General features: G+C 34.6%; 1 protein-coding gene across 8 annotated transcripts; it reads left to right on the forward strand.

Annotated features, from left to right (window-relative positions):
* Positions 1-5,826: 5,826 nt before the first annotated feature.
* On the forward strand, positions 5,827-50,730 carry LOC108386694 (zinc-regulated GTPase metalloprotein activator 1B). Of its 8 annotated transcripts, XM_036991215.2 has the most exons (15): positions 5,829-6,087; positions 9,257-9,343; positions 11,102-11,198; positions 12,376-12,467; positions 20,267-20,326; positions 21,518-21,555; positions 26,631-26,677; positions 28,697-28,783; positions 31,320-31,364; positions 37,334-37,390; positions 40,606-40,657; positions 47,530-47,598; positions 47,695-47,760; positions 49,923-50,052; positions 50,418-50,730. In XM_036991215.2, the coding sequence occupies exons 1-15, from the start codon at positions 5,934-5,936 to the stop codon at positions 50,522-50,524; spliced, it is 1,188 nt and encodes a 395-aa protein (XP_036847110.1). In that variant the 5' UTR covers positions 5,829-5,933; the 3' UTR covers positions 50,525-50,730. The 8 variants fall into 8 exon arrangements, with proteins under 8 accessions (XP_073084722.1, XP_036847111.1, XP_073084721.1 ...); XM_036991216.2 differs by lacking the exon at positions 47,530-47,598 and having other exon boundaries at positions 5,828-6,087; XM_073228620.1 differs by lacking the exon at positions 37,334-37,390 and having other exon boundaries at positions 5,828-6,087.
* The last annotated feature ends 6,411 nt before the right edge of the window (positions 50,731-57,141 follow it).

Genomic DNA, 57,141 nt, shown 5'->3' on the forward strand with positions numbered 1-57,141 from the left:
AACCATGTTAAAAACTTGACTATGCTCTAATAATTATACATATTTATATAAATATCATTTTTATATACATTTAGTACATATTAGTGCATAAAAAAGTGTGCTAAAGCTTAACTTTTGCAGCCACTGTCATCATTAGCTTGTATGGTTTAGAGCATTTCATAAAAACATATGAAGTAAAAATTATGATGTCATAATTTTTTATGTCAAAGTAAACAGATTAATATTTTGTCCACTGATAGTTTCTAGTATTGTTATTCAGGACCTTGAAGAGCTAAGCAACAGCTTAAGTACAAAACAGTGTTATAATTGAGATGCAATATGAAAACTGATTTTTCTCCAAGCAGCAACTTAGAAACAAATTTTGATCCGTGTATTGAACAGAACTGCCAATAAGTCACTGATTACATAAATTATAAAAGTCTATGTGTAAATTTATGCATAGGAAACACATAATTCAAAATGTGAGCTTGTTACAAATTAAGTACAGTGCATACTTGGAAACACACTGATGATAAGTAACTCAAAACATTTGAGAAGATATTAATATTAAAATTAATTAAATTTAAATCTTAGTATTTCACAAATGAACTAAACTAATAAGTTGACAACTCTAAAATACCAACCTGGAACTGGAATAAAGTTTATTATCAAGTGTATAAGCTTTAGCTTGTCAGAATATTTTCTAATATTTCTTCAAAATCTATTGAATCTATTGAATTTCTCTTGGAGCATGTTTTGGAGAGGTGCCTAATCAATCTACATGTTCCCTACAAAGAGGAAATAGTTCTACATATATTAAGGAAGTGGTTAAAAATAAATGGTATAGTTCTAACTCTAATGAGAAGGAAAAATGATCAACACATATTAAATGAAGACAGCTAGCAGAACAAAGAACATCCTACTATTTGTATGTTCCTATTTATATAAAAAACAAAAGCTATATATTTATACAAATGCATACAAAAATGTCTAACTACATGGCAGCAGCAGAGATAGTACTGGGCCAAAAACCTTCTGGATTAATGTCACTTACTACTCCCAGTGGCTGTATAACATCGGTGACGGGGAGGAGGTAGTAAGAGACCTCCAGTTTTACTCTGGAAAATTCTCTATGTTTAAATATTTTCTAATTAGAATACATTCATGTGTTATTTATATAATTTTAGTGACAACTGTATTTTAAAAGCCCTTTGTTGGTTGGAATTCAATGGCATAAATAGAAATTTAAACAATATAAAAGTTCATTTTTCTCTCTCTTGCTGCTCTAGTCTGTGAAGTCCTCAGAGGATAGGCTGCTTCCAAGCCCCTGACCTCCCACCACTAGGTTGTGGCTCCTGTTCTCAGTAATCAAGAAGTGGCCCAGCCATTGCTGCTGCATCCCAGGCAGCAAAATGAAGGAGGCTAGATTCCATGAAACTGCCACGTAACACTTCTGCGTTCCATTAGTCAGAACTTTGTTACATGGTCATACCTAGTTGCAACGGAGACGAGATAGTGTAGTCTTTATACAGGAGGACATGTACTTAGCTTAAAAATCAAGGATTCTGCTATTATTAAAGAAGAGGGGTGGGTGTGTAATCAGGAAATTTCAAAATATTATACATGTAAGTTTGGAAGGGTCGCTGAGATAAATAAAGGTAGCTCATAGAAGGAGTAAGGTGTGCTGAAGGAAGTTGATATAGAAGAAGTTCCTTAAAGAACGATTGTGTGGTTGAGATGGAGATAGGGAAGTGCCTGGGCGACTTGAAAACTCTGCTGTCATGTATCTGGAGCAGCCTACACTGAGACTCAAGGACAGACTGGAAAGATTAAAATAAGAGGAAAGAAAATAATGAATATAAAGAAAGCTCATGAATCTTTCTCCATAAGTGGTACTGTAGTGCCCAATTGAAAGACAGTGCTATGGGACTCAAAAGACACTAGTCTTGAAACCAGGAAGACCTGGCATTGCTGACAGCACAGTATTTCAGTTACATGCAACTAAACTTTCTTTGAGGGCATTTGGAGGAATCATAAGAGGAAGGAAGAATGGAGTTATTTAAGAAATCATGAGCAGGTGCCTGTGGATTTTGCTATATACATATCTAAAACTATAAAAGTTAGAAAGTGAAATTTAAATAAAGCCACAAATGTTGCCTTTAGATTTCTTTTGGCAATAGAAGAGGATATTACGTACACGGTCTCCTAAAGTATTACAACATAAATCATTTGCACAACATTTTTTTAGTTTTTCTCAATGCCCACTGCTTGCCTGATAGTGTATGTTAGAGAGAATAGTGCATCACTCAGATGCCAGACTAAAGGCTTTGAAAAGATTTCTCTTTATTTTTCACAAACTGATTTACAAGTGACTGGGCTGTAAGCTAAGCATTATTAGTAGCATGATATAACAGCCTAAGATAATGAATTCAAGTAATATTACTGACCACTTTTGAAATGAAATGAAAGTCATACTCTTTAAAAACATTGAAATGTGCCTATTTTACCTGCCAGCCACATTCAATGTTCTGGGAAAGGAATATTATTTCATGTCCTTACACTGGTATTATATCTTAACAGAGGATTATAGGATACTTGAATACTGATATTCTATTTTAAGTCACACAGGCACAAGGTGAAAGCCAATGGTCTCTGGCATTGGAGATGTTCTAAGTTCATGTGCAGCAAATAAATTAATAAGGATTTAAGAATTATTTCATTGTTTGTTTATTTGTTTATTTACCAACTACAGCTAGGTAAGAGGAACTGGGTTAATTTTGAAACCCCCAATTTCCTTTCCTCTAAACCAAGAGCTATTGCTTGCCTCTAGCATGTTCTTTCCTTTGCAGGAAGTTGCAAAATTGAAAGAAAAAAAAAAAAACGAAGGCGTTCTTTTTAGCTTTCTTCTTGTTTAGATATAGCTACAGTCCTAACTTTTTTTTTTTTCCTCATGTCAACTGCCATACTATTCAAAGGGGGAAAATAAGGCAAAGGGGAGGGGCAGGAAATTGTGCCAAAGGACATATGGCAGGGTTATTGCCATGAAGCTGAGCTGAAGGAATCCAGAGAGCTTGAGAGCTTATCTGCTCTACCCCGGTGCAGGAAGGCTCCTACCACAGATGCAAACTTAAGTGCTGCCTAAAATGAGTGTCTCTGATGCCAAGTGTTAGTGCCCTTGGAGAAACAGTTAACGCTTCCCAGCCCCAGAACTTCTCAATTTTAGTATGCTGGTAACTAACACTTTGAGGGCAGGGGCTTGTTGTAATGGTGAATAATTTACACATTGAATTTAAAATAGCATGGATGATCTATTTTTGAAAAATTTCATATAATTCCATTTAAGTCAGTGCATAGTAATTAGATCAGTAGTTGGGCAAACTATGGCTTGCCGCTCTTTTCATATTGCCTGTAAGCTAACAATGAAGTGAATAACATGACATATGAAAATATATGAAATTCAGATTCAAAATCTGTGGAAATTTTTTTGTTACAAGTAACCTATGTAATATCATTGAATTTTCCTGTTGACCAGTAAAGCCTAAAATATTTACTGCCTGGCCCTTTATAGAAAAAGTTTGTAGATCCCTGCTTTAGGATAGCATGGGATTGTCAGGCACATCTGGATTGAGCAAAAGGGCTGCCATTTACTGACTGACCTTGAGCAAGATATTTAACTTTTCTAGGCCTCAGTTTCTCTGTGTCTAAAATGGGCATACGAATAATATTTATCTTGCAGAGTTAAATGAGATAACATATTTCATGTGTTTAATACAATGTTAACATTTTTTTAAAATAACAGCTTTATTGGGATAAAATTCACTGTTAAAACCCAAAATTCAACCAAGTAGATTTGAAGATGGAATTGGCTTTATTAAGTGATTCATGAGTCAGGCAGCATCCCATCTAGTAAGTAGAGAGATGCTCCAAGGAGTTGTACAAAATGGAAAATTTTTATAGGAAGGAGGGTGGGGCAAGAAGTTATCAGCAAAAAAGTTATTCTCTTTTTGGGAGGGAAGGAAATAGCAGGTTTTTATCATAAAGATTACCTTACCTAGTGCTGATCAGGAAGTTTCAGAGTGACTGCTAAAAGGTCACATTCCTGGGATAGATTGAAACTGTAATTAAGTCTTGATTTGGGGGGCAAATGACTCCATTTTGGCTAGTTACTTTTTTTTTTAATCCATCCTATTTGAAGTGTACAGTTCAGTGGTTTTTGGTATATTCACAGAGTTGTGTAACCAATCACCACAATTTTAGAACATTTTCATCACCCCCAAAATGTACACATTAGCAGTCACTCTGCTCAGTCCCCCAGTCCCTGTAACAACCAATCTATTTTCTATTTCTATGGATTTGCCTATTCTGGATATTACATAGGAATGGAATCATATGGTGCAATATGTGGTGTTTTGTGAACAGCTTCTTTCACTTAGCATAATGCTTTCAAAGTTCATTCCTATAGCAGTTATCAGTACCTCATTCCTGTTTGTTGTGAGATAATTTTCCATTGTACGGATATACCGTTATTTGTTTATACATTCATCAGGTGATGGACATTTGGGGTTCCTTTAACTTTTGACCACTGTGTAAAACTCTTCATGCTTTGATGGAGGCTGCATACTCTTTCAGCAATATTTGTCCATCAACCCGACTGAGCTGGCCTTAAAGGGCACAGGCTGCTGTTTGTGAGAGATAAGAGATGTTAATATAACATTCATCCAGAGCCATGTAAGGGAATCTACCAGAAGGTACCTGAGAACTATGTAAAAGAAGGTGGTCAGGGCTGTAGGAGCTTCTGCTTAGGCAATAATGGAGTGCTGAACAGTTACTCAGCACTGTTCATAAGAGCAAAACCTGGAAACAATTGACAAGAAATGGCAAGTTGCTGTAGTCACATAATAGAAAATATAATGCAACAGTGGAATTGAAAAATATAGCCAACCCTGGGAGATTATATATTGTATGATACTTTTTCTATGAAATTCAAAGACAAGCAAAATTAAATAAGTTATTGTCTAAGTACATATATATGTGATAAAACTATAAAGAAAAGAGGGTTTTCTTTCTAAAAATAATTCATGATAGTGCTTACTATCTTCGGTAAAGAGCAGGAAGTTAGAATAGCAGACAGCCAAATAGGTAGATGTAACTTACTGGTAATGTTCTTGGGTTAGGGGGTGAGGTCAAGGGTATTAATTATAAATAAATACATAAATTTCATTGTATATTATATTATAAACATATATAAAGGAGGGCTATCCATGGGTAAATGATGAGACAGTGTTCACAGTATCATAAACTATAGAATATGATAAACGAACTCAGGATACCTGAGTTCAAATAAAAAATGTGAAAGAAAAAATAAAAATAATGCATGTACATGATAAAAATTTGGATATTCATGTAAAGTATGTTAATTACAAAAAAAGTGCCACTGGTTATTCCTTCAGGTAGAAAAATCAGCATTAACATCCTAGTTTATAGCTTATCATTTTTTCCTTTATAAATCAAAAATATGTTTAAATGATACTGAAAAATGTCAAGTTGATAAAGTCTATTCCCTATAGGAACTTTTCAGGTCAGGCTACCCACTCCTGGCTCCAACCGGCCAGGCGTCTGCCTTACCGTCAGCCATTAGCTGGTAAGTCTGCGGGCGCACACAGTGACAGCGTCAAGCAGGAGCTGGTCAACGAGCACTAACAACTCGGTCCCCTACGCTCAGGTTCAGAGAACACGCCCGGGGGCACGCTCATATCCTGGGGGCGTGGCTAAGAGGAGAGGCGGTTCTCCGCCGGAACCCAGGTAATAGGGAAGGATGGGGAAGAGCCACGCGTCGCGGCGTGATGACGTCAGGGACGCGCCTGGCGTGGCGTGCTCTGTGCTCGCAGCGACGGCTCGGCGTGTAGGTCCCATCTCGGGAGCTTGTGGAGAAGAGTGCTGCGTGATTGGCGGGGATGTTGCAGGCAACTGGAGCTGTGAATGAGGAAGAGAAGCAAGCCGAGGAAGACTGTCCTGAATTGGTCCCCATTGAGACGAAGCAAAGAGAGGAGGAGGAAAAGTCTGGCCCCGGAGCTAAGATCCCAGTCACAATTATCACAGGGTATTTAGGTAACTAACCGTCCCGGTGAGAAATATACTGTGAACGCTGGTATCCTGGGATTTGGGAGGTTGACGGTTTCGCCTCTCCTTAGGCATCCGGGCCTTCTGGCCAACAGCAGATATCTTTGAGGTAGGGCCTGGGTCACTTGCGCCCCGTCTGGGTTGCTCTTCATCTGGAAGGTAAATGATGACCAGCCTTCCCTGCAGTAGGTTCACATTTATCTTGTGAGATTCAAAGTTAACCTTGTATATTGACAGTAGTTCCGGTTTTGAGGTGTGAAAATCTGCCCCCTAATTATCCATGCGACCTCTAACGTTCTTTTTGAAGCTCATGTACCTCACTTGAAAATGGAAATAATACCTTTCACATTGAGTTTGTTTTCTCATTTGCAAAATGGGGCAACAGAAATAGATCTACTTTATAGGTTTGTTGCCTCGATAAGCTGCTATAAAATGCCTGACACAGGACTATTCCCCTGTAGATTCCCCTTCCCCACGAGCCAGTATCTTCCAGCCATTCGTGGAAAGTACTATCTCAGACTTTTTTTTTTGACGTCTCTTTGAAAAGCGCTGTGGGAGAAAAAAAAAAAAAATCTCTGCTCTCCAAGACTGTATTTCTCAAATTGAGGACTTTCAGGAGAGCACAGTTGAATTCATAGGTTTGTAAGCATGGTACAATTTCCGGAAGAACAGTTAATGCACTTCCGCCAGCGGTACTTCATTGGAAAAGTTTGATAAGTATTATTTCGAAATTATAATTAAATAGAAGGGTTGAAATCAGTGCATGACCGTATTAAACGTGTGGGAAAAGTTAAATGCTAATTAAGTGAAACAGTTTTGGGGAAATAATACCATTCCTAGATGCTGCTAGGGACAAGGACATACTTGGTGCACCTGAAAGCATTAAAAGAACTTAAGTCATTGGTGTTCCCCTTTTTATTTTATTTTTTGCTTTGTAAAGTGTAAGTTTATTCCCATTTTTACTCAAGTAGTTTTATAAAGGCATATGTTTTTGGTATTGCTCCACTGCTATATAGAGGCTGCTTACTGAGAAGCTCAGCAGATTCCCTGTCCAAAACAGTATAGTTCAGGCTTGCCCCTCTGGGCCTTCCCCATTTTGTTCACAGATAGGGTAGGTCAGTAGAGCATAGGAGATAATCTTTGAAGTTTAGGAGTGAGGATTAACACCAGCAACCTTGTTGCTGAATCAGGAGATAGTTTCACTGCTTATTCTTGACCATTTTTTCTCTCTTGAAACATTGTTTCTTTGGCTTCCATCACATTTTTTTCTGCCATTTCCATGCACTACTTTGGCTTCTCCTTTTTAATTTTTTTACCCCCTCTGTCCATCCTTTCAGTTTCACTCCCGGGTAGTGTCCATTTTGATGTCTCACAGACACTGCAAACTCAATATGGCCAAAACTAGATACATAACCATCCCCTCAAATCCTCCTGCTGGGATGCTAACCATCTAAAAACTTCCTGACTAGTTTTGAGCCATGTTGCCTTTTCATGTGTTTTAGCCTTAATGATCTTTATAAATGTCAAACTGATTGTGTCATGCCCCTCAGTGGTCCCCATATGGGTTAAATTCAAATTCCTTAACATGAATTATAAGGTCGTGTACAATCTGGCTCTTAACAACAATCTCTCCAGCCCTGTGAAACTGTGGCCCAGTCACATTGAACTACTTATAATTATATCTACAAGGTTCCTAGTATTTCAGCACCTGGAATACTTTTCTTCATACCTTTATTTTTCTGGCTAGACGTCTCTTTTAAGGGCTGCATAACATCTAGTACATCCCCTTTGAAGGTATCATCCTGTTAGTAATTGTCTATTGATCTGAATTCCCTAACATCTCCCACTCCCTTAATATTTCTAAACTTCAAGAGTTTGTTTTGTGCAGTCTTCACCAAGGCTCAGCATAAAATCTGGTCTATAGTTGACTTCTGAATGAATGAACTATGTCTTAAAGTCTTTTGCTTCATAATATGGTTAATTATTAAGCTGTAGAATTCTGCTAGAAAGTCTTGTAACATCCACGCCTTCCTTTCTATTTTCACTGCCAATGGTTTTAAGAATTGCCTCATTGCCCTGCCTCCTTAAGTCTGTCCCTTCCATTCTGTACTTCATAGTGTTGTGATGCTGAACTCTAAAGACAAGCCGTCCATCCCATCAACAAATTTTAAAGGAATATGACCCAAGAATGTTGCACACATTAACACCCTAATACTCAGGAATCCCTCCTAGTTAGACCCTAGAAATCTTATAAATGTTCTTCAGACGGTGTGTACAAGCTTATGTGTAGAAGTTCTTAGCACTACTTGTAATAGCAGAACACTGGAAAAAGCCCAGATGTCTACCAACAGAAAAATAAATGATACACTCACGTGATCGAACTACACTACTGTGCAGTTAGGATTTGTTTTTCCTCTGTGAACTTCAGTATGTATTGCTCACAAGACAAATGTTTTTCGCCTGCTTGAGCTGAAATACTAGGTTTAATGTGCCACCTACTGGGTGAAGTTAGTGTGGCTTTATGAATTTATCTTTCCGAATACTGAATGTTCTGCCCACTGTTAACATTTCCTACATCCATTCTCCATTTTGTGTGTGTTTCACATGTACATGTATAATCAGTTTTGTCGATTGCTTTACACATACTAAAAGTCGTATAGTCAGTCTGAATTTTGGTTGATGGATGGTGAAATAAAAGGTTGCTACATGTAAATTTTGAGGAACCAAACCATTATAATCTTGGCTAAGAAACATTGTCATTATGTAAAGGGATTTAAATATTTTACATTTTATAAACAACATGAGTACCTTAATCTTTAGAAGCCATTACTTCAAAAATTCCTTATTTAATAAAAAATTAAATGCCCTTAAATTAGTTGTATTGTAAGTTGTTTAAAAGACATTATTATTTGTCACATGAGGTAGAACAAATCTGTGTGATCCAACTTATAGGCATATTTGTAAATATTTATAAAATTTTATTTGAACAAAGAGCACTTTTAGTAGTTTTCGAAAGCATAATCTTTTCTCTAGAATCTTCTGTACCATGGTTAAATAATATTTTTAAAAATCATATTTTTCAAAACATTGGGGCTCTATATCTTTTTTGTGCCTTTAAAATTAGCTTTTGAATTTTATTTACAACATATTTTTATAGGTGCTGGGAAGACAACACTTCTCAACTATATTTTGACAGAGCAACATAGTAAAAGAGTAGCAGTTATTTTAAATGAATTTGGGGAAGGTAAGTAAAGGTCAATAAATGCAATGCTGTGAGAATTTATAGGGTGGTTTATTCCACTGATGAATTGATATTCCATATTTAAAAATGAAAATGCAGTGTATTGTGATATGAACACATTGATGTGGACAGTTTTGGAAAAATTAGATGAATTTCTGTTAAGCTTTATTTTGTACAGATTTGGGATATTAAATAAGGTAGTTTCTATAAAATTCAATCTTGTATCACTTTGGAATTCATACCAACAGAGTTAAATTAGATTTTACATGAAATAAGTAAGTTCAGAAAATCTAAACAAAGTTTTTTTCAGAAATTAGAAAGATGCCTTTGTATTGACTATATTGTTTAATTGCGACTTTTGAAATACATTTGAAATGCTTCAGTTATTATAAGTTTACCATGTTGGATCTTTTTTATCTGTAAAGCAGATAAAATTGAAATGAAGGTAAGTTAAACTTATGGTCTCCATTTTCAGGAAACCTCAATTATCTGAAAATACATGCATCTAACATTCTAATTTTGTCTTTAGTATTGAACTGTGGTTTAAAAAGTAATCTATACAGCAGTGTTAGATGCAATTGTTTGATTAGTTTTACAAGTTTTTCAAGTGTGAATTTTAATAAAAAGCTCACTTTTAGCCCCCAAAATAGAACTTCTGTTGGGTTAATTCTTGAAGTATACTATTTTTTTTTAGTTGTAAATTAATAAAGGAGCTAGGTTTTATGAACAGAATGGAAGGCCTGTTAAACTTGATTTCTGCTTTTGGTAAACTAAAGAGAAAAGTCCTATTATATAAAATAAAAATCCTAAGATCTTTAAATCTGTCTTGTATTCTAGTTTTCTATTAACTGATCTTCTATTGGACACAAATTACATTTATTATTATTTCTTACTGTTTTTCTTCATTCTTTCTGGATCATTTTCACAGTTTTCTCCTTTACAGCATTCACAATACTTTGCTTTGCATTTTATTAATATTCTCCACACCCTAAATTATGTTGGAACCCCTTTCAAAGCTCTTTGTCATTGCCTATCTGAAATATAAACAAAAAAATACATAAATGAGAAATTATTCAGTTTTTATTTCTTGGCCATTTCTTTACTAGACATTTAGAGCTCTTCCCTTTGTTATATTTCTTCATTTTGGAGGAAAAGTAAGACATTTAAAATCATTCTTATATGAATAAACATCTCGATCTCAGATGTACATTATTCTTTCTCAAGTAAGCATTGCTAGGAAATTTGTGTATTTGACTAAAATTTCATTTTTAAATAAGCACATTGATCCGTGGCCAATCAAACTTCCTCAAAATGAACTAGGGTTTTTACTCATATTGAGCAGTCTGTCTAATTGAAACAAAATTTTGAGGAAAAATGAAAAGAAAAAAATGGGTTGTAAGAGGTTGAAGAGCATATAAAGATATGCTAGCCTATCTAGGAAGTCGGCCATGGACAAGAAAGAATGCCTTTAAAATAGCTACTTTATTAAGAAATGGAAGCAGGCAAGTAAGAGGCCTAAAGAGGAAGTTGGTATGATTCATTAATTTTGGATTTGCCTTTTTAGGGGTTTAAATCCTCTAAAAGAAGTAAAAGCTAAAATAATCTAGAGTAGTGTAGGTTAAAATACTGAGGCTGCATGAATAAAATGAAAGGATAAAAGTTATAAAATGTATTTTCTGCTCCGTTATTAAGTATCCTCATCTTTGCTTTTGGGTGGCTAGTGAACATAATCTAAAAGATGCTTCTTATTAATTATTCTAGGAAGTGCAGTGGAGAAATCCTTAGCTGTCAGCCAAGGTGGAGAGCTCTACGAAGAATGGCTGGAACTTAGAAATGGTTGCCTCTGTTGTTCAGTAAAGTGAGGAATGTATTTACTGTGTGCTTGTTGGTTTGCTCTAAGTGTTTATTGGTTATGTTTCCAGCTTTTATTTTCTTGAGTAATTTAATTGAATTTACACAGTCTCCTTCTCCTTCATTATAGCTTCATATAGAAAATAGACTTACTAGGATGCATTTTCTTAAAAGTGTTTCTTGCTATCTTACTAATTTTCTATCTGCTGTAATGCTTTGGTTCTTTTAATGAGTTTTTTTTGTTCTTTGATGTCAGGGTTTATTTAATAATTAAATTATGGGGCATGAAATTTTGTGGGGCATTAAAATCTCATTTCGTGTATAAAAAATTACTCTTCTGAATTTAATAAGTCATTGTTCATATTTCCAAGAATTCAGCCTCTCAAAAAAAATGATCATGAAAAAGAGAAAAACCTCACATTGTGTTCTACCAGTTATGGTTGTTTGCAAGGACAGTGTCTGTTTTATACCAGTATACCTCAGATCTTACAAAAAGACCTGACACATAGCAGTCAGTCAAATATTTGTTGAGTGTATTAGGAAAGTTAATATCTGTACTGTTGATTTGGTGTATTCTAGTGAATTAAATTTCTTCTGCATCATTTACTATGTTTATGTGTTTGACTTTGAGTCAAATGTATTAACAAGGCTAAAATCATAACAGATTTTCTTGAACAAACAAAATGCAATACATTAAGTGTTTTCTTGCACTTCTGGTATTACAAGAAAAAAGCAAATTAATGGTTGGTACTCTAATTCAGAACAGAATTAAAGATATTTAATGATAGTGTCCTTTCAGCTATTATATTAAACTACTATAGTTAATAAATTTTATCATTATTTTGGAAGTTGATTTTTTTTCTTTCATAAAGCTATAAAAATAACAGATTCTAACTTACTTTAGTCAGATATATTAAAGTTCCTTCTGCTTTTAATTTAATAAGATTGAAGTATTAACTCATCGTATATTTGATTGCTTTTTACTTTTCATTGTATATGCATCTCTTTTCACCTCATTGGTAAATATTGGATGCACATTTTTTTAGAAGCTTGGGAATGAATTAAATTTTCACGTGCCTAAAGGTATTTTTGTCTCAGGTAACTGAATTTGTTTTTAAATGTTTATAATGATCACTTAAAATATTCAGGCTATCAACTATATATTATGTTTTGATATTCTCCAGGGACAATGGCCTTAGAGCTATTGAGAATTTGATGCAGAAGAAGGGGAAATTTGATTACATACTATTAGAGACCACTGGATTAGCAGATCCTGGTAAGAAATGACATTGTTAATAACCAGAATATGTTTTTAAATAAATGTGCTAGAGAAATATCTAAAATGAGTATTAAAGCTTTACTCTAGATTTTAAAAATATCTTTTGGTTTAAAGGAAGAAAAATACTGGTTTGTCACATGTCTTCAACAGATGAATAGTGATCAAAGTATTTGATACTTTTAGCCTGATAATAGAATTTGAAGTTTAAATGATTGATTTAGGGTTATTGGTAAGAATAAAAGTTTGAAATATGGAAATTTAGGGAAAATGTAGACATTCTGCTTCTAAGTATATATTTGATTGGTTATACTCCACAGAGATCTTTCTCATTACTTTCTAACCCAGCTTTCTTATGTCGTTTATGGATATTTAAGGGCTTTTGGACTCTAATGCCAGCAGTACTTATTCCCTTTAATTTTTAACATTTTGTTTTTCTACTACTAAACTTGAAACAATTTTATTTGTAAATGCTGTCTGTTATAAGATACAGAGTTAAATCCAGTCTACTGGGCCTTTTTCCTGGTGTGGAATGAATAATGATTATCCATGAAATTTTTACCTCTAAATAGAATCACATCTAAACTCCCTATTGAAAGCTACACAGAGTTGACATGTTTCTAAAAATGGGTTTCTGTTTCCTTCTTACTCAAATAACTTTTAGGTAACATCTTTATGCCTAGTTTGGAGGACATTTAGTGTTTGTTCTGTAAGTCTGACCCATACCATTATTTCTTTTTTGATCTGGGTCTCTGGCATTGCACTATAAACTATATTTAAAGTATTGTTTGGAAACAACTTATTAAAAGGATCATAATTGTTTAAAAGAAATGTTGGAGTATACCGAAGATTCAAATGTAATCAATGGTTGTTGTCCTTAGAAGTATTACTTACTAATACTAGAAGTATTGTCTATTGTCCTCGTGTTTTCAAATTGGTATTGAATTGTGCTATTTTGGTCCATAGAATAGGCATGGATTTTTCATACATTTTTGATACATGCAACTGATCACAGGACTTGGTATGATGTTGGTGTTAAGTATTAATTTAAATCTGTAAGATGGGAAAATATGTTGTATGCCTCATTTTGAAATAGTGTCAGTTTCTTCATTGTAGCCACTTTATAGAAAAAGACTTGTAACTTTTCTTTGAGAGTAGATGAGTTTAGTAAAACGCAGTTCAGCTTTTCAGAGGAAGAAAGTTAAAAAGGATCTCAGAGGAAACTTTTGTACAAATCGTAGGTTAAAACAGGTTAATGTTTCTTCTAACTTTCTTTAAGTAACGATTATATTATCTGGGTGAAAATGGAATATTTATTATGTACATATTTTTTTAACAATGCCTGAGAAAGTACAAAGAATGTTAAAATAAAATCACCCTGTATCTCACTACCTTGAAATACAAGTAGGTCAATTTCCCTTTAGGCTTTTCTGTGCTGCTGCTACTCGCCTTGGTGTTGAATGACATCAGCCTTAGCCTGTGAAAAATACAGATTCTTGGGCCTTTTCCCAGGTCTGCTGAATCAGAATCTCTAAGGTAGGGCTCAATGATGTATTTTAATAAACCCTCCAGGTGATTCTTATACATGTGACAAGTCCAAAACTCTAGAGATGGAAAGATCTCTGAAATAAAAGGGTTTATTGAGCCATTACAGATGCAGCCAGATATGGACTGACTCCTGGGACAGGAAATTTGTGCTTCACCAGCAGCAAGGCCAGTTAACAGAAACAACTTGTCTGCCAGACTCAAGAAACAGGGTTTAAGTACGGGGGGTCTCAAGGAAAGAAAGTTCATTACAATCACATTGGCTACAGATAAGGAAGGCAGGCTAATGGAAGCTGGGAAAGGCTGGGGCTAGGTGGTTAGTCCAGAGAGAAGGCTCATGGATTCGTTGTTGATGATTAGACACTGATGCACAAGGAAGATGCAGTGGTACTGCAAACCTAGATGCTTGTTGAAATGACTTCATTTAGGAACGTGGAGTTTCTGGTTAGGTATGGCCCTTGATTATTGACTGATGACTTTCTCTTTCTCTCCCTCATTCATTGGCTGTTATGTCACTTAATTTAGGACACTTCAGAACTTTTTTGCCTTGTTACATGCATAGGTTGGAAAGCCCTGCTCTGTACACTTCTGAAAGCTGTATAAATATACAGAAATAATTTCATAAGAATGGGATCACATTCTTTGTGTTGTTCTTAATAATTATTAATTTAGTTATTATAATCTAAAAGAAGAAAACTTGGAGAAGGTCCAAGATGGAGGCATAGAAAGACCCTCAATTCACCTCCTCCCATGGAAACACCAAATCTGCAGCTACTTATGGAATAATTCCCACTGAAAAAGAATTGAAAACTAGCCGAATAGCTCCCTCCATGGCAAGGCATAAAAGGGCCACACTGAGGTAGGTAGGAGAGCCAGAGATGTTTTGCCAAAAACCCCACCCTCAGCACAGTAACCCACAACAGGGAGGGATATCACAGGTCCAGAGCCTCTCCCTGAAAAGGGAGGAGTTTGTGTCTCACCTTGGGTACTTGCACCCTTGGGGCTTGCACTGAAGAGGCAAGGGCCCCAAAAAGTGTCTGGCTTTGGAAACTAACAGGGCTTATGTCCATGGTATCCCAGGGGCTGTGGAGCTCTGAGATACCCTTTTAAGGGGTTCATGAGAGTGAACTCACTTGTCCTGAGACGTAGCACAAAGGCAGGAGTTTGAGAGGCAACTGGTTTATATGTGAAGGAGATTCACTTGCTAATCTTAAAGTACCTGCTGGAGGGGCAGGAACCAGATAGGACTTTCTTTAGGGATGAAGCCCTGGCAAGCACCATTTTTTCACTCTCCCTCTATCTTGCTAGTGCAGGTAGGCACGCACAGACACAGCCTTGCTAAAGCTTCAGGCACACCCCACCTCCAACACTTTTACAAGTCCCTAAAGCCCTAGGCAATATGCCACTCTTAGCACTCTTTCCCTGCCTTGCTAAAGCCATGGGTGTGCCCCACCCCTAGCACTCTTCTTTGACATTACCAAAACCACAGGTGGGCCTTGCCCCCAGTGCTCTTCACCTGCACTGCTAAAATCATGGCTGTGCTCCCACTCAGAACTCTGCCCCAGCCCTGATACAGCTGGTGGGTGAACACAGTCCATACAGGGGATGCCTCTAATCAACTGGGCCTGGTGGTCAAGGGGCTTGCATTTCTGAGCACCTCCTAGGACTTTAACAATCCAGAAGACAGTTCTGGGCAGGCTACCACATCTGGGGTACTGCACAGAAAAAGGCCCATCTACTTGTCCTGCAGCTTCCAGGACATGATGAAGTTGCTATCAACTTAAAATAGACTGTTTTATGCATATAGGCTATTATATGTGAACCTCATGGTAACCACAAAACAAAAAGCTATAGTAGATACACAAAAAGATAATGAGAAGATAATCTAAATATAACACTAAAGGAAGGCATCAGACCACAGGTGAAGAGAGCAAGAAAAGAAAGGAACAGAGAAGAACTACAGAAACAGCTAGAAAACAATGAAGTGGAAATAAATACATTCTTGTCAATAAAGACTTTAAATGGACTAAATTCTCCCATCAAAAGACATACAGAAGCTGGATGGGTAAAGATAGGGTACATGTATACAATGGAACATTACTCGGCCATTAAAAAAAAAGCCTTGCCATTTGCAGAAAATGGATGGACCTTTTGGGTATTATGCTAAATGAAATAGGACAGAAAAAGACAAATACCACATGATTTCACTTATACGTGGGCTCTAAAAAACAAAACCAATGAAAAAAAAAAAACCCTCATAGTTAGAGAACTGATGGTTATCACAGGAGAAGGGGTTTGGGTAGTGGGTAAAATGGGTGAAGGGGTCAAGTGTATGGTGACAGATGTTAACTAGACTTATTGTGATTACTTTTTAGTGTATGCACATATTGAATTATGCTATGTATCTGAAACTAATAAAATGTTATGTACTAATTTTACTTGAATTAAAAAAAACTATTACATATGTTAAGCACCTAACGATGGTTCAGCATCCAGAAATGCCAGCCATTAATATCACCAATAGGCATTATCTAATGAATTGCTAAATAAAATGCAAAAGCAAATAAAACTGTGTAATTGGAAAAAAAGAGAACTTGGAAGAAGTGAAGGAGATTTTGTATTCTGTGCTATGTTGTCAAGGTTGCTAACATTTATGTTCTGTCATAACTTTGTCTAGTTCTTATGTTCAGTGGTTTTAGTCCTCATGACCAGTATTGTGGCTTCTTCATTCCTGAGTTGAGCAATCTCTTAATTGTCTGAACTTCATGGTCAGGTAGTCTTTTCAAGCTATTGGTACTGTTTTCCTGGAGTTATTGCATACTACATTGCTTGAAAATACTTGTCTTTTGGTTTTATACTTGAAGGAATACTTCCCTATGAGTAAAATTTCCAGGTCACAGTTTCTTTCCCTCAGAACTTTGCAAATGTTTCTCCATGATCTATTAGTATTTTTAGGTTGGCTGTATTTCCTTATCCAGTATTTTCTCTTTTTATTTCATTAGACAGGATTTCTGAGGGCTATTTTACACTTTCAAAGCTGTTGCTCACTTTAATGTTTGAGAATATCTGCCTATTTTTTCATTCTTCGAAAACAAGTTGGCATTAGGGAACACTTTCATTAGAACTTTGTGGTCATTACTTTATTCTGTTGGGGCAGTGAATGTTATTTTTCAGGGAGGTTTTTTCCACCTCTTTGAAAATAACTTGCTTTTTATCCAAAAAGCCTGAAAATTTTTTTCTTTAATTCTGAAGTTCAGCAATATAACTAAGATACTTCTAGTTGTCATTCATAATCATTTTTTTCCTGGATTACACGATAAGTTTAATTTGTAAGTTTAGTTCTTCATTTAGGGGCATTTTCCTTATTTATTAAATTTTTCTAGGAAATTACTGGGTCTTCTATGACACCAATTTTCCTTACATTGAATTTCCTTTTGTTCTCCATATGTTCTATTCAGATTTGATTTGTCTTTTCCTTCAGCATTTACTGTAAACTTCTCAAACCTTCCTTTTTGTCTGTAATTCTGTTTTCATCAATGTCTATTCTATTCCTTGATTATTTAAATGAATAATTGGTTAGATACTGGCATATGGCTCTGTGTTGGTTTCTTTAGCACTAGAAGCTACTCTTTCAAATTTTTCTACTTTATCTTGTTTGAGCCTGTTTTTGATTAAGATTATATTGTTTTTAAGTTCTTTATTACAAAGAAGCAAGCCCTTGAGAATTTTCTTTGACTGCTTGGATGATGTTTCTTTCCAAAATGTGTTCTTTGCCATTTGTATGCCATATTCTTTATTTTTTTTTCTTCTTGCCTTATACCTTCTTGTCTTAAGCTGTGGTATGTGACACTTTTTCAGCATATTTGTGCTTGATGTAGGAGGCTCACAGAACCCCCATGTATTTGGATGTGGTGTTGATTAATTCTTTTAATACCCTCCCCATCTTACCTAAACTTGTTTTTCTCTTGATCCTCAGTTTGAAAGCTGGGTATTGCTGGGAGCAGGAAGGGGGAAACAAAGGAAAAGGGGTGAGTGAGGGAGCCAAATGAGCAATACGACTTTTAGGCTCTGCTCTCTTAAAATACCAAATGTTCCCCTCGTGGGTTTGCTCATGAATATACAACCTATACCTTGTGTGGGGACCGGCTTGAGCTGCAGACCTCTTACTGCATTTTGCTTTGAGCCCTAGAAAGTAACCCCCTCCCTTGCAAATGTAGAGATGGTTAGGGGCTTTTACTCTTGAGTTCCCCCCCATTCCCTTTATTGCTTATTCCTCCCTAGTTCTACTTCTAACCAGTTTGAAAGTTAATTCTGGGAAGTATTAGGATTTTGAGAGCTATTTCCCTATTGCCTCTTATTGGGGATGGAAGTAGAATTAAGAACTATAATAAGTTCCATCAAACATTCTGTTTCTTATTTTGGTTATCACTCTTCAAAATTTATGGCAGGAGGGTAAATACTTAGTTGCTGCTGATAAAATTTGGTTTTCTGAATTTTGTTTATTTTTTGTTTTCTTAGGTTTTGAAGAAGGGTGATTCTATAATTTAGCTCAGGTTTTCTTAACTTTGGCACAAATGACATTTTAGGTTGGGTAATCCTTTGTTGTAGGGAGCTGTCCTGTGTATGTACAATGTTTGACAGTATGTCTGGCTCCCACCCCACTACATGCCAGTAGCTTTCTCCTAGTTGAGACAACCAAGACTGTTTGCAGCTATATATATTACATAAATAAATATATATTATGTTTATGAAATATAAATATTCCCTGGGGGGGGAACCACCCTGGGTTGAGAACCACTGACTAACTTCATTCTCTCATTTTTATTCGCTTAAACACCTGCATCCAAATTTTAAATAGTTCTTTGTTGTGTAGCCTGGTAAGTATTATACCAAAAGTACACATCAGATTTAGAATGAAGGCTCTAATACACACTTACAATTCGACTTAGTACTAAGCAAATATTAACTATAAGATTCAGAGCTACCTGAATAAACCAATGAACTAAAAAAAAGCTTAGGTACAATGTTGGGAAGTTTACTGAGTGAAAAAAAATAATACCTTTTTTATGACTTACTGTTTAGAGTACTGATATTCACAGTAGATTTACTTTTTCCTCCCTCATTAACTAAAATCATGTTGTTAGCCAAGTAAGTGAAGAAAATTCTTATCGGCAATTCAGTTGTTTCCCTGTTTTAGGAGACTGACACTCTTCAGTTTCTAAGCTAAATAATTGTCATGGTAAAGTAATTTCCTTGAAAAGGACAGGCATTGATTCAGCCCCTGTTACTCACAAATCCTATTTCAGTCAAATTGGAAAACTATTAAGTTTTTGGGAAAAAATCAATAGGTATCAGGAAACCATTAGATCTTGTGGCCCTTGCTATATCTTGCATGAGTAATCACTGTAAACAGCTGACAGGTATTTCAGTGTTGACACAGAGTGATGCTTGGGGGACCACATCTCATCAAGGTTGGTGGACAGCTTTAGACATTGGAATGAGTTCAGTTATCCTTGTTTTTCTCCAATACTCATTCTTTTAGACAGCCCTGTCACTAAGTGGACCTGTGATGCTTTGAAAAATCAAATACTTTCTTTGCTGTCAGTTTTCTTTCTCTTGTGTTGTGGCATACTAACCAGGGTGTGTGGTTTGATACTAAACCAGTTTCTGCCAAAACTAAGTTTTAATTATTTAGAAATTTTTTTCCTCAGACCAGAATTTTATATTAATACTAAATAAATAGTGTAAGCATTTACTAGTAATGCCATAGTGTGTAATTTTACATTTTTTTCATTTTCTTCTAGAAACTTAGAAATTTTTTATTTTTTGGACAAGTGATTATGTTTTGTTTTTGCTTTCCTTTGGAGAGATAATTCATTATATATGAACCATATGATTGTTCAGGAGAGAGAAAATAAAAATAAGTCCTATGCACACACAGCCATACCACCCAAATCATTTGATAGTGTCTGTTGGTAAATTATCACGGCACTAGTAGAAGCTTGGTGTTGGGTTTGTCTGTCATAAGAGTTGGTCTCCTTTTCTTTTTTTAAGATCAAAGGAGAGGGGAAGAAATGGGTATAAATAGTAAAAGGTTCTCTCACTGTTATTTCTGTAAAAAGATTGGAGGAAACCCATATTTAATTTGATTGTGTTTTCCTGCTCATTCCATTGGGACAAATTAAAACATGGATAGAACTGTATTCCTCCTGTTGAAGAACTGTTTTTATTTGATGAATATTATATATTTTCAGGTGCTGTAGCTTCTATGTTTTGGGTTGATGCTGAACTAGGGATTGATATTTATCTTGATGGTAAGTTTAGAGAACAAAGTTCCTCATGTTTTCAAGTTAGATGTTATTGTTATGATTAAAATTATTTTTGTTCATTCATATTATAATTTTAATTCCTTGTATTGTTACTCTTTTTAACTAGTTCGATGATGAAGTCTTTGTTCATACAGTGTCTAAAGCACCAGATAGTATATAGAAATAGATATCAAATCCTAATCTCAGCTTCCCACTTAGTGCTTTCTCTAAGGTTTTCCTTTTAAAATGCTATGTAGATTTTCTGTATCTTCTGTTGTTTGATTTATGAACTTAATATAATTTTTTATTTTAATTTTATTTTAAATAAAATACACAGTATGCCAATCATATTTCTACTTTTATTTTCCCTTGAATATGAGAATTAAGCAAAGCCCCGTACTCCTTACTTTACATTAACACTTTTGGGCAGTTTTACTCATAGATTTCATCTAAGACATATTAGAAACTTTCTGAAATAAGTCACTGTATCCTTTACCCCAACTTTGCCTTTCCTTCTACAAGGTCTTTCATAGAATAATGGGTAAAATTCAAAAATCACTGAAACTGGGCCCTGTCATTTGGTCCTAATATATGTGGCATTTAGCTGGTTGAATTCTTGAGGCATATAAAACTCATTCTGCTATTATCTTTTGAAAAAATTATTTAGTAATGTAAATTCAGAGATTGCCAAACTAATTGATCATTTGTAAATTTAGGTACATGTTATGTAAAACATCTGTGGGAGTTAGATTTGGTGAGAGATATTAGAAATATGATATCCTCAGATGTCTCAAATTTTTTAAGAAATAATTTAAATGTTAAGGAAAGTCTCGATTTTGATTATGTGAAAATAAACTAGAAATAACATCTTGTGTAATTTATCACATTACACTTTATATTGTGAAATTTGTCATATCATATTTTGGATTGTAAGCTTTTTAAAAAGGTCAGAAATCTTGTTTTATTTATTTCTTTGTTTACTTAATTTTTAACATTTATTTTATATCCTTTCAAATGCCTTCAAGTAGTGTTAGATAGTACATATTGGATATGTATCTACTTATTAGTGGAATTTAGTTAAATTGCAGCATTGCAAAAGAAGAAAATAATACTTTATTGAGTAACATTTGTGAACTGAAATAGTTTTAATTTTCATTCTCAAGTGTAAAGGTGATCAAAAGATCTATTCCTTTGTAGGTATCATAACTGTTGTGGATTCAAAATATGGATTAAAAGTAAGTTGAAAGAAAACTAAAGGAACAAAATAGCAGACTCAGAGACTCCAAGAAGGAACTAGTGGTTACCAGTGGGGGACGGGTGGGGGAGGGCGGGTGGGGAGGGAGGGAGGAAGGGATTGAGGGGTATTATGTTTGGGGGATCGCGGGGGAGACACTGGCACAGAGAGGGCGAGTAGTGAGTCTGTGGCATCTTGCTACACTGATGGATGGTGACTGCATTAGGGTATGCGTGGGGACTTGATGGTATGGGTGAGTGTAGTAACCACATTGTTTTTTCATGTGAAACCTTCATAAGAGTGTATATCAATAATACCTTAATAAAAATTTTTTTTAAAAAGGAAGTTGAAAGATTGCTGTGACTTGTTAATTATTTGCTGATGGCTGGGTGTATGGAGATTGATTATATTATTTTGCCGACATTTTTGTCTTTTTGAAATTTTCCTTAAAAACTTTTTAAAAAAGTATCCTGAACAATACATGAAATTTGTATATGTCCTTTAATTATTACTTTGTGTTTTTAAATTAAGTATTTGTTTTCCACTACTCTGGTTTGATGTGCTGAAAATTGGAGTGTAATGTTTTGTAATAAGGATATTATAAGGTAAAGTTTGGGTATATGTAACTCCTCACTAGGATTCAACCCTAACATTGATAAGTTTTTCTGTTTGATAGAGGAAGCTTGATAAAACATATGGAGAGCTTATTTTTCTTGTTAACTGCTATCAGACCCAAGCCTGAGATAATTGAGTTCTTAAGAATATTGCTTTTCCTTATTTTAAGAAATCAGGATTTATACATAGGCTTAGTGAGGAGAAACTCTCCATTGAAAGGCATCCTGCTGTGAATGTTTTTCTCACTACAAGGTCCTCAAATGCATTTAAATGGACTACAGTTTATAAAATGCACTTAGGTTTTTTAAGGCATGTTGTTGCATAAAGTAAAAAAGTGTTTCTCAATTTAGAAGTGAAATATCACTGAAGGCAGGAGAGAATGAAATTATTATCCTGCATCTCCTGGTCCCAGTCTAGGGATATAGATAGTGCCCAAAGTAATAATTTCTTAGATGTTTAAATTTAATGTTTAAAAATTCATGTCTATTTTGTATTCTGCCCCACAATATATTTTGAATTTAATTTGAAAAAGTTTGTTTTTCCTCCAAACCTCAATAAATAATGCTTTAGAAATAGATTCAGGCTTGTCAAATGGTTACCAATACCCCTCCACTGGTCCTTCTGTTACTGCACGGATAGAGCATCCTAATTTGAGAAGTTTGGGGATAATTCCTTTGTAGATTTTTAAGTCCAAATGTATTAGTAGTCTTAAGAATCAAATAAATATCTTAAATATTACAATTCTGTTCAGAAAAATTTCAACTGTTCTGAAGTCTTGACATTTCTAGCAAACTTTATGTAGTAAGCAAAAAAAAAAAAAAGTAAAATTCATCATTTTGAATGTTTTTTACAGGGATATTTGAATCCATCTCCTGTATAAATTTATTACCAAATTTGGGCTACCAATGGAGTAGATAGCAGTTAGGGCATTTTATTTGTTTTTTTGGCAGACTTGAATTGCCATACCCAAGTCAAACTTTTGATGTATTTATGATTATAGGCATAATTTTATATGTGTATTTGGGTGTGGAGACGGATTAAATAGAATCTATTATCAATGTGATAGAGGCCAAAAAACAAAGCAACATTCTGAATAATGCAAACACAGTAGACGTTTAACCCCTACTGCCACCTTGATAAAACCTCTTAAATTATTAAATCAATATACCTACACAAAACTCACATACTGTCAGGAAAATGGGAACTTCAGATTTTCTAAGTCAGATGTCAAATAAATATCTTTTCCTTTATGTAAAGAATTTGCCAACTTGTCCATTTCCTCTGGTTGCTGAGCTTGACCTCAGTAGCTGCTTGTGATTCAGAGAATTCTGAGGCAATACAAGTAATGACACTTGGATAATGGGCAGCAATTTAAGGGTGTCATGCTTCACAGAGTCACGGAGCCAGCCCATCACAAGTAAAGCTGAGAAATGGTACCCTGTGGCCAGCCAGCCAAATTGAAACTGAAGTAGTAATTGATATCATGGGCTATCACTCTAATGGGATTGTCACCCATTGATCTGAAATATTCATTTTTTAATCATGGGGAAAGAATTGGACAACTTCAAATGACAGCTCTCTATTCTCCAGACTTGACACCCAGGCTACTGACATTGTTCTTTTCAGTTCTACAAATGTGACAGCATTTAATGCAATAGAATCAATGAATGAAGTTAACACAGAAAAGGTCAAGTGAGAGGTTTCTTTTTGGTTCTTCTCTTATATTGCACAGGCTGTTGAAACAATTCAATCAGAAAACAGTTTGGCTTGGAAAAGACCAGAAAAATAAATAGACTGCCATTATGCAATAATCTCTTTTTAAAAGCTAATGTGGTGTTAGATCTGTAGCCGATCCAGCAGAAAGAAATTGCTGCTGCTTCTTTTCTAAATATCGTTTGATGTATTTGACACTAGATTTATTTCCACTTTAGTCATCAACAGTGCTTTCTTTCTTTCTTTTTTTTTGGTGCAACTTGTTTCTATTTCTGCAGGAAAGGACACCCTCTATACAGACCTCTCTGAAGTTGTGTCTACAATGGTGTTACCTCAGAGGGCTCCTTTCTGTCTCATGGTCACTAAGCTGGAGGGTTGAAGTGTAACCTTTTGGATATGTTGGACTAATTAGAACAAAAATTATTTTTGTGTTTTTTGATATATAAGCAAAAGTCATATATGTATGTGTGTGTCATTTATATAACATACATATATAAATTTTGTGAAAAATTTTCCTTCCTTGCCTCTACAGGCAGGATATAATGTCAAAATTTCCAATTTTTATCTTTATGAATGGAAGTCATCTGACTTAGTGACCAATGGTGTGTCATGTGCTAGTGGAGAATTCCCTTTTGAATAATAGATACTGGTTTTACTGTTTTTGCAAAGTTTGACTTGGGAAGTAGGAAGTTGCATAAGGGAAATGTCAGGCTGATAACTGGAGAAAATAAATGTTAGTATGCATTTATTATTTATGTTTGTATAGCCTTCATATGTGCATAGTACAGGGCATTTATCTCTTCTGCTATAATTAAATATTATTACATATCACAGTCTTAATAGAGTTGTACATTTTGGCCAGTTTTTATTTTAGGGCGCTTTAAAGGATTTTATATTTGCTAATTCTTCCCTGCCTAAAGGTAGTAAAATATAGTCCATCTCCGTTAGCTTTGAGTGAAGATTTATAGTCTTCTGAAGAAGTAAATGCATTAAAAACATGAGTTACTTTGTCAAACCACTATTTGGTTAGTTCCATTTAGGTAATAGAAGTTAAAAAACCAGTCTCTAATTTTCTTGCCACATCTTTTTTCTATCTACTGACCCACAGCCAAATAGCCCCAAATTCATCTATAAGTAAAGCTTTCAAAAGGTCAACAGTACAGAATTTCAAAAATATTTCAAAATTTTAAAAGAACTTCTTTATTACAGATTATTCAGAAACAGATACCTCACTAAAAATGTATCTTTGTTAAGTAGACTTACTGCTGAATAGAAGGGGATTTGTTGCTGCTGTTTTATAATTTTTCAAATAACAACATCCATGTGTCTATTTCAGCAAATAGGGGTGGCTAGAATTCACTCGACAAATACTTGTTGAGCCTGGGTGCCAGGTAGTGCTCCTAGTAGTAATAGCCTTATTCTCTAGAGGACAAAATTATAGGGTTTGTTACAGCCTCAGGCCAAGAATAATTGGTGAAAATAGTCAACTTGTTCTTTTGACATGGAATAGTTTTTTTGTGCAATATTCTCCAAGTTCAGACTAACATCACTTCTGTGGGGGACTGCAGTTGAATTTATAGGATTGTGTCTAAAATGGAAATCGGTACATCATTACTGTGATTTTAGTTTAACTGTGTTCCCCCCAAAGTAGAATTAGGCGAATTTAAGAGGAAAAAAGTTTTTCTCTATAGACCTTAACTAAGACAGTTCAGTAAAATTGTTAATAACTTGCTCCTAGATTCCAGAGTATCCATGTACCTTAATGATCTGCCCATAATTTGTGAAACTGGTTGGTGAAATAATTTTGAATGTGATTTTTAGGTTTATGCATATACTCTTACATGATTGTTAACAGTTGCATAACACTATACAAGACTGATTTTGTTTGACCTAAAACACTTTCACAAAGATTTTTAAATTATCTTCTATTTAGCATGTTTCCAATTTTTGAAAAATAGCCCTATAATAGGGTATCCTGTGATGGTAACAATGTTAGATTGATTTAGTTGCTTTTACAAAATGGCAATAGCCATTTCCTATAATTGTTATGAAGGCTAAATGAGATGTGTATAAAAGGATTTAATAATTTGTGAAGTTCCATTCAAATACAGAGTATTAATATAATCTAATTGCCCCTAACCTCAGTAGGCAGCTTTTAACTTTGACAGGCAACATTTATTGAGCGTTGGGCCTATAAGTCAGTCTCTTGGAACTAGCTTAACTCTGGAGAGGTCAGCAAAATAAACAGTTGTACTGACAGGCTAGATCACTCAAGTGTAGGTTTCTAATAATTTGCTGTTTTTGAGCTAAAATTAGGGTGGTGTCTTTCTGACAGCTTATTTGTTTCTAGGGAATATGAAGGGCCTAGTACTTAGAATATATTGTATATGATGCTGGGGTGTAGAGTAGGATGTGGGGTAGAAATGGGGAGAAGTATATTAGACTTTAAGAAAGTACAAGTTCAGTAGTTATCTCCTTTTTAATTTTTATAAGTAATATTGAATATTTAGAACAAGGATATTTTTTGAAAAGCCTGAAATGTGAACTACAGCATTCTGTGTTTTTATGACATTAAAGGGTTTCCTTTAAAAGCAAAAGCAGGCAGGGGTACAAAATTTAAGCCCCTGACACCCCACCCGCCTCCCAAAAATCCACAGATTGCAGGAAAAAAATTACATTGTCTTTTGTGTTGACATTAGATTTTGTGTTACACCACAGTAACTTTTTTCAAACTTTGTTTTTGTTTAGCATTTAGCAGAAGAAAAACCTGATGGCCTTATCAATGAATCTTCTAGGTATTCATCCTTTAAAGTATATATTGACTACTGGCTAATTGGAAAGAAAATTATGCCTATGAAAACCAAAAACAAACTGAGGAATACAAAACACATAGTCAAGGGAAGTTTATTATCTTTTTTCTTGCAGTTTAATTATTGCTAACTATTTATAATGGTCTGATAACTAAAATTTTATTTAAAGCATTTTTTTTATTATAGCATAAAGCGAGTGCTGAGCATACCAGTTCTTTGTGAGGAGCTTTGCAAATGTTACCTAAATGTTTGGAAATGTTATTTTCTTGTTCTTATTTAGTTTCTTTGGGATTGAAAATGATTATAACAAAAACAGTTGGCTGATATACTGCCTATAACAGTGATTCATTTGATTGAAATGTCGCTATTATTCAGAACAACAGAGGAGCGAAAATACAAATAGTTTCAACTTTGCATTTAGGACATTTGTTCAAGTGTCTTTATATTCCTTATTAGTTTGTTTTTAGACTCATACATATTTAAATTGGTTTACCTATATCAAACATATTCTTGCTAATGCAAAAATGGTTTTGGGATAGATGACAGTCACTAAATATGCTTCAGGTTTAAGAGGGAGGCCCCCAGAGGTTTGCTAAGGATGATCCAGACAAATAAAGACTGAAAGCAGGTGATTGATTCCCTATCATTTTGGAGTATGGTACTCTGCTGCTTTGTAACACTGCCTAAATAAACATTGCATTTGGGATATAGTTATAATTCAAATCAGACTGACCTTAAAATATTTTGGTAATTTTTTTCCTTATTAAAATATATGTAAATAAGCCAAATAGAAAATAACAAAATGGTTTGAAAGCCAAAATAAATTAAAACATAAAAGGCCTCCAATTTAAAGTTTGTAATTATTTATACTTTAAGATGTACACATTCTATCTCTATTCATATAAAATTTACTTAAAAATGAGATTTTGATATATATACTGTTAAAACTGGTCTTTCAATGAATTGAAGTTAATTTATATTTGAGAGTTTGGTTGTGTTCCTTGAAATAATTGGCTATTCCTTCAGGTAATATAAAGCTAGTATTAGGAGTGGATAGTCTAGTGTTAAAAAGTTCCTGAAGAATTGAGGAAAATTTAAAGAACCCTCAGCTTCACTACGCCTGTTAATAGAAAATAGCACTTCTGAGTACAGTAAGCTATTTTGTTACCCAGCATTCTGTCAAGTGGATTCTTTAACTCAAGTTTCCATATGTCTATTTTACAGAGAAAATATATATTCATAGTAATGAAGAAGATATTTATTCAAGATCTTGATATATCTTCTGAAGTATAGTTTAAAAAAAGCTGTTGAACATAGTGTTAATGTTAAGTAAATGTGTTCTCTGTATTTCTTTGAATTATAGTAATTACATGAAATGTTTTCATCAGTAGACTATCCTTGTTTTTATCATATTGGGCATCTGAATTTGATGCATTTCTTTACAAAGAAAATCATGAGGTAAAAATCATCTTTGATTGTAAGCTTATCTATCTTTGTAGTTCCAGAGTAGTAAATGAGCACTTAGTAAATATTTTTTAAATAAATAATGTGAGATTTTGATGTATATAGTAATGAATACAATTGCTATTTGAAGAATAAGTAGATTAGGAGTAAAATGAATCACTGGGTAGAGTACTATATACAGTTGACCCTTGATCGACACAGATTTGAACTGTACTGGTCCACTTATATGCAGATTTTTTCCAGTAAATATGTTGGAAAATTATTTTGAGATATGCAACAATTAAAAAAACATTCTTTTCTCTAGCTTCCTTTAAGAATACAATATATGATATGTGTAACATACACAATATGTGTTAATTGTTTATGTTATTGATAAGGTCAGCAGTGGTTTTTGGGGAATCAAAAGTTAAATGTCCCGACCCCGCATTGGTTCAAGGGTCAACTGTAGTTCTTAACTGCTAATTGATCTTATGGAGGTATTTCTTTTTTTAACTTCCTAACATTTATCTTTTGACATCTGTTCTTTGTTTGCTAATTTAGGCAAATTGCTTTGGCCGATATCATCATCATCAATAAAACAGATTTGGTTTCAGAAGAGGATTTAAACAAGTTAAGGAAAACCATTAGGTACAAAATTATAAGTGTGTTAAGTACCTATGAATCTAAAATGTACTATACAAAATGTTTTTACCATCACTATTGCCCTATTAGAAACTTACGGTTCAAGATAGACCTGCTTCAAATACCACTGGGGAATCACATCTATTGTTGTTGCTTAATTGACTGTTATGTAAATATTAGTATGTAAAATTATTCCCCATTGCTTACAGAATATAGTTCAAAGTTCATACTCAGGGTCTTCTGACTCTATCCTCCTTTTCCTGTCTTTTGACTCTTTCCTTACATGAACTTCCCTACTTTATCCAGGACAATTTACTACTTTCCCATGGTTGTGTCTTGCCAAATCTTCTCTTTACTCATTTTTTTTTCACACTCATTCTGCCAATCTTTGAATTCCTTTGTCTCTTTTTCTTTCTTTTTGGTAATTTTATCCATTTGCTAAAGCCCATCACCCCGTTTTCTCCCTGAAGTCTTCCTTGATTCAGATGATGTCACTTACCCTGTACTCTCATTGATTTGGCTTCCTTAACTGTCAACTAACCATGCCTGTCTTCCAGCGTACTTTCATGTCTTCAGTGTCCATGGCCAAGGCTGATCAGCATAGGTGAATGGTACTCAAATATGTGTTAAATGATCCAGCAAGCATTTGGACTTTTCAAATGAAGTTAGAGTTCAGGGACACTGAATTATTTTGTAAGACCTAAACTAACAAATGCTGTCTATAAAAAGATATTTGGTAACTTTTATTATTAGTCATCTTTAATGAGTATAGTTTACTGATATCAGATTTTGAATCCGTCAGTGCCCGTTCTTACAGTATATATGTTATAAATTGAATCAGTAAAACTAAGGTTCATTAGGAGATTGATTGCAATGACTAATGATTATGGAAAAATACACATTTTTTACATATTTGGTCTTATTTTAATAGTAATATCCTCTCAGACTTCACTATACAAAAATAATATCTCCCTGTGAAGGGCAGTTAGTGTTACAAAATGCTCAGTAATGTGGACTTTGGAATCTGCTTGGGTTCTGATTCTTGGTCTGTTTCTCAGTGTGTTCTTTTTAAGTCTCATCAAAAAACAGGAGTAATACCTATTACATAAGTTTGATTTGAGTAGTACATGAGACAATGTTGGTAAACTTTGCACAGTGCCTGACACAAAGTAAGTGCTCTATTAGCTATTCTTATTATTAGATTGTAGATTTTTTTTTAGTTTACATAGTTACTTCAAGTTACAGTAAATACAAAAAGTAAGAGATAATTGATATGTTTGAGATGTCTAGAAAGATAAAAGCAGTGAATGGATATTACTTATTACCTTTTTAACACCAGTCTACTGAATGTTGTTCCTCTTTCCAAAATCCTATGCATCAATATTATTGCTAGAAAGGACAATATAACCTATAGCAAAATTGCAAAATTTTTGACATAGGAGGGATTGTTACTACTGGGCTTTTCTATCCCCATTTTAACCATCTCAGCTGAATCTCTAACACCTGCTCTCTTGACTGTTAGCCAGTTTGTTGCCAGCCTGTACTCTACCGCAATACTAGAAAAGAACATGGACAAAGCACTTTGATAAATTAAATACATTTTTGGCTTTTTTACCTTCCATTGTACAAAGACTTGGAACTGACTTCAAATTAGATTTGGGGAGTTGAAAAACGGTACATGTATTTGAGAGGAAATAGCCATCAGGTTAAACAATATATTTAAAAGAGATTAAGAAGTTTGTGAAACAATGAAGAGACTTGCCTCAGAATCATTGTATATGCAAATCCTTACCCATGAGAATAAGCTTGAACAAACGGCAAATATCTTCAGCGAGTAACCCTGAAGGCAATGGAATTTGATGATGTAAAGATAAATAGATAAGGGGTAGAGTGTGTTGAAAAGGGTTTAACAAGTGTTTTTAATGCCATACAAAGGAAATATTTCATTATCTTAGTATCAGAAAGGGGAGGGCCAGCGCAGTAGGTACGGATTCTAGTTAGGGAGCTGAAGAGGTTATTCTGTAAGAGAATATGGATGTATTACTTAGTGTTACTCTGGATACTGAGGACAGGCTGGGGTCAAAGCCACTCATAAAGGTTTTTATTTCTAGCATGTGTAATAACCATTTCCACAATGTGTACTTGGGCAAAATTGAGTATCAGTAAAATTTTGGATATATATATATATATATATATACTAATTTTAATAACATTAGAATTACTGGCTACTTATAAATCATGTTTTCTAAAGTGAATGGCCTTTTTATAAAGCATAATAGAATCCCCTAGTTTATCAGTTGTGCAGTAGATTTTTGCAAATCATGTTTTGATGCCTAAATGCAATATGACCAAATGTATGATTACAAGAAAAAGAGTAACTGAACTACAGAAAATGTAACTTTTGTTTTTGTATTTTATATTTTTTTCTAGCTCCAGATATACTTGCATATGCTTACATTCTGATTTAAAAATAATGTGCTTGTGCTTTTTGAAAAGTTAACATTTACTTTTTTAACTTTTCCTCCTCATTTTTATATTTCAGGACAATAAATGGACTGGGAAAAATTTTAGAAACACAAAGATCAAGGTACTTTTTGAAAGCTATTTGGAATATTAACAATAAATAATTTTAGTTAATAATAAATGTTAAGTAATTAATAAATATGCTTGACTCTAAGAAAGATACATGGGCATTTAAAAAAATGGGGCCCAAAAAAGTTTTGAGTGCTCTTTACAAATTAATTTGGCATATTTATTATATTTTCGTCTCCTTTTTGTAGCTAAGACTGCACAGCCATGATTGATATCTACTTAAGAAGAAAACAGGACTTTCAAACACTTGAGAAAGTAATTAGTATGGAAATCTGAAAAAATATATTATTAGGAATCTTAATTTGAGGTTTTTAAGTGGCTTTTTAATATTTTTAAAATTTTCCTAGTGTTTCATTGTTGCAAAAATAATCTATCATGCAAAAATTCCTTTACTTTGAAGTTCTGGAATCATTTCTTTTTTAAAATTTTGATTTCCATTTCTTGTAGATTATTCTCTCTTTTTATTCCTTTCATACATATGTGCATTACTTTATAAAATAAATGTGTTCTTTAAACATCTGTAGAATGCATTTCTGGAAATTGAACTCTTTTTTCCATGGAATGTTATCATGGTTTCAGAAAATTTCTGTACAGGGTATTTTTGTGAAGCTCCTTTCTGAGTGAGAATGGCTCAGCAGCTGATAGACCCAGCAGCGCGCAGCCAGCAGCTCTGAGGTTCACAGCTGGCAGTCTAGTGCCACTCAGTCCTTAATTCAGACATTCTACCCGTGGAAGTGCAGCAGAGGCCTTAGCTGAGTGGCTGATCTGCCATGGCCGAGATTAGAAGTGCTGACAGACTACCTACCGTAAGTGTGAGGCAGTAACAGCAACAGCTGCTTATCTGTGTGTGTGAACAGCTGGCGAATAATTTGATATGCATTCTCAGAAGCCACTCATCTGCTGGTAGAGTTTAGCATAAGAATGCCCTAGTGTAAGTCCTCTGCAAGCATATGCCAAATGTGCTCCCTGCTTTTCGAATTCCAGTGTAGAAAATCTCTGATACCCTAACTCATACCGTGAGCTATGCCTCAGTATCTGTCTCCTTCCCATTGTGTTTCACCATTTCCTTTCTCCTTAAATATTTTCTTTACAAAAGGACATATAGACAATGATGATTTTTAACATTTAAGTACATTTTAACATATTGTATCCATAAAAGTTGTGGTTCTGTTGTAATAGCATTTATTTAGTTTACATTTACAAACATCTTAAATCAGTTTAAAGGTCCCTGGATCAATTTTTTGTTGTTTCTCACTTTGGACCTTTATGTCTGCATAAAGGTTTCATCTTGAATGGTGTATCCTGTAACTATTTTGATATTTATGTGACATTTCTTATGTTTGCTATGGCATATTATACAATAGTAAAGAAGTAACAAGCACAAAATTTTGTTACCTCAAGTGGAGGAATGAACAAGCGAATAAAATCTCCTTTATTTTCTCTTTCTTCAGTGTGCGGTGTTTGCCAGTGTATCTGAGAATCTAGGGCCTTTCAGAAATAGAGGTTCCTTGTTATGAGGACTGAAGTTGGATTAGGATCCTTTTCAGTGAAAATCATACCCTCCATGGTAGCGTTCTTACCATGGTGTTGAATCTTATATTAAATATTTCCCAAAATTCCTTGAGGCATAGCAACTTGAGCTTCTTGGTTAGAAACTAGAGATTTGGTTTTTAACAAAATAATTGAAATCACTATTATGGAAGTTTTGTTTCATTATGTTTTGTTTTGTTTTTTAAATTTTAATCCCTTAAGCATTCTGTGGTTGAGAAACACTGACAATAGGAAAACTGACAATAATGAAACTGCTATAAGCATGAGTAGAAATTGTTTACCTTGGGTGTTTAAAAACTAGGAATGGTGTGTAGCATTGTCTTATTTTTAAGTCTTCTGTTGCTTTTGAGGCAAGTGGAAGTTCTAATGGGTGATATAGACTTAAGAAGTAGGAGTAGAAGATTAGAAGTGCCATTCTTATCTTTTCCAGACATTTTTCTTTTTAACCTCAGAGATTTAAGTGGACGGAACTGAGGAAAACCAAAATCCAGCTGGTCAATAACAAGCTAATTCAACAAACTATTGAGCATTACAATAGTTGCTGGGCATATTTATGCCATATTGAGGATTAAGCAGTGTATATAGCAAAACCCCAACTTTAAGGAGGTCAGTCATTTGGGGGAGACAGAAACAAATAAACAGAAACCAATATATTAAATATTATTAATATTACAGGAATATTACATGCACAGAGTCCTATAAGAACAGGAAGGTAGAACAACTACTCAATTCTTCTTAATGAAGAGCCAGAAAATTTTGACTGACAAAGTTATCACTAACCTGAGTCCTGAAGAATGAGTAGGAGTTTTCCTGATGGACAAGAGCAGCAGGGGCTTTCAAGGCATAAGGAAGATTTTGTATTCCAGGGACCTGTGAGTATTTTAGAATGGCTAGACACATGTTGTAATGTTGCAGAGAGAAAAAGAGGTACCTATGACAGAAGAGAGGGAGAATTTGCCACAAAGGGTCTTGAATGCCGTGAATAATTGTTTGGGTTTTCTCCTGTAGACAGCAAGGAGTCAGTGATGGATTGCAAAAGCAGTAAGATTCTTGGGAAATAGATTTGAGTATGGTGCAGTTCTCCAGTTAGAATATGTGGGAGGAGGAGCAGCTTTGGGGTAAGATGGTGACAGCAGTGGGTTTGGTAAAGGTGGTTAGTTCAGTTTTGTAAACATTGAGCTTGAGGTGCCACTGGAGAAAGCAATTGGAAATCTGGTTCTAAAGTTCAGGATTTAGCTTTTGGATAGTATCAGCAACTTGTAGGTCTGGGATTGGCTGGTGACCCCTGCATGAGACTCCCCGAACTTTGAAAGGACAGTATCCGAGGAGTAGCAGCTGAACTCCCCTCCCCACCTCAGACAGCCACAGCCCTTGTCCTTTTCCACTCTTCTGTCCCCAGACTTAGGCTACTTAAAGCAGTCTTTAGACACAGGGAAAATTGAAAGCTCTTCTTAGGGAAAGATGGTATAGTGCTAACATAGATTGTTCACAAAATTAGAAAAGATAAGCTGTGGGGAAAGGTTTGTTAGTTTTTCTCCTTCTCCTTTTGCTTCATTCTCCCATTCAGTCTTTATTTACATGGTGGCAACAGTCTTTTCTTACTTATTTTTTCTGTATTAATGGTTTGGAAAAGATCTGATATTTTAATTACCAAGGGAGCAAATTAAACACATTTGATGCAATGGACTTTAGTTTTCTGGTCATATGCCTTGGATGAATGAAGGAATTTATTTCTCATGGAGGTGCCAGTTTGGGGGAAATCCATGATAATTTTCTTCCAGAACCTTAGACTTTTTCCTCTTTTCCAATCTATTGAGACTCTGGTGAGGTACAATGAGATGAGAGACTTTGATCTTTTATTATTCTCTGTAGAATTTAACCTGTACAGATCTGTTGTTGATCTTGTCTGTTTTGAAAATATCAAAAGAATTTGAGTATGAAGCAGAATTATCTCTAAATCTACATCATGCATTCTCAAGGACACTGTCAAAGTGAAAATATAGTTTATTTAGAAGCTTGTGTTTTAAAACTGGGTATTTACAAAATTGGCATTTATAAACTTTTTAAACTTTAAGCTATTTTCTAAGGTAAAGATGATAAACTTGGGGGGAACTTCATTTGTCACTTGTGAATATAAACATTTGCTAAACTGAAAATATTTGTGATCGTTTAATGTTAAGGCTTTGGTCTCTTAAGTAAATTGATATTTAAAAATTTCTTCATGGAATATTTACTTCCTTGCTTAATCATTTTAGTAATTCTGCTTATCTAGAGTGTACAGAATTTGAAATGTTACAGTCCATTAGTTTAGAAGTCTGGAGGATTCTTCTTTTTTTTGTTATTTGTGGAAAGGATTTGTGACTTTCATTTTTTTAAATTAAAGTATTGATATACAATCTTATGTTGGTTTCAAATGTACAACAGAGTAGTTCAACAGTTACCCATATTATAAAATCCTCACTCCCCTCTAGTGCTGCTACTGTCAAATTAGTAAGATGTTACAAAATCCTTGGCTATATTCTCCATGCTGTAACACCATCCCCATGATCAACTTATATTGTGATTGTGAATTATTTATTGTGCCCCTTTATCCCCTTCACCCTCCTCCCCTGCCCGTCCCCCACCAGTCCCAATCCCTCCTCCTTGGTAACCACCAGTCCCTTCTCAGTATCTATGAGTCTACTGCCGTTATGTTCCTTCTGTTTTGCTTTGTTTTTGTATTCCACAAATAAGTGAAATCATATGGTACTTGTCTTTCTCTGCTTGACTTATTTCACTGAGTATAATAGCCTCTAGATCCATCCATGCTGTTGCAAATGGGAGGACTTCTTTTCTTTTTAAGGCTGAATAATACTCCATTGTATATATGGTACCACATTTCTTTTTAGAGGATTCTTCTTTTAGTAAGTTGAGTGTTTGCATTTGCCAGGATAAATGTTCATGATACAACCTCTGAGTATCATCACCACAAATATGAATTCGGCAGACAAGTGAGAATAAATAAAGCAGCAACAGCTGGTCAGTCTTAAGTTAAAGGAGATGATTTAGCTTATGTTTGCAAATTTTAAAAAATCTTAAATTTGACAAACAGAAGTTTTGTTTTCCTTGTGAAAACATTTAATAAGTATTTGGCAAGTTCCTGGAGTCTAATTTTGAAATTATATGCTTGTCATTTTCTTCATGTTAGCTTTGATTATAGAGGAATCACTATCTTCTACTGTTTTATAGGACTATGTAAAATTTGGAACTCAATCACTAGTCTTTATAAATTTACTTTTGTATATTTAAACTAACCTAATTGTGATATGATATTCCCTTTTGATTAGAATCACTGCTTTCCTAATAGGGCTTACTTACCACTGAAGAATTCTAACAGAAATAATGTTTATTTAGGTAGAGCACAACTGGGAAGTTTCAGTCTATATGCAACCCCATTCTGAAGGAAATGAAATCAAATCATATTCTTTGGATGTGGATAAAGGTTGTAGAGTGAATATATACACATTGGTTGTTTGACTCTCATATTCTTACAATATTACCTGTTATGCAACAAAGCAAAACTGAAGGAACAAAACAGCAGCAGACTCACAGAACCTAAGAATGGACTAACAGTTACCAAGGGGAAAGGGACTTGGGAGGGTGGGTGGGAAGGGAGGGATTAGGGAATTAAGGGGCATTATGATTAGCACACATAATATAGGGGGGGCATGGGGAAGTAAGTATAGCACAGAGAAGACAAGTAGTGATTCCATAGCATCTTGCTATGCTGATGGACAGTGACTGTAATGGGGTGTGGGGGGACTTGATAATAGGGGGAATGTAGTAACCATGTTGCTCATGTGAAACCTGAGCATAAGATTGTATATCAATGATACCTTAATAAAAAAAAATATTACCTGTTATGTTGTGGAAAGGAGAAAGTGAAATAGAAGACTAAAATTCCAAAAGTAATGTACATATACTGCTATATTATTTCCATTTGTTCCACTTCCCTCATTTCATCTTTTGAGTAGTGAACTGCTGCTTTGTAAAGTTTCAGTTCTTGAAGTATTTTTTTTTGCTATAAAAATGAATTTAAAAAGCTCATAAATTTTCAGGATTGAAAATACAATTGAAACCAAAACAATAACAAAAAACTATAGCTTATTGAAGCAATAACAATAATTTTCTGCCTTCATCTTAAAATGTTCACCCAGGTTTTTGAATTTTATGTATAAATCTTATAAAAAACTTTTTACAATGGGCTTTTTATTCCCTGCCAATCATTTTTATGTGTTTCCCAAAAGATAGTATGATATACAATTAACCTTCATATCTGCACTTTTGGCGGAAGAGTCTTAGAGTTTTTTTATTGATTAATTGAATTTATTTCACAGAATTTCACACTGTTCACATTGGTTTTCTTCTTTTTAGAGTTGATCTCTCTAATGTATTAGATCTTCATGCTTTTGACAGTCTCTCTGGGATAAGGTATGTTTCCTGTATTTTGTTCACTTTTATTCTAATGTACTTTTAATTCCACAGTTATAGGAGTTCATAGGAATGATTTACACAGCTGCACATTTGATTTAAGCTTCCTGTCATTCTTTTGGCATACAAGACCATTCCTAATGATTATATTTATTGAAAGTTTTGTTAATTGGATGTTTGGAAATCACAGTGCATTTTCCTATATAAATTATATAGTGTAATTATATAGTGTAAATGGTAGTTAACTTTAGAGACTAAGTGTTAATATTTCTACACCAACCACTCTGTATAATACTTTCCTTTCTATGAGAAAATGTATGAAATACATAGAAAATTTTAGCTTAGGATGTTCCCATAGACACCTCCTTTCCTTTTAGTTATGAATCAGTTTTCTGCCTCTTTCCCTGGAGGGAATCTTTTTGCTTAGAGAGAAGGAAATTTATCTTACTTACCTTTCTTCCCTGGACATCAGTATCTTCCCTTTTAAAAAAAAAAATCATCTTAACCTTTTTTAAGTGTGCAGTTCAGTAGTATTAAGTGTATTCATGTTATGCAATGGACCTACAGAACTTTTTCATTTTGCAAAACTGAAACTCTATAACTATTACACAACAATTACCCCATTTCCCCCTTCCTGCAGTCCCTGACAACCACCATTCTATTATCCATTTCTAAGAATCTGACTAGAATTCTCATGTAAGTGGAATCACACAGTATATTTGTCTTATGGTGACTGGTTTGTTTCACTTATAGATTCCTCCAAGTTCATCCATGTTGCAGCAGTTGACAGGATTTCCTTTCTCTTTAAGGCTAAATAATGTTCCATTGTACGTATAGACCACATTATGTTTATCCACTCGTCCATTGAGGTTTCTTTCACCTCTTGGTTTTTCTGAATAATGCTTCTGTGAACAAATATTCATGTTAGCTGAGATCATTTTAGTTCTTTTTTGAGATCCTCATTTTAGTTCTTTTGGATTTATACCTGGAAATGAGATTGCTGGATCACATGGTAATTCTATTTTTAATATTTTGAGGAACCACCATACTATTTTCCATAGCAGCTGCACTGTTTCATATGCTCACCAACAGCACACAGATGTTTCATTTTCTCCACATCTTGCGAACACTTGTTATTTTCTGTTGTTTTTGACAGTAGCTATCCTAATGGGTGTGAGTGATAGCTCATTGTAGTTTTGATTTTCATTTCTCTAATTAGAGGTATTAAATGTCTTTTCATATGCTTTTGACTATTTGTATACATCCTTGGAGAAATGTCTATTCAAGTACTTTGCCCATTTTTTAATGGGTTTTTTGTTGTGGCTGAATTGTATGAGTTCTTTATATATTGTACATATTAACTCATTGGATACATGATTTGCAAATATTTTCTCCCATGTCTTCTGAAGTAGCTGAGTCATAAAACCTTTATGTGAGAGGTCCCCTCCCTACACCTACCTGGGGGAAAGGAGCATCCTTATCTCTGAAGATGAAGGGGCACACAGAGGAGTCAGAAGGAACAGGCCTTGCTGAATTTCCTTCAATTTCCTACACTTCGCCCATAATCAGTCCTATGGTATCATTCCACAACTTTCCATTCTTCATCAAACTTAACATAAAAACACTCAGGTTTAACCATTTGTCTTGCCAGTGTGTATCAGCCTCGGGCAAGTTCACTATGGATTCAGGGAGGCTGAGGAATGAAAATGGAACTTTCTTGGGGTGAAAGGGTTTATTACCTGGCCTGTTCTCCCAGGTATAGGCCGAGCACTAGAATTATGTCTGCATCCAACAGTCTGCAGGTCTCTAATCCTCCTTCCTCTCTACCTCTGCCCAGAGTGCTGGGCAGAGCTTTTTATATAGTATCTCAGTCAATAATAGTTAATTGCCTATGGGTGTAGAAGCAGTAGCCTAGCAGAAGGCCAGTTACATCATCAAGTAGTTTAGGTTCAGGTGAGGATCCTGGCCATAGAAACCTTCACTTTATCCAGACCATTTCTTTGGGTCTTAATTTCCTTATTTCCTCTGTGGCACATAAAACTTATAGTTAATAAATTTGTATGTTTTTCTCCTGTTAATCTCTTTATCTAATTTTCAGACCCAGCCAGGGACCTCAGAGGGTAGAGGAAAACTTTTTCCTTCCCTGTGGAAGTTGTAAGCACTCATTGTCCAACAACAATAAATACTGAACATAGGGAGAGAGCATATGATTTTTCAAACATTTTCTAAGGTAATCTCATTCCACAGTTGCTTAAGAACGGTTATAATGCATTAGTGACACTTAAAGAAGTAGCTGTTTAGTGTGATGCCCCCTCTATGGATAAGGCCTTTGTATAATTTTCAATTGTGCTTAGTTGCTAAACAGGAGAATCATTCCCTGAGCAACCAGCTGGGAAGGATTTAATTTGACACTTTCCCTACAAGACCCCCAAGTGAGACTCATTTCCCTCCAACAGTTCCTACAAGCCTTTTTTCCTCTTCCTTAAACTTGCTGTTACTGATTTACCCCTCACTGTTCTTCAAGGCAAAACATCTACAAGGTATTAAGGCCCTTTTCTCCCCCTAAGCTATGCCCATGAGTGACTAAATGTGTGATATAGTTGTATGGTTATGATTTGTTATGCCATCTTGATCTTCTTGTTCTTTTCATATCAGAACAATGCATTTTTAAGATTGTGGCTTTTTGTTTTCTCTGAACCCCTGGTAACTGACTATATAGAAAGCTTATATGTATGGATACTATTTATTTTTTAATAAGTAGATACGTTCAAAGGAAAACAATGATAAAGGAAAAAAATTATCCTTTTAACTTTTTTTATGTACTAGTAGTATTTTCATATTAGCACGGTGAGGGTAGATGAAATTTTGAGCATGGTGAAATGTTTATGTATATTTTTTTAGATCTGTATTAGATCTGTTGGAATTAAAAAGAAATCTCCTAACATTTTTAACCACACAAAATAGTGTTGCTAAAGATTAGTTTTTCTCCATATTATGAGTGTATTTACATAGGTGAATGTGTATATATTTTTTAGAAAGTTTTTAAACAATCTTCCAGCTTTCCTCTATCGGAATATGTAAATAGCATATAAAATTAGACCTGCATAATATATTCAGTTGTGTAAAGCCTCTTACTTATTTAGCTTTGTATTTGTAACACATAAGATTAAATCACAGGTGTATTGATCTCTGAATTTATAATTGGTTGTTCTTAGTTTGCAGAAGAAACTTCAACATGTGCCAGCAACACATCCTCACCTTGATCAGGTAAAAAAAAATTTTTTTAATGTTTTTAAAGTACTTCTTTAAATTGGTTCTGATTAGGGATTGTTTTATTAGAACTCATTCTCAAAAAGTATTTTTGAACTGTTATCAGTTTTCAGAATTTGAGTGCTTTGAGATCATCTAATTGAGCTTCTTAATGCAAAATAAGAATTCATCAAACCAGACTTAGGAAGTCATGCTTTCTAGCTTCTCCATTCTACAGGTCACTCAGCATATTTTGATCAGTTCTGATGGAAAATACTGCTTAAATGTAGCGTGGGCTTTCCACTTTTAACTATATTGAACTAACTGATTAAGGAAAAGTCTGTTATAAGCATCCATGGCTTATTTAAATAAAAATCGACTTTGAGTTTCACCTTCAGATAGCACTATAAATTTGAACTCGTTAAGGTATTGTTAATGTTCTAAAACTCTTAATTCCTGAAGAAAATATTGAAGATGTTAGGAACAAACAAAATATATTTTCACTGTACCCATCTTTGTTTTAAGCAAGTTGTAGATAGTATAGGGTAACTTCTTTGTTCCATTTAAACATGATGAGAGGAAGGGGCATGTGAGTGAGTAATGTACCTCTTCCCTCCTCTTTTTAATGATTGCTCCTTTTTGAATCATTATTAACTGTAATGGGGCCAGGATAATAGAAGCCACTTGTTTGTGTCTTCATTTCGGCTCATATTTATGGGGAGCTATACTACCATGTTTGTGGCATTCTTCTCTGAGAAACTTATCTTAATAGAATATTCAACTTCTCTTATCTTTAAAATGAATGAATGCAAAAAATGTAAGTCCTTGGTGGTAGAATTTTTGGGAAAAACCAGCTCTTTATGATAATTGATATTATTCATAAGGATGAAGCACATTCTTATTAAGCTGCTGGGTGAAGGACTTCATACTAAGATTCATAAGGAGTAAAAGATGAAGGGTATGTAGTACTCACTTTCAGAAACCTTTATAATTGCCAGTATCTACACCGCAGTATCTTGAATATACCTCTCTTGTGGCATTTATAATACCTTGTAGTTTGGGTTGAAATGATTTTCTCTTGTAGTGGGCTCTAAATTCCTTAAATATAAATTCTTCATTGCTTAGCTCAGGGCATGGTATATGGTGGGTGCTCAGTGAACAGTTGTAAGAATGAAAAGCTGTAATTTTCAAATGAGAGTGTACATCAGAAGTACTTGTGGAGCATTTTAAAAAATACTGGGGATACTCAGTAGTCCACACCCCTCATATCTCAAGGAATGAGGCTTGGTATGTGCAAATTAGTATGTATATATATGTTTTTATCATTTTATTATGGGAATGTTCAAAGTAGAACAGTATAATAAACCTCATGTACACATGCAATAGCTGTCAACATTTTGCTGATTTTATTTAATCTATCTTACCAACATTTTTTTGCTGGAGTACTTTTTACACTCTTTTTTAAATAGAAAATTTCAAACATACATAAAAGTAGAATAGCATAATGAACCTCTGAGTACTCATCACCCTTGCTGGAGTGTATAAAAGCAACTCCAGACATTATGTCATTTCACCAGTAAATAGGGCATGCCTTCTTTTTTTTTTAAGCTCTGCAGGGGATTCTGATGCACTTCCCTGCTTCAGATATATAAGCAGAGCAGAATGTCATATTGCAGACAAAGGGCTATGAGATTTGGGGGCATGAACAGTCTCATTTGATTTATTGGATCTAAGGCTTGATGAAAGATAAGTTTTATTTTTGTTGATATTTAGTAAAGCGTACAAGTTTTTAGTGTACAAATCAATGTATCTTTATGTATATTTGTACCTGTATATCTCTCCATATGCACACATGAATACATACCTCTGTAATTCCCACTCAGATCAAGATATAGAAAATTTCCAAAATAGTTAAGACACCTCTTTTGTCTTTCCCAGTTAGCATCTCTTCTTCTTCCAGGTATTTGGACCAATACAACAAAAAGTAGCCTTATAGGAAGGTTTGGGTTTTTTTTTTTCTTTCCACTGGAATAAGTAAGAGAAATAGAAATCCAGATGTTTAAAAGTGGGCAAGTAAGAATATTCTAGAAGAGCAGGACTCTATCTCAGTAGTCTTGGTGAATGGTTGAACTAATGTATTGGGCTTTGATTTGCTAGGCAGAGTACCCATGCTGTGCTATCAGACAGCGTCAGGTGAGCTGAACTGGACTGTGGAGTTGGGAGACCAAGCAGGAAGATACTGCTGAAGTCCAGAACTGTGTGATGAGGGCCTGGGCTATATTGGTTACAGTGAGAATGGAAGTGGGATAAATTGAGCACTGGTTCACAGGTAGACTTGCCTGAACAGCCTTACTGACTGATGGAGCAGTAAGAAAAGAGCCATGTTGGGCGACAAGCCTAGATTGACTAGTGGACCCTAGAAATAGATCTGGAATGCAAACTGATTTGGATGAATACTCCCAACTACTCAGTTTTGTTCCTAGTGGCAGGATATCACAGTAGAGATTACACAGGCAAAGAGGAGCCCAGGACTGGAGTGTGAAAATACAGATTTTGGGTTTAAGCTTGTTAATGGACTCAGTTTTCCAGATGAACAAAACATATAGAAGTTATTTGCATATTAGGTATTGTTTACAAAATAGTAGAAAACTAAGGGAAATAATCTTGTAGGTTAAAATAAAAACAGACTGAACTCCTAAAATTTAGGAATTATTGCCAAAGTTTATTTTAGGGGCAGTGTCTTATTTTGCATTAGTTATCTAAAATATTGCCTCAATTTTCTGCTTTTTTTTGTGCTTGGGAAAAGGAGAGTTAATTTTAGACTCAAAACAAAAACTGGAAAAAAATAAAGTTGGGGGATTACACTCCCTGACTTCAAGCTCTACTATAAAGCCACAGTAATCAAGACAATTTGGTACTGGCACAAGAGATGACCCATAGACCAATGGAACAGACTAGAGAGCCCAGATATAAACCCAACCTTATATGGTCAATTAATATATGATACAGGAGCCATGGACATAAAGTGGGGAAATGACAGCCTCTTCAACCACTGATGTTGGCAAAACTGGGCAGCTACATGCAAAAGAATGAAACTGGATTATTGTCTCTCCCCACACACAAAAGTAAACTTGAAGTGGATCAAAGACCTGAATGTAAGTAATGAAACCATAAAACTCTTAGAAAACAACATAGGCAAAAATCTCCTGAATATAAATATGAGCAACTTTTTCCTGAACGCATCTCCTCGGGCAAAGGAAACAAAATAGAAAATGAACAAATGGGACTACATCATGCTAAAAGCTTCAAAGGACACCATCAGCAGAACAAAAAAGACATCCTGCAGTATGGGAGAATATATTTGTAAATGACATATCTGACAAGGGGTTAACATCCAAAATATACAAAGAACTCACACGGCTCAACAATCTAAAAGCAAATAACCTGATTAAAACATGGGCAGAAGATATGAACAGACACTTCTTCAAAGAAGAAATTCAGATGGCCAACAGGCACGTGAAAAGATGCTCCACATTGCTAATTATCAGGGAAATGCAAATGAAAACCACAATGAGATATCACCTCACACCAAGGATGGTCAGCATCGAAAAGGCTAAGAACAACAAATGCTGGAAAGGATGCAGAGAAAGGGGAACCCTCCTACACTGCTGGTGGTGAATGTAAACTAGTTCAACCATTGTGGAAAGCAGTATGGAGGTTCCTCAAAAAACTAAAAATAGAAATACCATTTGACCCAGGAATTCCACTCCTAGGAATTTACCCAAAGAATACAAGTTCTCAGATTCAAAAAGAGATATGCACCCCTATGTTTATCACAGCACTATTTACAATAGCCAAGATATGGAAGCAACCTAAGTGTCCATCAGTAGATGAATGGATAAAGAAGAGGTGGTACATATACATAATGGAATACTATTCAGCCATAAGAAAGAAACAAATCCTACTATTTGCAACAACATGGATGGAGCTGGAGGGTATTATGCTTAGTGAAATAAGCCAGGCAGACAAAGATAAGTACCAAATGATTTCCCTCATTTGTGAAATGTAACAATGAAGCAAAACTGAAGGAACAAAACATCAGCAGACTCACAAACTCCAAGAAGGGACTAGCGTTTACCAAAGGGGATGGGTGGGGGAGGGCAAAGGGGATTGAGGGGTATTATGATTAGTACACATGGTGTGGGGGGATCATGGGAAGACAGTGTAGCCCAGAGAAGACAAGTAGTGACTCTGTGACATCTTACTACACTGATGGACAGTGACTGCAATGGGGTATGGAGGGGACTCGATAATATGGATGAATGTAGTAACCACATTGTTTTTCATGTGAAACCTTCATAAGATTGTATATCAATAATACCTTAATAAAAAAAATTGTATAATAAAAATAAAAATAGAAAAAAAAACCTGGGAAAAAAGTCTGAAATGGATGATACCTAGGACATACTGTATGTGTTACTAAAGTTTAATCCCTGAATAATGTTTAGTCAATTCTTAATTTCTCATAGCTTTCATGTTCACTCCCTGTAAGGAGGACCTGAGGTTGAAGGGTGAGAAGGTAGACAGGAAAACCCAAGTGGCAATCTGTGTATCTTTGCCAGTAGAGCCAATTATACATTATGAGTTGTGTCCCTCAACTTCTGCACTGGGAATTTATGGATTTCATCTTTATAGTTTCTCTAATGTAAGAAGGGTTTCTTGGTACAGGAAAGCACCTGGTTCTTAAATATATGTATCTTCCTGAAGCCCATGAGACATTGTGTTAATTTTTAGGACCCTTTTTATCTCACACTGTAGTAAATTGCACCCCTTAGAAATATTGTCATATCTCTAACCTGCCAAAACCAAAAATCAATTCGGATATTAAATTATAAGCTAAGAATACAGCAATAGAATAAAGTGATATTGAGTCCTATATTGAAGCATTCCTAATACTAAAAGCCAAGTTATCCAACTTGAATAAAATATATTTAAAGTTATTTTGAAGGTTGAATTACTACTTACTGACTTTTGAAACTGCCAAATTATGTTTCATTTGGCAACCTTTGCTGTATGTTTTGACATGCTATGATTTGCTATGTATTTTGATAAGGAGTTTTAGGTATTATTTGTGGTGATTGCTTTAAGGAGGAAGAAAGACTGTATTTTGTTTAAATGCATGCTGTTAATACCTTAACCATATGAAAATAAATAGTTAAAAATAGAATTTGTTTAAGATTTAAAAATAAGTACTTTTTAAAAAACTGTAGTAAAGAACACACAATATCAGATCTACCCTTTTAACAAATTTTTACATGTATAGTACAATATTGCTAACTGTATGCACATTGTTGTGCAGATTTCTAGAACATTTTCATCTTGAATGACTGAAAGTCTATACCCATTAAACAACAACTCCCTGTTTTCCCTTCCCCCAGCCCCCAGCAACTACCATAGTACTTTCTGCTTCTATAAGTTTGACTACTTAGGTACCTCGTGTAAATGGAATCATGCAGTATGTGTCCATCTGTGACTGGTTTATTTCACTCAGCATAATGTTCTCTGAGCTCATCCATGTTGTAGCATATGGCAGGATTTCCTTTTTCTTTTAAGGATGAATAATATTCCATTTCACCACATTTTTATACTGCATTATATATATTACATTTTCTTTACCCATTCATCCATTAATGTTACATTGTTTCCACCTTTTGGCTATTTTGACAAAATTAGTACTTTTAAAAATCTAACATTTTAATGTCCAATTTTAGTTGGCTTGCACAGATTATATCTGAGTAAAAAAGTGCTTTCTGCTTTTCCTATTACTAGCAACAGGGGAGACTCAGTATTTTGTGCTTAAATTGTTCTCTCTTCCTGTAGCTATTTTTAAACTATATTTGGAGAAAACAGTTTTGGTCTTTTCATATTTCCTACTATTAAGTCTATATGATTTTCTAGTGAGTAGAATTGCTGTTAAGGTATGCAGTTCTAGGAAATTGTACGAAGCTGTGCTTCAGTATGTTTTTCTGCCTGTTTGACTTGAGCATCTTCTCATTATCCAGGGTGAAGTTTGTTCTTTCATCATGTTAAGATTAACCCTTGTGTATTTTTGTCATTAAGTTGAAATTTGGGGTTATAGAGGCAAACAGAGGTTTGGATTTTAATTTATGTGTGACCAGCTAGAAGAAATCTTAAGTTTTTAGTTCCTTAGAGTGGACAGTGAGGGATTTATCAAGATCAGGAGCAAACATAAATCTCAAAGTTACCTTTCTGTAAATGATGATGTCCACCTTATAAAAATCAAAGATGACATTATACTATCATTCTCTAGGAATGACCTCTAGGAATTCTTCTCCCCTTGGTCAGAGATAAACCAAACCTTTCCACTGTGTTTATGGAGAACAGAATAACACTTTTGTTTTTGAGTTTTACTCCTGGCTCTTAGTAGTTCATTACTTTCTGAGCATCAATTACCTGTTTATAAAATGGAAATAATTCTCTTTATTCCACAGGATTGTTATCGTGAGTAAATGGAAAGATGAAATGAAGTGAACCAGGCAAAAGTACCTGGCTCAGTATATATTCAATACACTGTATTATCTCCCCTCTTAGTGCTGAGAATCCTGAAAAGGATGAATTAAAGAATGAGTACCTTTTCTTGAGAATTTCTCTGTGTAAATACTAAGCCATTGATCAACTCTGCAAAATGTAGAAATGAAGTTGCTGATACAAAAAATCAGTGAGTTAGTGAAAAAGATATATCCAATATGGCTGTTTGACAAAATAAATTTTCATGAATGTTTTCTTGACTTTTTGTCTTAGAACTTCTTAAAAATCATTTTGACCTTACTATTAAAAAATCATGATTGCTTACTTCTCTCGATTTGCAGAGTGTTATTACAGTCACATTTGAAGTACCAGGAAATGCAAAGGAAGAAAGTCTAAATGTGTTTATTCAGGTGAATGCAATTTTTGACTGACTATTGATTTGTCAGCTGTTTTGTTACATAGCTTTGGCAATGGTTGGTCTTACTAAAATATATCCCTTGATACAGAATCTTCTGTGGGAAAAGAATGTGAGAAACAAGGATGATGATTGCATGGAGGTCATACGACTGAAGGTGCAGTACATGGTTTACAGTTTTATACTCTTGGACAAAGTTCCTTTCTTGACTGTTAATATAAATCATACTTGGTCTTAAACAAAAGCATTGGTTTCTGTACAAATAACCTTTGTGTATTTCATTTCTCCTATTTCCATTGCTAAAAAGCAGCTTTGGAAATCACTGCATAAAACACTATTTATTTGCACAGCCTCATTCAGTGTTGCAGCTAAAACAACCTGTGTGCCTTGAAGTGCTACCTGTGCTCTCTACTCCGAAGTGTTCTGAGTGTTATCTGGCTAATGAGCTTGACTCGTTGAAACTCTTTCCCCTTGGCACACAGCTTGGTCAGTTCAAGAAAACTGAACATTATCTTGTATTTAATTTTCCAAGAGAGCATCATTAACAGAGAAATAATATTAGAAACCTTTCTGCAGCTGAATCGGATGCTTCTTGATGCATTTAGCAGACACTAAACATTTGTCATACTATAAACAAAGTTACAGAAGTCTAGAATTCTTGTGCTGTGTTTGGAAACCCATTGGTATTACTTGACATTTGGGTATTTATGTCACAAAAGGTGTTTTTACCAGGTTGTGCTTAAACAGTCAAGTCATTTGAGTGTCTACTCTTGTGTTTCCAGAAGCATGCATTAAGTTTTTATTATTACTGTTAGAAACTAGAATCTCCAGTTAGCACCTGAGTTCCTGGGGTCTTTAGAGTGACAAATGTTAAAACTGTCAAGAAACTATTTATATTTCTTTACTCCCTGTGCTGGCTTTACCTGCGACTGGTGCTGCAGAGCAGCACAGGTGAATCTCAGTCTGTTCCCCAGTCATGCCCCATGGAACTAAGCTAGATCCTACTGCCACTTTATGACTATAACACCCTGTACATTCCACGATCCTGACTAGCAGATCATACTTCATTCTGTAATGGCTTTTATCCCCAATACTGAATGTGGGGTGGTTGGTTATCTGGAAAGAGCCATTTAAGCATTTATACTGATGCTGCCACTAAGACCTCTCACGAAGTTCAGTGGCCCATCCTGTAGCACCCCAGTTTGGATTTGTCTGGAGGTATGTGATGGTTTTTCTCCAGTTGTCCTGTTTGGCCTTCCTCTCATCACAGCAACACTGGAGGATCTGGGGCAACATGGCCTTTATCTTCACAGACTTTCTTCTCTTTCCTGTTTCCAGACAAAGTATTAGTCTGATGAAAATATGTTCAAAATGTTAAGTAACAGCTGACACTTGACAGTTTTTTTTATAAGTAAAATGAATTGATCTTAGATAACTTTTCCCAAAGAATTTATTACATATTAAATCAGATTTTAAAAGCAGAGTAATCAAATCATTATGTTGTACACCTTAAACTAATACAATATTATATGTCAGTTGTATCTCAGTAAAACTGGGGGTGGGAGGAGCAGAAAACAGAACTGAGCACAGCAAAAGAAAACTGGGAGAACCATACCCACAATACACAAATACCCCAAAAGTACACCAAATAACCTGGTGGGAATGACAATGAGCAGTTAGTCTCTTACTGTATTTTCTGTTAACCATTTAATATATATACCAAAGTACATATATTAATTTTTTAGCAAATACATATAACAACCATTATTTCAGAGAAATTATTTCTCCATAGGAGCCAGCTTATCAGATAATTTGTTCCCCATTTCTGGAAATCAATATTAAGTGAATTTTTCCAGATAAAATATATTTTTCTTTTCCTTTATTTCATCATTATGTACTCTATTTATTGCAGTCTATTTAAAGACAAATTATCATTCACATCTTTTAACTTCTCAGATTTTTCACTAAAACTGAAACTGTATGAAATTCTTAAAAGTAGAATGAGCAATAGAATTTCAGACCTACCATGTTTTTATCATTTGGTTTCATTTTTTCTTGTGATATTACTGAAAGAACATCTTAATACATGACTTTATCATTAGAAAAGGAGATTGTCTTAAAAGATCAATGTGCAATCTTTTTTAAAAATTGGAGGCTTTAGGAAACTTTCTAATAAATAACTGGGATTAAGTAATTTTAACAGCATCTTTATATGAATTTGCATTTCAAAAAGGAATAGGAATGATTAATCCACTGACATTGATAATTGACTTCAGCTTTTAAATTTGAATTGCGGCTGATTGAGCATTCTCTGAGCAGGGTCTGGTCTCCATCAAAGACAAACCACAACAGGTGATTGTCCAAGGTGTCCATGAGCTTTATGATCTGGAGGAGACTTCAGTGAGATGGAAAGATGACACTGAGAGGACAAATCGATTGGTTCTTATTGGTAAGTGACAGTTAAATTTTTTAAAGCAAAATAAAAAAACAAATATTTGAAAGGGATATAATAAGCTCCTTAAGCACTATTAATCAATCTGAACCCCTTTTTGTAAGCCTAAATAAACTGGTTAGGGTGTTTATCTTAATCTTGTGATAACCTTTGTAAAATCTTGTTAGGCCTTTAAAAACTCTTCTTCAAACAGTTTTAGATAAGTGCTTAATCCAAATGCCATTTTGGTTCTGAGGGACTTAACTAGAAAGTTAAAGAAGGAATCACTACTCTTGTTTTGTAAATTTCTGAAGATCTAGAGTTGGTAGGTAAACTGTGTCATTTTAATAAGCATAATACTCCATGTTTTGTTCTGTTTGCAGGCAGGAATTTAGATAAGGATATCCTTAAACAACTATTTATAGCTACTGTGACTGAAACAGAGAAACAGTGGACAACACCTTTCAAAGAAGATCAAGTTTGTCTATAACACTAGGAGCATCTTATCAAAAGGATTGGTTAATAAAATTGGGAATAAGTTTCCTACTGGATGTATGTCAAGCATATATTCTTTGCATTACTTTTGCTTTGAATTCCAGTGTACTTTAAAACTGTGTTTATTATGGAGTACAGAAAATATAGTGAACAGTACTCTCAAACATTTGACATTCATTCAATAAAATATCTTCTCAAGTGTTTTGTGTATATAGACAGACATTTCACAGAAATATCTTTCAGACTTGGCTTTGGAATTTACATATGCTGAATTTTTCACCCATCAAAGTTATTTATAATAATAATGTTAAGACTAATTTCAACACTCATTTTCCCTTAGAACTTTAGCTAATTTCATGTATAAAATTTTGTTATTAACACAAATTCTTTTTAAATGTCACCATTTTAATTAAATGAAATCAAAAACTTGTTGTAGCCAGAGACTTTTAAGTGGATGGAATCTGAGTTAAAGGAATTAATTGAAACCATTTCTTATTCTTAGTCAATTCTTGCTGGTAGTCAGTGTAATGAAACTTCAGCTATTCACTTTGTAAAATATTTAGAAGATTCCAGTTGTAGAGTTTTTAATTTTAAGTAGATTTTACTTCTGGTATTCAATTTCACCTTAGTTTTTTTGTATTTCTTTAATTTTCAATATAAGCTAAACAGTGATGAGGTACAAAACTTCAGATATAACCACAGATAAGTCTTGATAATTTAGTAATCTTTATATACATGTTTGGTGTATAAGTATACAGTGGCTTACTTTTCCTATACCTATTCAGATTAAAGACCAGGTTAGCATAACTATATTCAGATTGTAAGAGAAAATCATTACATGGAGTTTAAAGAAGAGCTTTCCAAGACTAATGGTTGTTAAATATCAGAAGGCTATCAAATGACTTTTGGAATTTATTTTCAGAATTTTAAACAAAAGAGTTACATCTGTGTATCTTGAATGGTTCTAGTGGCTGGAGGCAGTCTAATACATAAGATTATTGATTTCCCGTCCCTTGCATTCTATACTTTTTAAAATGTAACTTCTCAGTATTTATCTATTTGCCTCCTGAATCCATTCTCTTAATTTATCATTGAGAGAATACACTTATTTTGTGGCAGCAAATTGCCCTGTAGAAAGTTGATTTTTGAGTCAGATGTGGGCTTTAATTCTAGCTCTCCTACTTCTTAGCTGTGTAATCTTGGGTAAAGTACATTCTCTGAGATTGAGTTTCCCTATTTATAAAGTGGACAGTGATAATATCAACCATTCAAAGTTGTTGTGAGGATTAAATAGGTTTGTAATGCACCCAGCTTGGCTCCTGACACACAGCAGAGTCTGCATAAATGTTTCCTTCCTAACATTTAAATTTGTCTTACAATTAATGTGGTCACAATAGTATTTTGTAGTGCTCTTTAGCAAGTAAGTGTCTAGATGCATCTGTTCTAGACCACAAGGAAAGGTATATTAATTGTTCTCTCGTGGGAGAAATGTTTCAAGTAATCTTAATCTATATTCTTAACAATCTATTCATATAGATTTATGAATCTATAAAACTCAAATATTTGCTTTTTTCCTTTAAAATATTAATATTTAAATATTTTTCATTATTGCATGAATATATCTGTGTTGTAAAAATGCAAACATTACAGATGAAGTCAATCTCCCTTTTTTCCTTCAGTCACTGTCTCTTCTTAGGGTATGCAGTGTTGTCAGTTTAATATCCTTTTAGACATTTATTTACACTGTTTATTACACACATGGTTTACATTGTTTTCCAAAGTGAATTATTTTCCAGTGATGATAGCCATAATTCAAAGTACTTCTTCAGGAGACTTAAGAACTTACCATAAATATCAAGGAAAGGTTTTATTTTTATATTGTGTTTTTTAAATAAACATCATTCTTATTTATTTTGATGCAGCTTGCTTTTTTAAAAAAGTCAACTGTTAGTCTTGAATTTTTCCATGACGGTGCAAATAAATGTCTTATTCTTTAACTGCTGCATAAAAATTCATAGTATAGCATAGAGTACATACATATAAAAAAACATTTGGGACCTTCCAGTTTGCCCAGGTATTAGTGCTGGGGCTGAAATTGCACATGACAAAGGTCAGATTCTCATAATAAGATAAATAAGGAGAATAAGAGGTTATACCTAAGAAGGCTAATAAAAATAAAGATTGACTTCAGATTGAGTGGTCATAGACAGCCTCTCTGAGGAAAGGTGTTTAAATTGAGAATGGAATTAAAAGGAGGTGTTCATGCAACATAGGGGAAGAAGGCTCTGCACTGAGGGAGTTTGCAGGAGAGGCCCTTTTGGTGGGAACCAGCATAGCCTGTTGTAACACCGGGAAGAAGGCAAGGGTAGCAGGTTAGAAAGCCAGTGTATGAGTTGGAATTGGAATTGTGAGCCAGGGCGAGGCCTCTTGCTCCTTACAGGAGAGTGAAAACCCTTGGATTATTCTGAATGCCCTGGGAAGTGGCTAAAGGGTTTTAAGCTGGAGAAGTGATGTGGTTGTGATCACTGTGGCAAATAAATCAATTCTCTGTTCCTAAAATTGCAAAAAGTGCTGCAGTGAACATCGCTGGGGATATCTTTTTGTTCTTATGTGAGAATGTTTCTCTAGAATTGATATGTAAGGATGGAATCACTAGCTTCCAGGATATACGCTTTCTAAATTTTAAATAGGTATGATAAATTGTCCTCCCAAATGGCTGTTCCACATACAGTAGTGTAGGAAATACCCATTTTTCCAAACCTAGCTAATGCATTTTAACCTTAACCAGTCTGGATGGAATGGCATCTCATGGTTTTGAGTTTATATCGTATTTTTATACTGTTTGTACAAACTTTTAAAGGAGTATTGTCCTGTTCTTCACTCTTACTTTTCCCCACGTGAAGTATTTGCAATGATCAGAGCCATTATCAGTTTAACCTGCACTTCAGAGGACTTTGGGACTTGCCATAGATATCCTCAAGTGAAGACTTTTTTAGTAATGCAAATCACTAAATATATGCTGTTACTCTGTAAACTACAGAAAATTGGCATGGTATTGATGATCAAGGTTTGGGCATAGTTCATCTACAACTTTATAGTTTACTGAGTAATACAGGGTAAATTACTAAATCTTGCTGAACCTCTGTCTCTTTCATAAAATGTAGAATAAAATGTAAATCTCTCTTGACTTTTCCAGAGATTAATTCAAAACACAGAGTATCAGTAAATGTGAATTCTCCTTTTCTAGCAAGGCTTGATTAAAAAAAGACAAAACTTAAGCTTCTGCACACCTTCTTAGAGCAAATGGTTCTTCTTTAGACTTTTTCCAGCATTTAGTGAAAAGAACAAGAACATTGGTACTAAGCACAAGACAGCTGTAGGAATGGTCAGCACAGGGTTATGAGGGAAGACTAAGTGATTGAAAGGGTTTGTCTTAGATCATGAAGTTTGAAGGGAATTATCAACAAAATAAGGCTAAATGGCCCTTAAACATTTATGGGCTTGGTTGCTTGCTACAAATTGAATAATGGTCTCCTTTGTATAACTACTAGTGTAGGTGGGAAAACTATATTTAGAATGCTTTGAAATGACTCCCAATTCTAGAAATGCCATACACTGTGCAGGTGATGTTAAATCAATTTTGCCTTTCAATGTCTAGCAACTTGTTTTGCTTTAATGAAAAAAGGAAGATAACACAAATTTTTTTCAGAATTAATACTAGAATCGACTTACTTAATTTTAGAATCAACATTAACTGTTGACCAAATTGCCTTAATTTTCAGAGTGAAGTGGAGAGAAACCAGACATCATAATCCTTTCTGTAGATTAGAAAGGTTGGATTTTCTAACAAGGATGGTGTTTTGTGAACCTCTGATAGGTTTGTTAAGAAAAAAACCTATTCAGTGTTAGGAAAGAAGTAATCATCAAATATGACTGAATGCCCAGTATACACTAGGCCTATGTTAAATGTTGCAGAAGCTACAAAGTAAGCCTTTTGAATCTTGAGGCAACACTAAAGAATTAATGGGACTGGACAATAAGACTCTTTCTTTCCTTTTTTTTTTTTTTTTTTTTTTTTTTTGGTGAGTTACTTCACAATGGAGTCTTCCAAAGGATTCAACTTAATTTTCATTGATTCAGCTCTTTGTTTAACATTGACATATTTGTAATAATAACTTCACTTAATTCACATGGTATAAAAGTTACCTTTTAATAAAGTGTACGATTCATGGCTTTTAATATATCCACTGGTAACCACTACCACTTTCTAATTCCAGGATTAGAAAAAACATCACTCCCAGAAAAAACTCTGTATCCATTATCAGATTCCTCATTTCACCCATTCCTTCCTGCCCCTAGCCCCCAGCAGCCACTAATTTATTTTCTGACCCTGTAGATTTGCCTGTTTGGACACCTTTCATTTACCATAACGTTTTTCAGTCTCCATTTTGCAGCATGTATCAGCACTTTGTTCCTTTTTATTACTGAATAAAATTACTGTCACATTTTTTATCTACTTATCAGTTGATGGACATTTGAGTTTCTACTTTTTGACTAATCAGCCCTTTGCCCCCTATTTTTTATTTTTTTTAATTGATAGAATGTAATTTTTGAAACAGATTTACAGAAAATGAACAGATAGTACAAGAGTTTGTATATGCACCTTTTACACTGCCCTCCCCTCCCAGTTAACATCCTATAAAAGTGTGGTACATGTGTTATAATTAGTGATATCTTAACTAAATAATAACCAATAATAACTTAAATAAATAAGCAATTAGTGATATCTTAACTAAAGTCTATAGTTTATTCAGATATTCTTTTTTACCTAATGTCCTTTTTCTGTTTCAGGATCCCATCCCATTACAGTCAGTCATGTCTCCATAGACTCCTCTTGGCTGTGGTGGTTTCTTAGACTTCCCTTGTTTGGGTAACTTAGTTTTGAGGAGTACTGTTGAGGCACATAATTCGCCTTATGTTTTTCTCTTGATTGGGTGTGTTTTGGGGAGGAAGATCACTGAGTGCCTTTTTCATCACATCATATCAAGGGTATATACTATAAATCATAACATGATTTGTGACTTTTGATGTTGACATTGATTACCTGGCTGAAGTGTTCGTCAGGTTTTCCGCGGTAATGTTACTGTTCTCCCCCCAACCTCCATAGTGTACTCTTTGGAAGGAAGTCACTACATGCTGCCCACAGTAAAGGAGTGAGGAGTTATGCCCTATCTACCTTCTGCAAGGGAGATTTTCCTTTTTCTTCCCATTTATTAACTTACTCATTTGTTATCAGTATGGATACGTGGATACTTATTTTATACTTGGGGCTAAAATTTTTTATTATAGCTATTAGGATTAATAGCTCCAGTACTTACTTGCTGCTCAAATAGTCTCAGCTTTGGCCACTGGGGGCCCTTTGAGTAGTCTCCTGTGCCACCTTTGACATAATTCCATCAATAGGGGTTGTTTTGTTTAGGGAGCCCATACTTTTCTCCTTTCATTTGTAAATAACTGAAATCACCATAGAAGTTGACTACTGCAAAACTAACAATACTCCCTTTCCCAGGTAATTGGATTCCTATGATGTGGAGAGAAGAAATGTGCCTTACCTGCAGGGGGTTAAAGGGGGAGGCATCTGTGAATCTAAGATTGAATAAGACACCTGTCCCTGCCGTCCTGAAGTTTAATTTAGTAGATCACACAAGTAGTAATTAGTAAATTTGGGATTCAAACACAAATCTGTTAAGACTCAAACCCTTCTGTTGTTTGTCCTACTTTAAGCTATGTAATAACTGAGAAGGCTTAGAGAATAAAAACCTCAGGAGTAGAGGTTAAGACTTATAATACTTGCAAAGAAGTTGTTTTCAAAATTTTACCCTGTAGGGTCTAGCTACTTTAAGCTACTTTTTGTTGTATTTTGCCTTTTAGCGGGCTTCTGACTTCTCCCTGGAAATTCATTGCATTTTACAAACACTAATGGAGGATTTACTATGTGGCAATCAATGGTATAATACAGTATTTTTTATGCTGCATTTTTAGTAGATGCCACCTCAAATTCTTTTCACTAGTAGGTGGATATTAAATCATGAGTATATACTATTGCTCAGTATTTTATGGAGATCCCACTTATATAATAACATTCCTATTTATGTAATATGTAAGTTATATTCCACTGTACTACTACTTTAGTTTCTGAGCTGATTTAAATGAAGCCAATAGAAAAATCTTGTTACTTCCAAGGGTGTCAAGTGAGTTAAACTGAGCTTTTCTGTCATGTCATTCTCTTCCAGTGTTAAGTGGCAAAACAGGCACTGAAACTGCATCTCCTCCTTAGCCTCATTTAAGTTTCAAGTGTAGTATTCATTATTATAGCAGTCATACTTAATGTTGGCTGTTTTTAAAAGGGAAGGAAGGAAGGAAGGAAGGAAGGAAGGAAGGAAGGAAGGAAGGAAGGAAGGAAGGAAGGAAGAGAAAAAGGGAGAAAGGGTCAGAGGTGAGACTGGTCTATTGCGTGCATCTGTTATATTTGTGGGACCATTTTTGTGAAAACAGTTTTCACACTAGGTCTGTACTGGTTAGTATGCGGCAAAATCAGCTCAGTTGGTAACA

Source organism: Manis javanica, chromosome 2 (assembly GCF_040802235.1).
Source record: "Manis javanica isolate MJ-LG chromosome 2, MJ_LKY, whole genome shotgun sequence".
Lineage (NCBI taxonomy): Eukaryota > Metazoa > Chordata > Mammalia > Pholidota > Manidae > Manis > Manis javanica.

Coding starts and splice junctions, on each gene's coding strand:
- LOC108386694 (XM_036991215.2), top strand. CDS start 5,934: ATGTTGCAGGCAACTGGAGCTGTGAATGAGGAAGAGAAGCAAGCCGAG. Junction 12,468..20,266: donor CACTGGATTAGCAGATCCTG/GTAAGAAATGAC, acceptor ATATATTTTCAG/GTGCTGTAGCTTCTATGTTT. Junction 47,599..47,694: donor GTCTAAATGTGTTTATTCAG/GTGAATGCAATT, acceptor CCCTTGATACAG/AATCTTCTGTGGGAAAAGAA.